The 72,089-nt window shown below is 40.2% G+C and overlaps 2 protein-coding genes across 3 annotated transcripts; both read right to left on the bottom strand.

The window, feature by feature from the left end:
- Positions 1-25,574: 25,574 nt before the first annotated feature.
- VCPKMT (valosin containing protein lysine methyltransferase) lies at positions 25,575-31,167 on the bottom strand. Of its 2 annotated transcripts, XM_063290567.1 has the most exons (6): positions 30,731-31,166; positions 29,533-29,643; positions 28,397-28,469; positions 26,968-27,087; positions 26,659-26,763; positions 25,575-25,819 (listed from the first exon to the last, which is right to left on the bottom strand). In XM_063290567.1, exons 1-6 carry the CDS (start codon positions 31,120-31,122, stop codon positions 25,805-25,807), a joined length of 816 nt encoding a protein of 271 aa, XP_063146637.1. In that variant the 5' UTR covers positions 31,123-31,166; the 3' UTR covers positions 25,575-25,804. The 2 variants fall into 2 exon arrangements, with proteins under 2 accessions (XP_063146637.1, XP_063146636.1); XM_063290566.1 differs by lacking the exon at positions 25,575-25,819 and having other exon boundaries at positions 25,855-26,763; positions 30,731-31,167.
- A 4,067-nt stretch (positions 31,168-35,234) lies between these two features.
- Positions 35,235-71,615, bottom strand: SOS2 (SOS Ras/Rho guanine nucleotide exchange factor 2). The gene is made up of 23 exons (XM_063290565.1): positions 71,167-71,615; positions 65,388-65,513; positions 64,570-64,701; positions 63,623-63,787; positions 63,114-63,317; positions 62,189-62,332; positions 60,332-60,442; positions 58,491-58,589; positions 56,622-56,749; positions 55,716-56,371; positions 55,530-55,611; positions 53,962-54,084; positions 52,647-52,750; positions 50,926-51,142; positions 49,663-49,782; positions 48,477-48,639; positions 47,790-47,907; positions 46,390-46,562; positions 45,204-45,320; positions 43,509-43,770; positions 41,077-41,121; positions 38,160-38,269; positions 35,235-37,644 (listed from the first exon to the last, which is right to left on the bottom strand). The coding sequence occupies exons 1-23, from the start codon at positions 71,254-71,256 to the stop codon at positions 37,144-37,146; spliced, it is 3,990 nt and encodes a 1,329-aa protein (XP_063146635.1). The 5' UTR covers positions 71,257-71,615; the 3' UTR covers positions 35,235-37,143.
- Positions 71,616-72,089: the final 474 nt, after the last annotated feature.

Genomic DNA, 72,089 nt, shown 5'->3' with positions numbered 1-72,089 from the left:
CCATTCCAGAAAAAGTACAGCTAATCTCTCTTGACTTGGGGAAGCCAAGTTGATAAAGTCTTCTCTTGGAACATGAATTGCTTTCTTATTAAATGTGGGTGAGATGAGTGGGGTTGAACTGTTATGCACACGATACTGTGCATTTGTAACACATTCTTTGAGGGTGCTCTTGAGCGATATGTATTGATTATTGCTTTGAATTAGGAAAGGAATACAAGGATTAGAACATTGGTTCAGGCTTCAGTTAAGACATACAGGTTTGCAAGCCATAGTTCTATATACTGTTTACTTGTTTAGGGCAGATTATGATATAGGGGACATTACCCGGATTAGGGTGTTATTTTGAAAGGAAAGTTTTAAGTATTTTACCTTGTTAGTTGCCTTCAATTCAAATTCTCCTGCAAAAATCTCTTATTGTCCCAGATGGCCTGCAAGTAGTCATGAGCGAACACCATCCTCTTCTTGCATGGTGGATTTGTAGTATTATTTTGGTTTTAAACTCTGAATTATATTGTTCTGACTATTTTAAGCTTCCGGAAATCCATGTAGACTATGGTGTTAATATGATATATAAATACTTTATTTTATTTTATTTATTTATTTATCATATTTTTATCACTGCCCATCTCCCCCACACGGGTTTTTTTGTTCAATTAAAAAAATGTGGTTTTTTTGTTCAATTAAGCTGATTAATGTAAAAATAGTCATGACTAAACTCTTTGAAGAAGAGTTTGAAGAATACCGTTTTTGTACTTGTTTAATTTCACTGGTAGGCTATATGTCTTCTCCCAGCTGAAAAGATGAGATCTCTAGCAGAGTTCTCTGCAGAAGGCTTCTTGTGGGCTGGGGAGAACTTTCTTGATACCACCTCCCTGTTTCCTTTGGTTTATTCTTGCTTCTCCAGGGTATGCATGGTGCAGCTGAGTCTGCTTTGTATTTCTGTGAATTCTTCTTATATTTTTTTTTACATCAACACCACCTTCAGCTTGGTTTCTTCTAAGATTAACTTGCCAGATTTTCACTTCAATATTAAGACCACTCCAGATATGCTTTGCAAAGAGAGGAGGTGACAACTACAGGTTTGTTGTATGGCCAAGGAGGAAGGCAATAGGACAGACAAGAGATTATGAGAAAAAATAAAACTGTGCTTCTCTTATCTGGTATTCTGGAAGTGAAAAATTAAATACTTTCTCTGTGACTTAGAAATGAAAGAGAAATGCATATGGATAGCCACTGTAGCTGGATTATCTTGTTGACCCTGTTTATTACGCTAGGAAGAAGCCACGTATCATGATACAGAATGCGCCTTGCATATAGAACATCTCAGTTCAAGTCTTGGCATTTTCCACATAAGCCCGGAAAATTCTTGCCTAAAATCCCAAAAAGTCATTGTCATGACAGGGCTCACAAATCATACCAAAACATTAGTTTTATAAACCACAGTTGACTGAGTTCATATAATTCTGTGGCTGAGTTCATCCAACATGCTAAGTTAAAGCCAAACAAGCCACCCTATGGTTTAACATGTTGTGTGAACTAAGTCAGGACCAGATGGACCAATGGTCTGACTCTAAGACAGTTTTCTATTTTCTTGGCAATATACATGGGCTATTGCCAAACTCTGGAAGGAATTTGAAGAGTGGCAATAATTTCTCCCACAAGTATTGAGGACTTTGATTCTATGTATAACTCATAACAAATGGTTGGCAACTCTGGTGGCCCACAAATTACCCAGTTCCCCAGTAGACTCTGTAGTAACATATATTATTACATTAACCCTGTAGTAACATATGGCTGCGAGAGCTGGACCATAAGGAAGGCTGAGCAAAGGAAAATAGATGCTTTTGAACTGTGGTGTTGGAGGAAAATTCTGAGAGTGCCTTGGACTGCAAGAAGATCCAACCAGTCCATCCTCCAGGAAATAAAGCCAGACTGCTCACTTGAGGGAATGATATTAAAGGCAAAACTGAAGTACTTTGGCCACATAATGAGAAGACAGGACACCCTGGAGAAGATGCTGATGCTAGGGAGAGTGGAAGGCAAAAGGAAGAGCGGCCGACCAAGGGCAAGATGGATGGGTGATATTCTAGAGGTGACGGATACAACCTTGGGGGAGCTGGTGGCGACAACCGACAGGAAGCTCTGGCATGGACTGGTCCATGAAGTCACAAAGAGTCGGAAGCGACTGAACAAATAAACAACAACAACCAGTAGACTCAGCTCTTGGATTTTATATTGGAGACATCTGAGCTTCCAGTTCTTGACACTTAGATACACACACATATATGCATCACACTATTCCCTTTCAGGATGAGCAACGTTATGCAGAGTGCAGAAAAGAAATAAGAGGTAGTAAGCCAAATAAATTAAAAGCAAGAGTTAAGAAAAAGAAAATAGCTATATCTAATTTATACCAGCATCACTCACTCTACTTCTCTATACCTTTCTGTCTTTCAAAACCATCCTTGCATCTACCACATCCATACATTGCTTCATACACTACTTTTTGGCCTTTACAGACTGCCAGTATTCTCTCTCAAAACTGCCTTGATTGATTGATTGATTGATTGCATACCATCAAGTTATTGTCGACTCTTGGCAACCAAAAGATTTTCTTCCATTATGATCTCTTCCTAACTTGGTCCTTCAGCTCTTCCAACAGTGCCCCCATCACTACTGTAACTGAATCTATCTGCCTGGCTGCTGGTCATCCTCTTCTCCTCTTTCCTTCTGTCTTTCCCAGTATTAGAGCCTTCTCTGGAGAGCTACTGTAGCTCTTCACATAATGTGTCCAAAGTAGGATAATTTGAGCCTGGTCATTTGTGCCTCCAGTGAGATCTCTGGGTTGATTTGTTTGATGATCCATTGGTTTGCTTTCTTGGCTGTCCATGGTATTCTCAGGAGTGTTCTCCAACGCCAAAGTTCAAAAGCATCAATACTCTTCCTATCTTGTTTCTTCAAGTATCTTTTCCAAAAACTGCCTTGGATTCCCCACAATTGTCAGCAATTAGCCAGCAAATAGCTAGAGGTACAAGACAGTCACAGAAATATTAGTAGTGCCTAGAAACCATGGCCCTATTTTGAAGACTAGAGAGAGTGGCTTTAGTTTAGCCTTGCCCAACTTAATGCCTTCCAGTTGCACAGGCATCTGGTACAAATTGCAATGACAACATGATATAATTTGCATTATAAAGTCATGATGTAAGCCCTTTCATACTTGAAGCCCAAAGTCAGATGCAAATACTGTATATATATATACAGTCATGGGGTTTGTAACATGATATCACAATCCATATTTTCATCCTTGTTTCTCCTGTGGATAAGATTTATTGGATGACCATTGGGAATTATAAGAGTATAACATATATACATATACTGTATACACCGTATCACATTGGGTAGGAATGCTTTATTTTAAGGTTCAGGCCATGGAATACTCAAGGATATAACTTCAAGGGGTGTTTCCTTTGTGAGTTGTACTTTGTAAAGCAAGACTTCTAATGTACTTAGGAGCAGTCTCAGCATTATCTACTAACAGTGATAAATTGGCAGGCGCCTGTGCTAATAGCATCTCCCAAGTTTTAAATCACAGCTGCTTCAGTGGCAATTCTCCAAAACACTTTTCTGTGCAAACAACAGTTGAAGAAGAGAATGAGTGTATGTTACACAACTGCAAATTCCATACTGTCGCTCACCCTTTCATGTGCTAATCCTCCAAAAGTGCATGTATTCAATGCTGCTTTCCCATTCGCCCTTCTATTGCTTGCTTTTACAGCACAAAGGAGGGAAATTTGCGATAGATGTTGCTGGCCTATAGTTCCAAGCATCTTTTACCACTGGCCAGTTGCCTATGATGGTGTGTAGTTGCAGTGCAGGAACATCTGAAGGAACACAGCTTATCCACCTCACTATAGCTCTTTCATGTAAATTGCATTTTGCGGCACAAGTTCAATTAAAAGAAAGGGCAATGAAATGAAAGGACACTGCCTCAAGGAACTTTGAGACTAGATTTGCACACCAGGGTAACCTTTAGTTAAATGAAGCACAGTTTATTGAATGAACCCAGTTGCCTGAATTATAAACTAACTATAACAGTTTGGATTTGCACAATACATAAGCCACAACATAGCCAATTACATTTTAGCTTTGATGTTTTATGTAAATTCAGCCATAGACTTCAGTTTTAGTAGTACTGGAACCAAGTGATGAAGAAAAGAAGGACAAAGAACAGAAAGGGCTAAAGAAAAGCAAGCCGTAAGCTGAAATTTTTTTGATAGACTTCTGAGGACTGCATCGGGCCTGCTGGTGATGATTTGATGACATATTAAAGGGATAAAGCTGAAATTTTTGGCCTTTTGGAGGAGGTTGGCCAAAGGGAATGTTAAATACTGCAGAGATGTCATGTACTCATTTTCATAATTCCTTCCCCAAAACTAAAAAATCACATTGGAGTATGCCTCCAAATTTCAGTGAAGGGTATCAAGATCTGAAGAAATAGATTGCTTCCCTCTGGCTTAAGGGGTTGATAAAGTTACCAGACACAAATAATGGCAGGCTGGGAATAAAGATGCAGTTATGGTGAACACAATCCATGTTACAAGAGCGGGGAACAGGAGCAAGGACAGTCTACTTTTGTATTTATCTGGTGAATATATTCCATATTCAGTTAACTTTCCTAAAAGAAAAAGCGTAAGATTGTTTTTAGATCTTCCAGTTCAGTTTTTCAGGGCAGATGTAGGTGATCACCTGTTGAAATATTGGCAGGCTTCTACTTTCTCAGAATTAACTTTAGTGCCCTTTGAAGCCCTGATGCTTTGTTCATCACCAACTTCCTATCTAGGCTGAGCTGTTCCAAAGTATGAAGTAATGGATGGCCCACACTTCTTCATTGTGGAGATGAAAGCAATAATTAAACACTCCCCTATATTTTTTAAAAAATCTAAAAAACCAAAAAAGGTTAAAAAAAGTTACAACTTCTAGATGTACATGTTTTAAAAGATACATTTGTGGGGAGTTGCTTGTTTTGGTTGTGTTTAACATCAGGGAGCATTCAAAAATGGAATGCCTACCTTTAACCTGAATTTATGCAATCCACGGCAGGACCTCAGAGCTTTACTCCCTCATTTTACTTTGACCTGTTTGAACAGTTTCCCCTCTCTAAATCTACCTGCACCTTGGTCTGGCCCAGAAAAAGTTACTTTCTAGATCTCCCTTCACCAGAACCCCTTCCAAATAACTGTGTATATTATGTCTTTGCATTCCTTTAGTTTCTTGGAGGAAGGCTTAAAGGAGTTCCTGTGGGGAAGATGGAAATGCTGAGCCAAGGTTCTGTGAGTCACTTAAAGACATAAAATGATTGGAAGAGGAGATGCAGACACTGGCAAATCAAAGAAGTAACTTTCTCCAAGCTCATTGACTCTGCTACTTGGCCTGAAATTGTCATGGGATATATTAATTTTTTTTTCAGATTGTCTAATCTCTTTTGTGAAACCTGACCTGATAAAATGCCCAAACTGCAGGGAGAAATTTGAGACTGGCGACTAAAGCAAGAATAAAACCACCTGCTCCTTTTTCTGGGGGGAAATGTGGTTCCAACTAAGCATTATTAGGTGAGTTAATCGACTAAAGCTTTGCTTGGTGAAGTTGGTTGGAGGCCAGCTTGAACTGGAAGGCGGAAAGTAGAGTTCCAAGATGTGGATGATAGCCCCAAGAACTTTAGCAGATAAGAGGTGGTTATTCATATTTATACATATATTTCTAAAGGCAAAAGTGTACCTCCCCCAGCACTTTTCCATCTCTGTTCCAGTTTTTCTTTTTAAAGCGTTGGTTGATTTCAATTTAATCATCAGTTGTGTTATTAAGTGGGTTATTAGAAGAGAAGGGAAAACATTATTTAAAAGGTAAATAGCTTAATTCCAAAACAAGTCTGAAGTTTAACTGAAGTTTACGAAGTTCAGCTGAAGTTTTTAAAGTTCATCTGTAATAATTTTTAAGCATATATGTGAGATATTTTTCATTTGCCAACTTCTTTTTCCTAAACTTAAAGCCTTTTATGTAACTGAACATATGTAGATATTTGGAATAGACAAATCTGTCAGTTTTGGTTTTGCTGGGTTTCTCTTTTTTGCAAATATTTCAACCTGAATTATTAAGACCTGAAATGGGGGATGTAGATGCAGCCTGTCTCTGAAACAGCAAAGCTAATGCCAATTGGCTGGCATTTCCAAGATGTTTGTTCATTTAGCAGCTTCAGTGAACAGACAATTTGCAAAGTGCCTGGCAATTGCTGTGTTAGATGTCATGCTCAGATTGGCCCAATTGCTTGCTTAATGTCTGAAACCATCTGCAGCCCATATCAGAAAGGCAAAGGGCTTTAGCAGAGCAGGCAGTGAAGAAATAAAGGCAAGGGGGCTAAAATGGATCAACATCCATCAGCAGACAACATACCTTCTTGCCCCAGAACTGTTTTGGAATGGCCTTTTAAAGTCTAATTTATATACTTTCCTCTGCAGTTAGGCAATTAGTGATGCAAACCATTGAATTTCCCATTGATCCTTCAGGCACTGGCTGCATGCTTTAAAATTAACCTTTGGATTCATGAGGGCTGGACCCTTGCTTTAAAAATATTAAATAAACGGTAAGTGTCACAGTTAGCTCAAATTCTTGTATGTGTTCATGAAATGTTTGGGTAAAACAACCAGATGGGTGAGGAAGTTTATTAAATAGGTAGCCTTTAAACCAGGGTGAGCAACTTTTTGGTGGTGAATGATCACACTCAACTTTGGTGGGAAGGGGTAGCAAAGGACACTGTGGGTGGAACAATTATGCAAGGTGTCTGTCACACATTTGGGCAATGCAAGGACTGTTTGTGTTTATGGGGGAACTCTTTTTCTTTCCTCAACGCCCTTTAGCTATTTTAGAGCTTCCATTATAGTTTTTTGTGTTTCCCATCTGTACATGGTAGAAGCCTGGACCACTAATTTTTGGCAGTTGCAGGCAGGGGAGCCTCTGGAGCCAACAAAAAAGGGGACTGAAGCCCTGCATGTATCCTTGGTTGCATATCTCTGCTTTAAAATGCTCTTCTTCTTGCTTTTTCATTAGTTTTATTCTTAAACTGAAAAATGTAGACAAATGGGTGGGGTAAGAACTGACAGGCTCTACCTGGTCAGAGCAACTGTCATTTTGCAAAGTGTAGAGCAACCTTTCCCTGTGTAATACCCTCTACTGAGCTGGGCTTCAGATGCATATTGCCTGTGGATCTTGGCCATGCTATATAGTCCATCTGGAGGATACCAAGTTAGGGAAACTGGTGTAGAGTAAATGGACAGAGAATTTTTTTTCCCCTACAGATAAAAGGAAGCAGAGCTTTGCCCAACAAATAATTAACACAGAGCATTCATTGTGACAGGATATGGTGATGGAACCCCTCTTAGCTTAGCTTTGAAGAGATGGCAAGTTTCAGAAGAAGGTCCAGCAACTCTAATTAGTAATTATGAAGCTATAGGGATCTTCCAAGTACAGAGGCAATCCCTCTCTGAATATGTTTTTATTATTATTTTATTGTAAACTGCCCAAAGTCCCCTGTTGGGGGGAGATGGGTGGTGACATAAATTTAAATAAAAATAAAAATATCACGTGCTGGACACTAACAACAGGAATGCTGTTTTCTTTAAACTTTGCTTGTGAATCTGCACAGAAGCATCTGTAGAATCTCCTCTTTCATGGTAAAGATAAGCACACAAGTCAATTTTGACTCCAAGTGATTCAATAGATCCCTCCCTCCCTCCCTCCCTTCCTTCCTTCCTTCCTTCCTTCCTTCCTTCCTTCCTTCCTTCCTTCCTTCCCTGGCAACAGTCTTTTTCCAGGATGTTTAGAGCTTCCCAGGCTAGCTTACAACCTTGGTATTCCTTGGTGGTCTGCCATTCAAGTACTAACCAATCCTAACCCTGCTTAGCTTTTAAATGCAGACAAGATGCTGCCACCTTCTAAGACCCCTTTACATAAGTCTGACCAATTTCTATTTTCTTCCTTAGAGCACATGATTTCCCAGCAGAAGTTCTTTTCTGTTGGGACACTCCATATGTGGAATTCCCATTCCAGGGAAGGTCTCCAATTGGCACCAAATCCGATTTCTTTCCAGCAACAGGTGATTATCTTTTTCATATCACCAAGGTCAGATTCCAAACTGCTTCCTTTCTGTTGTAATTTAAAATGAAATTAAAAAGCTGTTGTGTTCTTTAATAATTCTGTGAAATTGTTGGTATGTTACCATGGACATATACCCCCTGCTTGGTGGTATGTTGCCTTGCAAAGTAGTCTCTAGATTTGAGGTCCTGGCTTGCATAGAATAACGTGCCCATGCTTGGTGTTAAACTGGGCTTTGGTGTCACTTGTGGCATGGCCAAAATGTGCCAAAACTGGTACCATTCTTAGCATCAGTAGGGAATGCTCCATGGGGCACCATAGAGCATTCCATGGATGTTAGTAAAGCTGTTTTTCTACACTATCTTACTCCAACTATGATGGGCAGTAGTGGTCCATATTATGTATGGACCGATTTGATGATGTCTATGGAATGTGGAAGATTGCAACTTGGAATGTACAAGGAATAAATGGTAAAGATGATGAATTAAATAGGAAAAGGAAAGATACACATGTTGGAGTCTGTGAAAAGAGAGAAAGGGAAAGAGGTAATAGATGAATGAAGAAGGTCTGATCTTGTGGGGTGGAGATGATGATGATGATGATGATTTTTTATCCTGCCATATGTGTGTGTGTGTATACACACATATACATGTGTGTGTGTGCGTGTGTGTGTATACACACATATACATACACACACATACACAAAAGGTGGTGAACATGCCTAATACCCCTGCCTCCTCTTTTCCCCACAACAACCACCCTGAGAGGTAGGTTGGGCTGAGAGAGAGTGACTGGCCCAAAGTCTCCCAGCTGGCTTTCACGCCTAAGGGAGGCCTAGAACTCACAGCCTCCTGGTTTCTAGGCCAGCACCTTAATCACTACACCAAACTGTTTCTCCTGTGGTCCTTGGCCCCATAGGAAACATTAAGTGTGCTCCACAGCAACCAAAATGTGATGAATACATGTAGGGAAGTAAAACTGTATATTCAATTGTGGAACTGTGCAAGGTCTACCGAGGTAGCTGCTAAGAGTTAACACTGACTTGATGGCACATAACCAGTCAAAAGAACTGAAATGTGTGGCAGAAAGTACGAACTATATAACATAAGGGAATGTAGAGCTGACCTTGGGGACAGAGAAGGAATGAGTGAGCTGCTAAGGGAGGACTGAGGAAAGATTACTCAGTTCTGAGAAAAAGGAAAGTTGAGAAAGAAACTCAAAATAATCCTGTCTTGATTTTATTTTATATAAGATGAGAGAAACTTGGGCAGGCATTGTTTGTTATTCTACCATACTACAATAAAAAATGTTCCTAGAATCCTTCATGTGCCTGGTTCTTGACATGATCTACCCTGAAGGGCTGACATACAAGCCTTTTTCACACAAACATCTTTGTGCACTCCCTAGCCTTGAAAGTACTGTCAGATTTGCAAACAATTTTTGAATGGATTCTTATACTGTTCTACTAGCATTATCATTATGAAATGTGTCTTGCTATGTTTTGTCCAGATGGACCAATCTTAAAGAATCTTACCTGATTGACCCGAACTGAACAATCCAAGAAACTTCCTCTCTCCTTGCGTGTCAGAGCAGTGCACTGGTTTTTCTTTGCAGTCCCCCAAGGTCTTTGCGTATGGAGGAAGTTTGTGTGCAGAGCAGCCATTCCCCCTCCACCGAAGGAAATAAAGAAAAATTGCTGGTGCTCCCTGCCTCTTGCCATCCTAATTCATCAGTTTGACTGGTGTTCACAAAGCACAAATCCATCAAAGCTGAGCACACTAAGCTACAGTTTGAGAGTCTTCAGCTCTGGCCCATGAGAAGAAGAAAAGATGAAATGAATTTGTGCAAAGGTGTTAACGAGGCTGGGTGTTTCACATGTGGTTTTTGAAGGGGGTGAAGTAAGGTTAATTGAGTTGTATTAGCTTGGAAAGTGGAAATGAAATGTCAAGAATTTACAGGGCTGGGATAAACACAAAGAGATGGGGGGAGTGGCTATCCTCTGTGCCTAGACTCAGCTCCTCGAACCTGATGTGAAGGAAGCACCACTTTCCAGGCTGTGAAAAGTTCTGGTTTGGATACCACTGCAGATACAGCAGGTGCTTTTTGGATGACTGATATGTTGCAGCATGGAAAGAAATGAGAAAAACAGACAAATACTGAGTTACCCACTGGACAGGACTGCTATTGTCTGGACTGTTAATATTTGTGTGAATGGGGCATTCTGGTAAGATGGTAATCCACCCAGGCTTGTAGTTATGGGCACCAACTGGATGACTTTAAAAGCAGGATGAGCCATTTCATGGAGGATAAGTCCACCAACCTTGATGGCTGTAAGCTATCTTCAAGTTCAGTTATTAAGTGTTGGATACATCATCCTCATCTTCAGAATTGTTTCTTTAATGGTGCAGAATAGAGAAAGGATTACCCGATGTCCTATTTTCCATCTCTATTCTGCTGCCGTAACATACATAAAAGGGTTGAGGCTGGAATAACCAAAGGGGCTGTCCATTCTAGTTACCCACAGCATTGTTTCCAATGGCTCTGGAAAGTTGTATGTGTTTTGGTATAGATATGAAGCATCTCCCTGTTTTGGCCTGCATTTTGCCCTGTTTTGATAGTTAACTGTTTTTGATATTTGCTGATGGTTAATAAATAAACATCAATCTATATTTTTGCTAGCTGATCAGAGTGGTGTGTGTGGTTGCTCTGATTTGGAGATAGGCAGTGTGTTGGTGCAAAGCTAAACTGGAAATTACCCACAGTGATTTTCCAATAATTCCAAAGGATCCACGTATGATGCGGTCCTGTTTTTGCTTTGTAGTGCTGCAGGGTTCCCAGAGCCCCTGGTTTCCCATTGTTTGAACAGAATGGTGCACTAGAGAGTCTTTGGTGTGATCCAGTGGACCACTTCTGCTCTTATCAAATTCTCTGAATTTGCAGGCTGAAGAGATGGCCATTTAAATATTGCGAGAAAACAACTGGGCTTTTCCTCATTAGTTGGCTGTAACACAGTGCAGACATTTGTCATGCTGCAACATGGTTTTAATAAGCCCTTTTATAGATCCACTATAATCACTGAGGAGGTTTTAAAAGTACTACTAATTTCCTCACCCATCATGGCAGGACAACACATTTGCCAGGAAGATCACAGCTGCTGCCCTCATTGAAAGCATTCTGCAATGGTTGATAATGGCTGGCTTTCCAACAAATATGTTGGTCTTCTAATGTCTATAATTAATCTTTAAATTCATAGCCTGCCCAATCCTGAAGGCCCTGGGCAGGTTAACAGTACATTAATGCATCTATCAAGCAGCCAATTTAAACTTACAAAGCAGAACAAAATGTTAAACTGCTGCCAGCAGCAGAAACAGCTCAGCAATCATTGCATGAATTCCAGTTCTGGTAAAGATGAGCCAGTTACTCATTACTCTTTCTATTGTTACCCCAGAATTCAGGGTCTCATAATTAAAATTGAATAGGAGATGCAGGATGTCACGTTGCTTGTTCAGAATTTAAGGATATTCACTCCATTGGCTTTGAGGGCAGATTAGTCCAATTTGTGAAAGGGAAGTCTGTCAGACCAATCCCTATCCTGATAGTTTGTAAAATCTCTCACATTCAGGAACAGTATTATCTCTGCCTCTAGTCATGTGTTCTTAGGCACATACAGTATGTAAAAAGTTTTGGAAACTCACTTCTGCATTCTTTGATACCACTAAAGGTACTGTCCTTTGACACAGAAAGTGTGAGCTTGCATAGCTTTTGTTTCTTAGCTTGGAAAAGACTGTTCCCTCCAGAACGTTTGTTGTCAGAAGTTTATGTTGCAGGAAGATTTCCTTTCCTAACTCGCTGGATCTCCAATTTGCCACCTTTCACACAAGAATAAAGAGTCAAAAGATAGTTGTGTGTTATTTCCTGATTCAAGTGAAATCGGTGTCGTGTTCAAAGGCACTAGTAGAAACTGGGAGACTGTGAGTTCTAGTCCTGCCCTAGGCATGAAGCCAGCTGGGTGACTTTGGCCCTGTCATTCTCTCTCACTGCTAAGAAGGCAGCAATGGCAAACCACTTCTGAAATTATAGCCAAGAAGACTGCATGGACTTGTCCAGGTAGTTGCCAGAAGTTATGTGTATGTGTACACACACACACACACACACACACTCAACTTAAGGCTTTAATTCCCTACTATTACAAAGACATTTCCCTGTACAAACAGCTAAAGGCTCTGCAGAGGCTAATAATCTGTTGTAAATGATTTAAGGACATATGAGAAACATGATAATGGAAAAGGAGAACTAGATTTGGGAAAAACCTTCAGACTAAGTCAGTTTGTCCATATAGTTCATACTACTTATGAACTGATTGCCGGTGACTCCAAATTTTTGGCCAAGAGATGCCAGGGATTGAACCTGGATGTTTTCACATATAAAACATGTTTGTTGTGTTGTGCCATTGCACTATTGTCCCTTCCTATCAGGGCTGCAGCCTCCTTACCTAACAGGGGAAACTTCCAAGCTGTGACAGCAATGCAGCAGTACTACCAATTCCCCAGGGAGGTGATGGACTCAGTGGCTCATGCCATCTCTGTGATTTTAATGGGTGTTCATATGCAACATATACAACAACTGTTAACTATTACATCCAGCTCAGCAGAGGAAGCAAATATCTAGTCAGTTTTATGGGGGCTGGATTCTAAAGAGGAATGGGACTGCAAATTTCACTCAGAAAGTGGCTACTGCTCTATTAAATGATGCAATGGTACAAGATTATTGTTGCATGCAATTAATATTCTACTGATAGCTTTTCCCTGTTTTCCACATCTGTCCATTACCAAACTTCCTGTTGCGTTCTCTAAGCTTTTATTAGAAGGCCATGTCCCACTTAATTCAGGGGCTCCTTTTCATCTGTGAGCAAATTCAGAGAAATTACAGCCTGTTGAGTCATAGCAGGCTGTTTCCAGCTGCTCCACCCACTTGCCCTTGTTTGTCTCCATTTATCAATACTCAGGCGACCTAATGCAGCCGCCTCTGACAGGGAACTGAAACAATATTGCACTGACAGCAAATCCCAGCTCAGACAGAATAGAATACCATAAAAAAAAAAGGCAACAAAATGCAAATGCCATAGGAAAAGAGCACGGGACTCAGCCTTGGCAGGACAGGCCAATGATCCAGCTATCTCAGCATCCTGTCAGCCAGACGCCAGCTAGATGCCTCAGACACAGTGAATACCTGCTGTTGATAGTACTACCATCACTGACAGCTCATACTGAAAAAGAAAGCTGCATTTGGGAGAACACGGACAATAGCAATCAAAAGTCCTGTCTTCCAGAACCCACTTCTCCTCCTCCTCCCCTCTCTATCTGTCTGATCAATAAAGTGTACATGCTTTGGCCAATATACTGTTTCAGGAGTTTCATGGTTCAGTTAGATTCCATATGATCCTTCAAATGTAAGTAGCAGTGTTTTTAGCAGACCTTTGCTAATTTTGGAAGCTAAGCAGGATTGTCCCTGGTTAAAACTTGGAGGAGGAGCACCTGGGAATTGCAGGGCTATTGGCTAGAATGGGCAAAACATCCCAGATGAAGATAATAACAAACCTCTTCAATAACATGCCAAGAAAACTACATAGAGGGTAGATATGACCATAGTTTGTCAGTACTATTTGTCCAATGAATTACCAATGCTGTTTGATCTTCAGCTGGGGGTGGTTTAGATTTTTCATCTCACCTTTATTACTTTCATAAATAACTCAAGGCAGTGAACATACCTAATACTCCTTTCTCCTCCTATTTTCCCCACAGCAACAACCCTGTGAGGTGAGTTTGATATTCACCCAAGAATCCATTCTATGCAGGACATGAAGAGCACAGTTGCTGAGTTGGGAGTATGGCACAGATTTCCATCTTTGACCTTAAGCAGGAACTATAGGAAGATCCACTATTTCAGCAAAGAAGACCTATAGTAACAACTGGCCAGAGGGATCAGGTCATGATCCCATTCTAGGTCTTCCAAATTAACTTTGTTCATTCAGTGCAGAGATGCTGGGTTTTAGGAATGCCTGTTGGAGTTTTGACCTGATTTTCTTTTTCCCACCTTTTCCTTACCCTGACTTAATAATGAGGATGCTCTGATCCTTTATCAAATTAGGTAAAATAGCTGAAGGAGATGCAGTCCTTACATGGGGCTCAGAGTAGCCTTTTCCATCCAAAGTAGATGGGACTCCTTTGCATAGAAGTGCCAGGGGACAGACCAACCCTATTACTGTAGATGGTTAAAACAGCCTTCCCACCTCCAGCCCACCAGATGTACTGGACTGCAAGTCCCAGAAATCCAAGCCAATGCAACCCTTATGCCTTAGACCAAATCTCCCATTAGCTCCCTTCAGGATAGCTATACCACATTGGCTGCAATTTATGGGAAAGGTAATCCAAGTCAGATGGAGGGTGTTAGATTGAGTAGACTGCTTAAATCTTTTTCAGTCTTGATATTCCAGTCTGAAGGGTGTGATGGAGAATATACTCTAGGTTTTGTATCAAAGTATTTTGATTCATACGTGTTGACCATTAAGATCCATTCACTTTGCCCAGTCAGTGGCCAAGCTAACTCAAAGCTTTTAGTGAATGACATCTTGGTAAGATGGTGGGTGCACCTACAGTTAGACCCACCTCCATTTACAGTATGTGTGTTGCAAAAAAGCAGAGCTTTGATCACATGGTCATAGCTGCCATTTTACTTTTTTACCTCCCTGCAGGCACCCCTGCACACACATGTGCCATGGCAATCATCTCCTATCCTTCTCTTTTCCCAAGTGAAGAAAAGGCAGTATTGATAACCTTTGTGTCGTACCTTTACTGCTCTCTGTCTTATGCTCAAACTTGGCCACACATACACGCATACGTTCTCTAGTTTGTAATTTTGTGTGATTATGTGAAAAATAGAGGTAGATTGCTGTCTCAAACAATTCTAAGTCTAATGCCTATGGTTAATATTAGAAAACAAGTGAGTTTTACCTGCAAACTGTATTTTTGGGATCAATCCCATACATCCCCCAAGCTGGCAGTCCCAGAAACAGAACCCAGTTTTGGGGAAGGGGGAAGGGGGGCACTGCATCTAATGAAAATGCTTTAATGAGAAACAAGGCTTTTCACAGGCCTTTACTGAGTTTTGTATTAGATAATGCTTTAAGAATGCATACCAGGCCCCCTTGATTCATGGGATTCCCAGGAGTCCCTCCACATAAAGCTCATGCTGACAGGTGCAGAAGCCAGGACACAGCTAACAAGCAGGCCTGACTCCCCAAGTCACCTTTAATGCCCCCACACCATCAGTGTGATCCTTCGCTTCATAGGAAGCTTTGATTGCACCTACAGTGGTCCCTCAGGCGTTTCTTCTGCTACCAGAAATCAAAAAGCTTCATCAATGGGAGAAAGAAGGCTGGCAACCAGATAGGGCTGCTGTTAACTGTCATCTGCTTTTGGGGAGAAAATCATGTTTGGAAAAATGAGCATGGTAGAGCAGAACAGAAAAAAGGCTGTGAAAGTCACAGTAAGGAAAATGGAAGGAGACTCCAGCCAAGGATGAAAAGTTTACTTTGCAACCTTCAGAGTCACGTTTTGCATATCTGGTTTGAACTCTGACTTTGTGCCAATTCACCTATTACTGTAAAGTGCAGTATTAAGAGTATATCCAAGTGTACTGCTCTGAGGGTCTCAGAGGCTGTTTTGCTGATTTGTAAATCAGAGGTGCAAAAAGTGTAGCCCACCAGCATCTATTCTGTGGCCATCAGGGAGAGTGGGTGGGTGGGTGAGTGGGTGGGTGGGTGCTAAAAAAACTGGGACCTCCTTTGACTTCCATGCAAATAGCGAACCCAGGAGAGAACCACACTGCAGAACAAATTAAGAGAGCCTCACAATGTTAGACTGCATATATTATAATGTACTTATGTTATAATGTGCTACTTGGCTTCAAACAAATTTTCCAAGTTCTCCCAGTTTCCCGGTTATTACTCTTCCACCTGCTGAAGTCCTCTTCCAAATCCAGGGCCACAGAGGGAGGAGATGATTGTGTGAAAACAGATGAAGTGTTTTCAGTTCAGCTGCACATCACATATTTAATCTTAAAAAGTTCAGTTGTGTGAAAAGGTAAATGGGAATGTTCAAATATTTGTGTTGGAGATTTGCCTCATAATGAACTTCACAGCCGAACAGTCCTGAATTCACACTAGATGCATCCCAGCATTAGCATTCCACCACATTAACATTCATGACCATAGGATAGCTATCCATTGGGCTGTTTTACTAATGTGACTAGGTAAATGGGTGTATAAGCTCCTCCTCATCTGCATCTTAACTGCAGCACAAATCTGCCCAGATTTCTACTGTGTCATCAGGTTCTTGCCTTCATCTGATCCACAGCCCTAGGTGGTCCTCAACTGTACCAATATTGAAGGAATGTTTTCCTCCTTATTCCAGCCGTGGGCATCCAAAGGAATGGGGCAAGCGGAACAAACGACGATGTAATTACATAACTGTTGAAATTTATGTTAAGATGCAAGGACATTTGTGTGATGATGTCACCATGCATGGATTGTTTTGGTGTCACTGCAGTTAGCTGCAGACGCTGCTGATTCCAACATAGGTTTTGCTGTAGATACAATGTGACATGCTTCACCAACTTTCTGTTGGTGCCACAGACGGGGGGCCCCTATGAGTGGGATTAGCCTATTAGCTAAACCCATTTTAGGCTGGTACAGGTCACCCTTCTGCTGCAGCCCCTTCCAGAGCCATTCTGCTCTGAGTAGCAAGAGAGTCCAGTTCTTTCAAATCAGGCTGTCTCCCTATACCTGCCAGATCTCTGCCAATTTCTCACCTGGAGACCTGTTTCAGCCTGAGCTGCAGCTGACCAGCTGTGGTGGGGGCTGACTGTGAAGCAGCACAGGAGAGGGACAGTTTTATGCTGCTTTGTGTTGCAATTCTCCCTGCACTTGCCAGCAGTTGTTCAAGCTGCTTTTTAGCCTTCTTTTGGAATCGCACTAACCCCATCAGCTGATACCATGTAATACTTGGACTCCCTTTGACTGCATCCATGCAGAACCCTTGCACAAAATCAGAGGGAATTTTAACATTGATCTAATCATCTGTCAAAACTCATGTCCTCTCACTTTACTGTGATTAGGCCTGGACATTACTTCATCTTGTGTTTGCCTTGTCAACAAAACTGAACAATAGAAAGAACAAATAATTGTGCTATTCTCTTAGCATACAAATTCAGGCAGACAACGTTATTTCACGGGATCAGGAAGAGAAGTGGGGGTGGGCTGGAGACAAGGAAGCTGCTTTCGTTCAAGACTTACCCTAGAACTAATTCTAATAGCAAAGTCACCTTCCTTTCTTTTTTATACCACTGAATCTCAATGACCTTATTGTTGCAAAGCATTTTAAGCAGCCAAATGATGGAAGAGGTTCAGCCAGTTACTTTCTGTTTCCTTATCCAGATGTGGCTACTGTTGCTATTATATTATTATCCTGCCTTTCCTCTAGGAAGTTAGTGGCATATCTGGGAGTCTCTCATTTTATCCCCACAACAATCCTGTGAGGCAGATTGGACTGAAAGATAGCAATTCATCCACAGTCATGTTCCATGATTGAGGGAGGATTCAAATCTAAGTGTCCCTGGTCTCAGTCGAGCACCTTAATCACTCTACCCCACTGGCTCTACCTGCTTGGATAAGAGGATTCCAATCTCCCAGGGGCAGCATGACCCAGACTTCAGGGCCAAATGTCCCAGAAAGGGTCAGGTCAGTTAGTAGCAGGCAGGCAGGCAGGCAGGAAATGTTTTAAGAGAGGTAAGCACTTTTGAGGAAAAATGTAAGGTCTGAAACATGAGCGGGGTGGACTACTTCGCTCAACTACAACCTTCTTTTCTTTCTTTTGCTCTACAATACATACACACACAGAAAGGTTGTCTTCACATGCTGCACTAAAACTGGGTTTCATAACGGCTTGTTGAATAAGCTGTAGTGGCTTGTTCACATAGAACACTGTCATGCACCATCGTTCAGAAACCAGAATAGCTGCATGCAGACATCCTGTTAAGCCAAAACCCAACATTTCATACTATGGCTTAGCGTGATGCATGATTCCATCACTGAAATGTGTGTTGGGGACAAAGCTGGAGTAAACAAGGGGCTCATGCATGATTTCAGAGTGGACTTAACTGGCAGGACTTAATGTAACATGTTGCTCGGTTGTCCTGATTAAATGGAGACCAGCAAGCTTGGGAGAGCACAGCAGGGAAAGACTGATGTGCCATTTCTGTACATTCAGACCTGTGATGTCTAAAATTTTCCATTCTGTAAACATTTGATGTTTTCTTTGCTACTAACTGTTGACTGCCAAGAGCTAGTAAAGAGCCTCTTAGTATTCAACTCAGGCAGCAGATTGCAAGCCTTTTGCCAATGTGGCAGGCTTTGCCCAGCCAATTGCCTGCTGACAGTTGCCCCCTGCCCAAGCCTTATTATGTTCCAGGGTTTGACCAGCATACCTTGCTCCTAGAGCAGTGTTTCTCAACCTTGGCAACTTTAAGGTGTGTGGACTTCAACTCCAAGAATTGGCTGGGGAATTCTGGGAGTTGAATCCATACATCTTAAAGTTGCCAAGGTTGAGAAACACTGTCCAAGAGAGATGGCTTCTGTTGTGGCATGCCACAAGGAGAATCAGGATTTGGGAAGGAAGGGGAAGCCACTGTATTTCTGAAAAGATTCTTATAATTTGCTTCTCTGTGACACAGAATCTGATAAATTTCTTGAATAACTTCAGAAATCCTGCAAGCACTACTTGAAAATCATTGAACTATGATTTACCCACAAAATTGGAAAATTGTCCTCTGTTAAAATTGCTTATTGAAACAAATTTCTCTTGTGCCACACCAAGAATATAAGAATTGGAGAGGCTTTTGGCACCCAAGTGTGGCAGATATTTTAAGAGTCACATTCCTGCCCCAGCAAGCTTAACTTATTTCCAGGTGGTTGTGTTAATTCTGTGCAGGAAAAACAGTAACGATTCTTGCAGCTCCTTGAAACCTAACACACGTATTATGGTAAAAGGTGACATAGACTGCCCAGTTCACAAGAGAATAATTATTTAAGGTGCTGCAACAATCTAATTACAGATAGCACAAGAAAGGGTAGTGGAAAGGAAATGTGAGATATAAATCTGCCAACAGGGCTGTCAGCCCATCATGTATATCCTTTGCTCTTTCAGTTTAGCAGGAACAAAAATCTGCAAGAACATACTCAAACTGGTTTAAAATCCTTGTGTCCAATAGGACAGCAGTCAAGCTTAGAAAAGCTCTCTTGTCTGTTGTGCATCAGTCCTGAATTCCTGGGAATAGGCTTCCTTGGATCAGCTCTGCCACAGAGGCAGATTCAGTGACTATGCAGGATAGCAGTGAAAGCATACCAGGTAAAAGTCAACACATTTTAGACCAGAGTTCCTGATATGGTGTCCTTCAGATTATTGCTTGAGAAAAGTTGAGAAACACATCCTGCTAAGTGAAAATCAAACTGTAATCGTCATCATCATCATCATCTGACTGGCTGTGTGGCAATATCAATATACAAAATAGAAGACAGTAGTAAGACCATACATAACAAAATAGTGTAAAAAGCAACAAAGAAAATGCAATTCATATTTCTGTTTCACCCCCATAATTTACCCCCGTCAGATCCATATTTAATCCACATTATAGTTTAGAATGATTCTAAGCTATAGAATCATTCTAGTCACCTTACTCTATGAACAGTAATAGAACTATCTTCATCAGTCCCTCCCACGCTCTCATAATCATTTCTGCAGAGCTGTGACACGTTTACCCAATGTATTGTTATTTTGTGGCTTTCTTGAACTTGGCAACTATTGTGTTTCATAAACTACAGTATGATTCATGGCTTTTTTTCCCCCCCTTTGAGTCAGTGTTGACTCCTGGCAATTGCCTGAACTAGTCCTTGCAGTTTTCTTGACAAGATTTTGGAAGTGGCTTGCCATGGCCTCCTCCTTCCTAGGGCTGAGAGAGAGGGACTGGCCCAAGGTCACCCTGCTGGCTTTGTGCCTAAAGCAGGACTATAAATCACAGTCTCCCAGTTTCTAGCCTGTTGCCTTAGCCACTATACTAAACTGGCTTTCTTGAACTTGGCAACTCTTGTGTTTTGTAAACTATGCTTCCTACCTTAAGATGTGCCACCTAGGGCACTCTGGTTTGTTTAACAAACCGTAGCTTTTTATTTATCTATTTATTTTAAATTCTAAATTAAATAGTAACAGAAAAAGAACAAAACAAAGGAAATTACAATGCAAATACATACATTCTCAGGAAAAAAAACCACATTAAAATGCTTTTAAAAAAGAAACAAAGTATAATATATTGTTATATCAGTTAACCGTTACAATATATACTTATCAAATGTAAATATTCAAGTGTGTATGTATTTATTTCTAATACACTTATATAATTATCATTCTTTTTTAACCTGGTGTATTTTGTATAAATGAATTCCATATTTCAGTATACTTGTCCATACAAAGTCTATGTCTATAAGCAATCTGCTCATAGGTGGCAAGTGTAATCAGATTTTCAATCCATTTTCAAATAGGGCCATACATTTATCTTTTCAATGCGGCAGTGTTAGTCTTTTGGCCATAGTAAGGGCACGGAGAATCCATTTATGTTGTCCAGTTGTCATATTCCACGTAATAGGTATGTACAGTAATTCAAGAGAATATTATCCTCTGAAAATTTTAGCTTTTGTCACACAGTTGTATTTATATAGTCTACTATTTTCTCCAAAAAGTTAGTAAATACAGGACATTATAAAAATGTATTTTAAAGTAGCATTATCCTTATTACATCTCCAACATAATGCTGTCTTGGTCTTTTTTATATATAAATGAAATGGAGTCCAATAAATTCTAAGTATTATTTTTTGTTGTATTTTTTGTTGTAGTCTGAGGTCCATTGACACTCTTGCTATAGAAGTTAAGATGCTCTCCCATTGTCTATGCAATATGGGATTCACTAATTCTTTATTCCACTGATTTCTTAACATCAGCATATCAAATTGATTTATTGATAACAAATATCTATAAAAACTAATAGGTTTTTTAGTTTTAAAGGATTTAACATATTGTTCTAATATCCCAGGTGTCTCAGAAGCTGAAAATGCTGCTGGTCCAAACAATGCTGTTAACAAATGTTGTAGCTATAAATATTGCCATTGGGTTACACCTGATAGATTATATTTATCTCTTAACACAGCATATGTTAAAAATTAGTCTTCATTATCTATCAGTTGGTCCAAAAACAATACCAGCATGTCCATCCGATTTTTTCATATCACCATCTTTTTCCCAATTTTTAAAATTGTGTTTCCCCATAAAGTCAATTTAGCATGGGAAAAGGGGTCAGATCTTCTTTTATTAGATATTACATTCCATAACTTTCTAATTTACATAATTGTCTCCATAGATACTGGAGTTCTAGTGTATTTTGAACCTAATACTGTCCATCCAACCAAAGGTGCTATATATGTGTATTATACTTTGGGTTCTCTTCAGATTGTGTGTGTGTGTTTGTGTGTATATACTGTGTGTGTATATATATATGTGATTCGAACTGTAAAAGTTTGTAAGGTACTTAATAGACCCATCTCGCTGAAATGTTATGTGCTAGCCTGGGAGAAGGCTAGAGTAAGTATTCTGTCTTATACTGCCTCCTTCTGGCATTAGACAAATTGGCTATCCAACAAGCAGCAGTTAATTCTCATGCCCTGTGTTGCAGGTTCTCAGCAGTGGCAGGTAGCACCTGGCTGACTTTGAGCTCTGGAGCAGGAAAGGGTCAGGTTATTTTCATTTGTTGGTATACTGCCAGAATGCAATAATTCTTGGATGAAGACCTTAAGGGAATACCTGCACTGTAGGATAGATTGAGAAATTGAAGAAGCCAAATCCTCAGAGAACACTGTGGCAAACCAGTTCCATATTGTTGCCAAGAGAACTACATAAATGTATTCTGGAGTTGAGCTTGACTTCAAGACTTTATCTTTTTCATCTTCCAGTGTGTGAATTGGGACTGGAATTAAATCCAACAGACCTAAATCTCAATCCAGGTGGGGAAGAAAATCCAATATATACCTAATCTCTGGTTGAACAGGTATGTTGACTTGTTCACCATGAATATATAATCAGCCTTTCTGTATGTAGATTTGCTGACTATGAGCAGGTTATATTCCAGCACATAACCAGCGTTTGCACAACACGCTGAAACATAAACCATCTTTACAAACTACAGTGGCTGAGCCAAAACCAAAACATTCATATTATGGATGCATAATTCATATTATGCACACATGCCACAGCATTACATTTAAGCAATAATAAGTTTGTTTTGGTGTATAGTGTTATGCAACTACAACCTTTTTAGATTGTTTCTTGTGAATTAGTACTGTGTGGTGTGCAGACAATCCTTGGGTGGTGATTCAAATATTCTGTTATCAGTTTATCCCTTTCTCTACATGTCTCCTGAAATGCTCTTTTTTCTGGTTCTGGACTTGCCCAAAGCAACAGATGTTGCTGAGGGGTGTTTTGTAAGAACGCATTTGCCCTCTTCAGGCATTATTATTGGGGCTCAGCATGTGAGATTGCTAGCTAAGTCTTGCCACTCTACGGCCACTGACTTCACTCAGATGACATCGGCTCCCCACTGGCATTGCACATTGAGTGTGACTGCTTGCAGAGAAAAAGCCTGTCTGGGTTCTCAGGGTCCTGGTTTCCCGGGGAGGCCTAACTGTGTGTGTCTAGATCTTCCTGCAGATCATTATGGTGTCTGCAGGCAGCCATATTCAAGAAACATCAGCAAGGGGTGGTTAAGGTGTTGAACTAGGAGTGGGGACACCCAAGTGCTAGTCCATCATCATCTAAAAAGTAACCCAAAGTAACTTTGGGCTAGTCATTTGCACCTACTTCACAAGTTTCTCTTGGGGAAAAATAAGAGGACTATATACGCTGCCTTGAGTTTCAGAATAAAACGCTTTGCTAGTATGTGGTGGTATTGTGATGGGCCACACCAGCACACCCAACATGCCAATCATCATGTGAGACTGCACTGGGCAGTCTTAGCATCAATTTGAAGAGCCATCGGCTTGGTCTGCTTTCCAGTTTCTCATATTCTGGCATTGCAATTGAATGTTACATCAGATTAAGGACCCCAAGATGGCTTGGTGAGTTGTCAATCTCCTTTTCAAAGCTTTTGAAACAGTTCTGATTTTTGGAATAAGGGAGGTGGGATGAAGCACTCTTTGTTGGCAGGAAGGTAAGCATCAGCTGGCTTGTCTGTTAGGAAGAAAGAGCAAGTTATAACTGATTGTTCTGTGAGAGTACTGCAGGCTCAAAGAAGTACAGTAGATTCACCAGTTGTGCTTGCATGCTGGTACTCATAAATCATCTGAGTTCCTCAGTCTTGCCTCATCTTCATTGAGAGATCAGGCTTGGCCCACAGGAAGCCTGGTTGCCTGAAGTATCCACTGAGCTACTGTTCGCCCTTTGAGACAGTCCAGACAAGAAGCACAACCATGAGTACTAACTCTATCTTTATTGTAAGGTTACATTAATAGAATCTTGCAGGACTGAAAGTATTTCTCCCCTCCTTTCCTTTTACTCTCTGGAAAACTAGAGAGGGTCCCTTCTAAAACACTTCCCACACCTTGTCTCCTTCTCTGGACTGAGATATCTTCTACATGCTGGTTGTCCAGTCTGCGGCTCTTCCTCCTGTCTCCCAAGGTCATTTCCACATGCCATTACAAACTATGCTACAAACTAGCTAGCCACATTTTAGCCTAGCATGTTGTGTGACCATACCTATCAACTTTCTCTCATGAAATCACGTGACAGAATCCCACTATTCCTAGGTAGCTTCTCTTGCATTGTCTCAATTTCTCTCCCCCAATATGAGAATTGTAATATTGATCTACTTTACCAGGATGCTGTAAGTATAATGCAAATCATAGCTGGGTTTACATGATAAGCTAGAGTAAAATACTGATTTTGGCTTGGCCTGTTGGGTGAGCTCAGCCTATTCAGCCTTGTTAACATAGGGTTTTATGCTTCAATGCGTTGTGAATCCAGCCAACTGTGGTTTATTTAATAAAACATGATTAAGCAAACTATGGCTTTTAAATAATGCATGAAGCTGGGCAAAGAACACTAAATAAATATGCATATACCATGTTTACCATGTCAGAAAACATGGTTATTTTTTTCCAGTAATTACCTGTGAATGGGTGGGGGAGGGCATCTTGCACTAATTGAGAAATACTTCCTGAGTAAATGAGCAGAGACTGCTTCCCCTGGTGAATTTAACCCTTTTTTGTAATATATAGAGAGGGAACTTTTATCTCCATCCAGTTTTATTCCCCTTCCCAGTGCAGTTATCTCCTACTTGTAAGCCCATCTCTGTCTTATCTCCTTTTTCTGCCGGAAGGGAATGTTGTGTTAGAGAATGGTTGTTATAGGGAGAGTGATCAATTAATTTCATAATGAGGTACTTATTTTACAGATAGTTCATTTTAATATATACATGCACATCCTGTCTCTGCTTTTTCTGAAGTGTAATTTCTGGCTTATCTATCATCTATCTATCTATCACACCCCCACACATACAAACATGTGCCACATGACACATTTATGGGGAAGGAATCTCCATGATTGGTTTCTGTGGAGTCAGCAGCTAAAGGTTGACACAGTGGGCAAAATGAGCATCACGTAGGGTTTTTGTCTCATAATCTATTTTCCACCTTTGGGGTCCTGTCTTAAATTCAGGGCTACCTTCCCTCTGGATAGAAAGTGTAGTAAATAGAACTGTACATGCTACCTCATAAAATATTTTAAGGAAGACTCTGCACAAAAACAGCAGCTCTGTATTACCCAAGGACTGTTACCCAAGGATCCTGCAGATTTTGCATTTTATTTTATTTATCAAATTTCTTTGCCACCCAAATTTCTTTTAACTTTTCCCTCTATATGTGTCTATCATATTTTCAAAATATTCTTTTGAATGTATTACAAAAGAAATAAATGCAGAAAAGTCTCAAACTATGCAGTAAGTTCAGGGAACATACAAGGATATATTAGGCTAGGAACAACCATTTAATAAATCATTACATCTTTGTAACAAATTTTCTAATAAAATGTTTATTATTTATTTATTAATTATTCAAATTTTGCTTCCACCCATCTCCCCCAAAAGAGGGACTCTTGTTACTATCAAAACAGGTTTTACCCAAGAAGGACTGCATATTATGCATATCATCCATATAAAAACACCCACTTGACATTCTGTGATACACATTTATGCTTGATTTTTTCCTTCCTTCCTTCCTTCCTCCCTCCCTCCCTCCTCTTTCTTTCATCAGCTTCATGTTGATAACCCAAACCCTTCAGTTTGTAGTTCTTTTTCAAGACAACTGATTTGTTGGTGAAATCAGTTTAGTAGAAAACAATATGCTGATCCCCTCTGACTGCAGAGATATTCTACAGAGAATCTGTTAAAAATTCTTTAATTTCCACTTTCCTCCAGAGTTCTCCCTTATGTTAGAAGTCAGAAAACAATGTCATGATGAAATATTCTGAAAAATGTAGAAAACAACTTGGCTGAATCTAACAACCAAACCGATTGCCTTCCACAATTACAATCTATGATTTGTAAACAGGAGTCCAGCCCTTCTTCCCTCAGCCACATGTTAATCTGCATTGATGCTAATCATACCTGTCTGAAATTGACAAATACACCAATTGTAAAAGAACTTGGTTAGCATTAATCACAATTAACTTCAGTATGCAATACTAACCCTGGTTAAAGCAAATATGGAAAGGAAAATTTCATCAGAGAACAGAAAATGGGACTGTGCAAATGCTGGCCCAATGTACAAATTGCAAGCTATGATTTTGAGGGAGCCAGCATCGTATCTGCACCGGGACATTTTATTCGTAACATGTCTTCACTGTAGCAGTGCCTGGAATGAGGTTCCCCCCGAGATTCAAACAGCCCTCACTCTACTTGTGTCTTGAAGAGCCCTGAAGACCAGCTTTTTGCCCAAGCCTCTGGCAAACAATGACTGAAGCGCCCTTTTCTTCTTTTTTTTGTTCCCATCTATGCTTGTTATCTCTGCCATCTTTTTTTTTTTTGCTTTTTGTTGTTTTCTTCTCCTTAACAATTTCTAAACCATCCAGAGTCACTGGGAGCCAGGTGGCATATAAATTTAATAAAGGAAGAAACAAATGGAAGAAACAAAAGAAAAGAGAGATTTCAAATATATGCTGGCCTATAACTGTAATTTCAAGTGGACAACTCTGAAACTAAGTAAGAGTCCAAAGTCATTTTTATTGAATCGGCTTGCAAGGAAGGAAGACTGGCTGGTTATCTGTATCCATGAACATTTCCAGAAGCTGTAAGCCTCACACCTACCATCTTTCTCCTTTGGATGATAAAGATGTGAATGTCTTCACTCCGATATTCTTCATCATGTTCATCCAAGGGAACTTTTTGCAACTCAAAGTCCCTCTGAAGAAGCTGTGATTTAAAATTATACCAGAATCAATTCTCAAAAACCTCAAAATACTGTTTGTGCTTCCCATGACTGTTCTAGGAAATACTGCAAAGGGTGAAATCATTACTCAGTATTTTAGAATCCTGGTTTTGAAAACCTGCCCTTCTACTCTTGAATCCCGCAGAGAAAACTTATTGCAAATCAGGACAAGCTCTAACAACACTCACCTCAAAGTACCTTTTCTCTACTTCTGGGTTTTGCCCCACAGTCCTTTCTTCATAACAGCAAAGGATGAGAGTATCCAAACCAGCCAGGTCCTTCAGGGTCTTAAGCAATGGCTCCAGTGACTATCCATAAAAGTTAAATACTTGACATTTAGTCTCCAACCACTCTTTATATATGGCAGAATCCACTCTCTACTTCAAAAAGCTGAACACAAGCAGCTGGATCACTATACTAGCAAATATCATGGTGTTATTTCTTCTGATGGCCCTTCAAACTTTCAGTTATTTGGAATAATTGCCAGGTGGAGAGCAGAAGTAAGTGCGAATGCAGTCAGTTCTGAGAAAGGTCAGTGTGTAGACCCAGGATGACAGTCATGAGGTACTGAAAGGCTATTATTTCTATGGCTATGTGGAAATAGCTCCTAAAAATTCTCTTCTGAGAAACTTCAGCTCAGTTAATACAGAATGAAACTGTACTGTTAATTTACACTAATGGCTAAAAGAAGTAATGAAGGAATGCAGGAAACAGGACATGATCACCATTTCTCCACTACTAAGGGCTGAATCCACAGTTGTTTCTCTGTCTTATTCACAGAATGAAATGGGGGTGGTGACTGCTGAAATATTTTCTAAGAAATAATGCTTCAGCTCAGGCTATCACAAATGGACATAGCTGACCGAAGGACCTACAACTTGTTTTACCACCACTACCCAACAAAGCAAAAATAAGATGACAAGAGTAACAATCCAAAACATTTGGACAGCATTCTGTGATTCTATCAGACTGAGAAAAGTTGATACGGGAGTTAGAGAAGGAGGGAACCCCCAACTGCCTAGGTTCCAACTTCCGAAATAATCAATAATTTGTCATGCTGAGTGTGGTTTATGGGAGTTATAGCTCAAAACATCATTGGGGCACCTGGCTGCCTACCCTAAAGTTATAGCAACTGACCAGAACTGGAAGATCTGGACTCAAAATCCTATTTAGCTATGAAGCTCACTGGATAACCTTGGGCTAGTCACTATTACTTTGCCTATACCTACCTCACAGAAATGATGTGAGGACAAGACGGGTACAGGGCCTTAGCCCTTTGATGGAAGGGCAGGGTTATTTTTTAAAAAAACATAATATAATTTTAAAGAATTCGGGCAGAGTGGGCTTCTCAAGGTCATACAGAGAGCTTATAGCAAACCTTATGCTCAAGTGTTCAGTTTTCTGGTCAAAGTCTCAAAGGTATTCATGAGGCCACCCTACAAAGAAAAAATAGCCCACAGGTTATCATTTCCCCACAACATTATCTACCCTGATCTCTCAACATCAAGAATCAGTTTACAAGATGTCACAAGTTTAATCCCAATTACAAGGCTAGAGATTCTTGGCCTACCCACCACTCTAATCTTAGCCCACTGGTATTAAGGGAATGCAGTTTACCTCTTCATAGTAGATGCAGTCTGCCATCAATATGAAATCAGGCACAGGAAGGAAGTCTGTTACATCCTCCCCCCTAAACATCATGAGTAAAATGAGTATAAAAAATTATTTATTTAACTAGTTTATGTGGCCGCCCATCTCACATGCATGACTGTTAAAAAACAGTAAAAACAACCAAAATTAAAAACAATATAAATACATAAGATAGCAGCTGAGAACACTCATGACATCCCAAATTAAATCCACCACGACCAATAAACAAGCTCACCCACACTATCAGAGCCCCAGGCTTGATGGCAAAACCCAGTTTGTAATGCCTTGCAAAAAACCAGCAGGGTTGGGGCATGTCTAATCTCTGAGGGGATGATATTCCAGAGGGCGGGCACCACGGCAGAAAAGGCTCCCTTCCTGGATCCTGCCAGGTGGCATCTCTTGCAGACAGGACCTGGAACATGCCTTTCCTACTGGATCTAACAGGTCGGGTGGACGCCACTGAAGAGACAGTCCCGTAAGTAACCCAGCCCCAAGACATGAAGGTTGATTGATATCACACCCACAATATTGGGAGCATTTGTTGCTGACAGGTTTATCCTCAGTGGCCATTTTACTTTTCATTTTTTGATGTATTTTATCTATAGTGTTTTCTTATTCTATCAATGTTATTACTATTATTATTAATAATATTAATAATTATTGTTTAAATTTATTGGCCTCCCAACTCCAGTGTTTGTATTCTGTTAGTTGCCCAGAGTCACTTTATGTGAGATCGGTGGCCATATAAATAATAAATAAATATGGAAATAAAATTTGATTCATTTGTTATTTTATATATAACCTAAATTGTAGTCAAGATTCTCAAAGTGGTATACAATTAAATGTGCACCTGCTCATCTATCCATTTATTTAAATTTCTCCAAAGTCTTATCAAACTTTGTAACTTTTAATATAAATAGTTCAGTCCAATAATTTAGCAAGTCCCTTTGCATTACAGACTTAGCTAGTCCAAAATATTTCATATTTCTTGTTAAAACTAAACCCTGTTAAGGCTGACTCCCACAGTAACTGTCTGATTAACCAATACTGTTTTTCAATTTCTTGAAAAAAACTGAATTGTAAAATAAAAAGTTAATACGAACCATTTCAGTATTTTGGCTTGAATGGAACCTGACACAAGATGTTGATTATTCTCAATGTTCATTTTTAGTAAGTCCTGAACTTCCTCCAGATCAGTAACAGTAACATTTGCTCTACAAAAAAGGGGGAAGGAAAACATTTAGTATTCCTGGTCCCCCACTTTTATACAAGCAGTACAAGACAGAATATAGCATGAAAACATAAAACCCATCACTCGGTTTTTTTGAAGGACTCTGACAGCACTTTTTTTACTAACAGATTTTATTGAAAGGCAAACTTTTGCGAGCTACAGCTCTCTTCATGCACAGGGTGGCTAGACTGATTTGGGATTTAGATTCATATGCATCTGATGACATGAGCTGCCTTTTAATAAAATGTGTTGGTTGGAAAAGGTGCTTCCAGAATTCCTTCTGATGGTTTGCCACCATAGACTAACATTAGCTCCCTTCCACACTGTTTTTTAAGAAGTTCTTGCCAAAGTAAGTAACGTACAGAACTATATGTACTAAGGCAACACGGAGCCAGTTCTGCTGGCAAATGAACTAGATAAATGGAATGAAGGTAAGCTGGAAAATATTATGCATGAAATATGGCCTAGCTTACTTTCAAAGAACTGTGAGAACCCCTTTTAATAGTCCTAGAATGGAAGTAGTATCTATATCTCCCCAATAGGGACAAACATACTGAGGAAGTTTTGCATTGTGTTATTAACTGGTGCACATGGCATATTACTATATTGTGGTTTGTTTGTTGCTTAGCTTTTTGAGTGTATGCAGCCATTACGATTTGTAAGCAATGGCTTATGGCTTAGTATAAGCCTACCCAATTTGGATTTATTCCACCGCCATGGTAAAAAACCAACTCTGGCTTTTTGCACATTGTGTAAGCAGGTCCCCAAAGGCTAAAGAAAAACTGTCTTGATAATAGATCTCTCGGACCGGGAAGGTTTTAGGCGGTGGCAGCGCCTGCGGGGCTCTCGAGGCAGGCATCATCTCCTTTCTGCTTCCGTAAGAAGCCCGGGCTGGCTGGAAGAGCTGCTTTCCAGACAGAAGCCCCACAGGTAAAGCTTGGCGATGCCCTTTTTCCTGCTACGGCACGAGGTAACATCAGCGCAGGGCAGGAGACCAACCAAGGGGCAGCGATGCCCAGCGAAGGCCCGGGTGCCCGGGATCCCCCCCACCCCGGCCCTCGCTCCCGTACCCGAGGCTGGCGGCCACGAGGCCCACGAGGCCGGTGCCGGCGCCCAATTCGAGCACAGCCTTGTGGCGGAGAAGGCCCACTGGGGCCCCGCCGCGCCGCTCCGGGCCTCGCCCCGCTAGCGCCACGCTCTTCTCCAGGAAGCGGGCCAGCACCAGCGCGGCGTCCCACACCACGGAGCCCGTCCCGCCGGCCGAGCGCTGCGCCAGCCGGAGGATCCCGGAGCCGTCCCGCCGGGCCAGCTCCCGCTCGAAGAAGACCGCCGGTCGCGGCAGCGACATGAAGGAAGAGCGGGCAAGGCCGGCCTCTTTTCCTGGCCGCGCCGCCGCCTCGGGGGCAGACAGGAAGGGGGACCGGGCGGAGGCGCCTTTTTGCTCGCAGCTCCCCGGCGGCATTAGCCCCGCCGGCGATTCGAAGGATCGGTGGGGAGACTTTCTCCCAGTCCCCGTTGGGTTTCCTTAGTCCGTGAATTCGCACGCGAAGGGCGTGTCTCCGGATGTTTAAGAATAGACAGACACGTGAGAATAGCAGCGGTAATAATAGTGTGGCAATGAATGACTGCAGTTGGGTAAAAAGCAAAATAGGAAATGTACGGAAAAGCAGTAATAGCTGCTTTATATTATGGGGAAAAAATTTCCAAACCCGTATTACGGAAATATTAAGAAATCACTCTCTCTCAGCCCTAGGAAGGAGGCAATGGCAAACCACTTCCAGTCCCCCGATGGGAGGAGATGGGCCGGGACAAATTGGATGGATAAATAAATAAATAAATCTTGCCAAGAAAACTGCAAGGACACCGTCTTCATCGTTATTCTGAATATGTAATTTAGTATGTTTATATTTGCCGCCTCCTTTTAAGAGAAAAGCGGTCATAGACTTAATGATGTATGTCAGATGAAATTACCTGCGTAGAAAGTATTCCTGTGCTTCATGCTGCATGATAATAGGGTGGTTTTGTGCTTTCGCTCAGCAATCATATCCACGCAGAAGCTGCAGTCAGGCGTTCTGAAGGGTGGGATGTTTTTGTAAGACATTCTGGCTGCATAAATGCAATACTGTGTGCTTCCCCTGGTTATTGCATGAATCCACTTACTGGGTTTGCACAGTGCATTGAATCATGAGCTATCCAAGCAGGTTACAAGAAGTCACAAAAAACTGGCCAAGGTTATCGCTAACCCAGCTTGGCATATTGTGCAGCTGTACCTGTTAGATCTTCACCTGACTTCATTAAGCTTGTTAGGTGAATGCAACTTTACTGTTGTCTTTAGAATCAGCACCACAAATATTCCAAACCATCTTGTACGGGTTTTAGAAAGTCTTCTCTACTCGTCCATTCCAGGCCTCCTCAGAGTGACAAACTTCCATGAAATGGTAAGGCCACATTGTGTAAGATCTGATGCAAGTTCTACTGAGTTTAAAATTTGAATAATATCAAATGATTATCAGAAGCAATCTTCACCTTTCTGATGACAGAAAGTAAAGCTAAGCTTCCATGACTTTAGCATTTGAATCAGTGAACTTACAAAATCCTTTTGTTAATTATTCGTATCAATGGAGCATCAACCACGTATGTGTACGTGGGACCCATTTCACAGGACCTGTCTTCAAATATGTTGAGTGGATTCAGATGTTACAACAAACCATGTATTAACAATAGTTTCTTGAATAAGCCACTGTTGGATTCACATGTAATGTAAGTCGTAACTGTTAATTGCATAACAAAATGGTTAGGTCAATGTCACCTTAACTCAAAGAAACAAAACAAGAACAAAAACCACCCAAGCCATATTATGGTGTAACCTAATACATGGGAGCACTTTAGCATAGACTTTGATTGGGATAACCATGCTCCAGTACCGTAATTATTCAGGGCCCCTTCCTGAGGCATATGAGGAGCCAGTGGCTTTAGAAGCCTTCAACATTCAGATGTTTCAAGGTAATCTCACTCATGTATCATTGCTGTGAAACACTAATAGCTAGACTGTAGGGCTGAGCAGAGACTGTATGATTCGCCTAATTCTATTCTAATGCCTAATTCTGTGATCCTGTCAATAATTGGATAATAGCTGAGCACATATTTAACAATGTCCTTGAATATCACTGCATGTGTCCAAACTGATTTTTGTGGTAACAATACAAAAATGGTTTGCGATGGCCATCTTCTGAGTTTGATGTTGGGAGTTCCTTCTTGTAGATAGATTGGTTTTCCTTATCCCTGCAGAACTTCACATGTCCCCCCCTGGTGGATTATTACTAGTTTCTCCAATCTCATGCACTAGCAAAGGTGACCCTACCAAGAATTCATGGTCTTGCTAGCAGGAGTATGGTGCTACTGAGCACTCCAAGTGTGCTAAGGTTTTAATTAGCAAAGAGGGAGGATAACTAATGAAAACTGGCACAATATACTGTAACTAAAAATTATTGTCTTCAACAAATGTATAATATATATGCTGTTAAGGTTTGTAAAGGGAAAGATGAAATGGTGGTGTGGCGCCTGCAAAATGGCTGTACTGTTAATGAGATTGTGCTCTCCCAGAGATTATTTTTTTAATAAATAGTTAAATACAATAGTTCAATAATTAAAAACAATAAATAGTTTTTATTGTTTTAACGTTTCACTGGTCTTTTGTTATGATCTTGCGGTGTGTGTGTTTTGTGTGTAACTCTGTAAGCCACCTAGAGTCTCACATGCGAGATGTCCAGCTAGATAAATCAAACAAATAAAACAATACTGAAGAGGATCAAGCAAGAATAGAAATTTAAAAAAATCGGTTGGTTGCATTTCATGTATTGTTTTCACTCAAGACTAATGAAGTGTGATTGCAACTGAAAGTGACCACCTCTGTCTCTTGTATGCTTCATAATACACACTGCATAATCTTGCCTCCCATCCAAAAGGCTGCAATGGTGTTGATAGCTGGTGGCTTGATTGCAGGAAAATTGATTTGAAAGCAGACCCATCGACCACTGATCCCAATATTTCCCATCTCCTGACCCCACCAGGGAACTTTATGCAAGGAGATGTAATTGCTATGTTGACATCTTGCCCTTTGCAGCACAGAAGAACATCCAAGTTACATTTCAAAAACATTGTCAGAGGTTTTTAAACTGGGGATAGGACAGGTCAGGAATATCCATCCTGTTTCTATTCCATATTGTCCCATCCCACACCAGGTTGCATTTTGTCCTAGGCTGAAGCACAAGATTGGTATATTGTGAGATGGGAATGTAATATTGATTGTAAACCTAACTGTACGTAGTGATCGAACAACTATGAACACACTACAACCAGGGCAATCCCACCCATTCTTATTGCCTATTACACATACCACTGCACCTGTTCTGAATGAGTGCTAACTCTCCCTCTCAGTTCCTTCTCAACAGGTGGCATTTAGCTCATTCTTCCTTAATCAAGCCAATTTTTAATTAACTTTCCCAGAATGCAAATATACCTGATGAGCCATAAGATCTAGATCGGGATAGTTTACTGTTTTTTAACAACTAAGGATTTATCAGTTCTTTACTAGCACGTACATTCTTCCTCCCTTCCATGTTTTGCCTCAATGTTAGTTTTAATTTGTAAGCTATACATATTTGATGTTTATTGAGTTTTCTGGCTCTAAGGCCGTAATAAAGATTAAGACTTGCAAGCTTCTAATGGCCATATGCACCAAAAATAGAGTATAAATAACAACTGGTAAGCAGCAGCACGTTGGAGCTCTTTTACAAATACCTTATTAGTAGTTTTCTTTGTTCTCATGGAATCTGGTGTATGACACAATACCTAGTCATAATTATTCGTAGGAAGGGTGCAGATAAGCTTTTAGTGAAATCTTTGTTTTCCAGAACTCACACAATTTCCATGGTTGTCTTGGTCAATGCGTTATTCTAAAATACATCATTTGGTCTTACTTTATGAATGTCTTTTCCTCTTTATATTTACACATTTGTAATTAATCACGTGCAAACTATTTTGAACTAAAAACACTTCTGAGCTTGAAACTTCCCATTTTGAGGTAGAAATAGATACTGCAACCTATTAGGAATGCTCTGGACGTGTTCTGACTTCAAAATTGCCTTGTTTTTAATCTGGAACATTTTTGGTTTACTTGGAGCACTTCCAATAACCACCTTATTTTACACACCCCTACTCAGAACTACTTCCCCATAAACATAATGTAGGGTTTTCTGTAACACCCAGCCCCCCCAGACTTTTATAAATGACTGTTTCCTGAACCACCACCACCCTCCCTTGGAATTTTTGGCCTTCAGTATTACATAGGGTGAAACAGTTTACCACAAGCAGGTGACATGGAACTTCCTGGGCCACAAATAATCACTTACGCGTTAATCTCTGTGTCAGTAGAAAGGAGGAGTGCATCATGTTGGATTTTCTGCCTCCAGTACCAACTTGCCTAGAGCCACCTCTGATTCAAACATGCTAAGGAATTTCATCTATTTCCCTTAATCTGATGATCTTTGCAAGAATAATGTAACTTGATCAGTCTTTCTTAAAAATTAAAACCAGGTGGATTTATTAGTCTGGTTAAGAACTCTGATACAAAGAACAGTAAAAGGCCACAGACCAGTCAAGAGAAGGCGTTTGGATTCTACAGTACTTGAACATTGTAAAAGGAGAGCTGTTAGTCTATAATAGCAAAAAATCTAAGGGAGTCTGGTAGCACCTTTTCCAACTAACCCATTTTAATGCCAGCACTGAGCAAGAGATTGCTGAATGCACATATATCAAAAGGTTTCAGGCAACCTCAAGGTCTCAACAAACAAAGGGTTTTTGACAGGATAGTTGGTAATTGGTAAGCTACTGCTAATCTATCTCACATGTAACCTGTACCTACATAACCAACCTGTCTTCCCCTCCTTTCTCCTGCCATCCCAATTTAAATCCCACATCAGTCTAGCCACTCTACGCATCTGATTAAGTGAGCTGTGGCTCATGAAAGCTTATGCTTTTTAATAAAATTTGTTAATTGACAAAGGTGCTACCAGACCCCTCCTGATGTTTTTCAGTACTTGAACCAGACTCATTTAATATTCCATCCAGCTTGAATGGAAAAGAACAGCGTTCCACTGGCCAGAGGAAGGCCTCACTTATGTTTCAGAGAGTCCAAATAGCGTCCTTCAATATTTGCTGGTTTAAAGACCACATTTCCAGAAGGGACCCCATAATGACAGTGAAGATCTAATGGGGGGGAAGGGTGCTTAGGAGATGGTTTTCACCACTAATATGTAGGGAAATGCTTACAATAGTACAATGCACAGAAAGAACAGATTGCAGAAGAGGCCTCAAGTCACAGAAATGTATATAGGTTATTACTTCATAAATATACACTATAAACAACTGTACATCATATGGCGCAATAGCTTTGTTTGCCGAAACAGCAGGCAACTTTTTAGCTTAAGACACCTCCGCTTGTCTAAACAATGAAGGCACAACTGAGTATGACACACGTGCTAAATTCTCTTTGAACAGGTGGGTGAAGCAGACCCTCTTCTGACTTAATCAGAACGCTCGCGGCGCACCCTCTTGCTTTAGTGACCTATCTGTTCTCAACCTCAGCAGCAAAACTACAAAAAATTAAGACATGATGTCACTTAACATTTGAAAACAGCAGTAATATAATGGTCTATCACAAGCCTCTTGACTTTAATTTTTACTGAAAAGCAAGTATCCAAAGAGGTTTACAGAAACAAAATCAGAAACATAATGTAAGTCTCCGTGTTTTGGTGGGAAGGCCATCCGTTGTGGCATCCATTGGGCATAATCCACTGGAAAGTTCTCCCAGGTAAAGCACACTGAAATGAATCTATTCACTTCAACTGGGCTTGGGTGAGCGAGCTTCTCAATGCATCTTTCCTCTTCCCTGGTGCTTTCTAAAAGGCCACATTGCAGTCCCAATGCAGCTTGAAGACACATTTGGAGAAGGCTCTCCGATAAATTGCACCTTTAAAATATAGATATATAGATATATATCGGGAGAGAAAGAGAAGGCTGCTCATGCTCCAGTTTGGAAATAAAAAATCCACCGGCAACCACTTTTGTTTTGGCTCAGTGCAATGAACTGATGTCAGTTTAAAATTAGTGTAGTGTGTCATTTACAGTGCAAAATACGGTATTCTTTGTGCTGGCAAAACTGTCACAGCACTGAGGAGGAAGAGGAGAAGGCAGTGCTACTGATCCCCTGAGAAGGCTGTTGCCATGAGTAAACAGGCTAGAGTGAGTCTGGAGGCTATTCTTGTTGTTCCAATGCTTGAGGATGAGTCTTGATCAGCAGCACTCTGTTGCAAGTGTTTGCTGGACGGAGGGCTCAAATACACTGCATCATTGGAATAAATTAAGAAGAAAATGTAAGGTTTGGAGCTGCTATTTCCAGTGTCAATGACTACCACGATGAAGGTCACTGGGGGGCTTCCGCATTTTCTAGCAAAGAGTGTCTGTGCAAAGGAGGGTGAGAGAGTTCCCTCTTGTAAGTCTTTGGTGGCAGTTTCGGCAGCTGAGGACTGGAATTCTGACGAGGTGGGACTGGAGGTGCTGCAAGGCTGTTGGGATTTGGGCTGAGCATGCACCAACGACGCAAGATTCGGGGTGATGGGGTGCCAGGAGGAGTGTTAGGGGAGTTCGGGCACGTGCTAACTTCCCGGAGCCAGTCAGGCTCTCTGTGAAAGTGTCCCACGGGTGGTGGCTGAAGGCTGAACGAGCAGTTCACAAAATGCTCCGGAGGGCGAAGGGGCACCGGAGGAGGAGTGTCAGGCAGAGGATCTCTTGGTGGGGGAGGTGGGGGACTTTGCAGTGGCTGATCAAACAGGCCAGTGTAAGCTGGGACTCGCGGCTGTATCTTTGGAGGAGGTGGCTGTCTCGGGGGGACAGCAGGAGGATCATCATCAGACCTGGAACCACCCTGAAATGCACATGAGCAGAATCATCCAAACTGTCCCCAGTATAAATTATTTTGAGCAAGAACTTGCATTAACCCTCATATATCTCCATCTTCACATTTCCTTTTTCAGTCAGAAAACTGATATTCTCAGAATACAACATTCCATACCTCCTTTTTACCATTCCTGAACTTGAATGACAACTCCTCAAACAATTTAATTGAAAGTTAATTGTTCAAACTTCCCCCCAAATGAATGGAATTTAGCTCTAAAGACATGTATTTCAAAACCCCCGGGTACACCAACAAGCCAAGTTTGAGATGGTTAATATAGCAGAAATGAGGTTGGCACATGAGCTGATTAACATGAGGTATGCATGTGTGGGTTTGAGAGTATGCACGTGAAGATGCACAAACGTGTAACAAATTAAGCAGAGAGACTGAGCAGTGAGAAATCAATCACATCCAGCTATAAGATCTCTGCTTTGCTCATAATCTACAAATACACTTAAAGAAGATTCTTTCAAATAGAAGATTACCTTTGAGTTACAAAAATCCTGATCAAACTTCTTGCGAGGAGGCAGAGGAGGAGGAACCAGGGGCTCTTCACTTAATTTATGCAAACTCCCACACGAACTGAAGAATGATTCTGAAGAACGAAACAGAGTGCAAATTGCTTAATTATTTAATCTTTTGAAACCTTGTTTCTTAAGTGTGTAAGCCCTAGCAATTATTTTTGTATTTTCGATATATCCTTGTTTACTTTTTGCTTTCTCTACTCATAGTTTCTGTCTTTAAGACAGGATGGGAAAATCTGTGGGCAGCTTTCTACGCTGAATGGGGCTGACATTTTTGGACTTTAATATTTCTGGAGGTTTAGTGAGGTTAAGGGAAGCAGTTGCAAAGGCTTTGGGTAACCAACTGGCTTTGGGCCCCAAGCCTGCAAGCCTTTAGAAAGGCAATGAAAAGCTGGCTCTTCTCCCAGGTACCTGGGCCAGGATGAGCAAAGTTCTGATTTGGTAGGATGCAAAACATTTTAGTTCTGATAGCCATTTAATTGTTTTATTTTGTTTCGGCGCCATGTGCTGTTTTGTATTTATGTTTAATGATTTTGTACACCGTCTAGAGTCATATAGTTTGAATTGGGCTGCCATATTATTTTTAATATTAATAATAATATTTCCCACCCACCCCCACATCTATTTACAGTCATGACCAGAAATATTGGAACAAGGATAACTGTTTTGGCATTTGGCCTCTATACACCACCACATTGAAGTTGAAAGGAAACACACCCAGATGGGAGCAAAGTCAGGACTTTCAGCTGTAATTCAAGGGGTTTGACAAAAGTGGGGCACTAACCATTCAGGAAGTGCAGCCAGTGGCATACACACACACCCATCGTTGGTGGCTCATAAGTAATGGAACAAACCAACATCATTGCAAACGTAAGGATTGCCTTTAATACCTGGATGAAAATCCTTTGCAGTCAATGACTGCCAGAAGTCTGGGACCCATGGACATGACCAAATGCTGAGTTTCCTCCCTCGAGATGCTTTGCCAGGCCTTTACTGCAGCTGCCTTCAGCTGCTGCTTGTTTGTGGGTCTTTCTGCCTTCAGTCTTGTCTTCAGTAAGTGAAAAGCATGCTCTGTTGGGCTGAGATCAGGTGACTGACTTGGCCATTGAAGAACATTCCACTTCTTTGCCTTGAGAAACTCTTAGGTAGCTTTTGCTGTATGTTTTGGGTCATTATCCATCTGCAATATGAAGCAGCGTCCTATCAGTTTGGCAGCATGTGGCTGAATCTGAGCAGAAAGTATAGCCCTATACACTTCAGAATTCATCCTGATGCTTTTATCAGCAGTCAGGTCATCAATAAACACCAGCGATCCGGTTCCATTGGCAGCCATACATGCCCATGCCGTAACACTGCCTCCACCATGTTTGACAGATGATGTGGTGTGCTTTGGATCATGAGCTGTTCCTTTGCTTCTCCATACTTTTCTCTTCCCATCATTCTGGTGCAAGTTAATCTTGGTTTCATCAGTCCAAAGAATCTTATTCCAGAACTGGGCAGGATTTTTTAGGTGTTTGCTGGCAAAGTCTAATCTGGCCATTCTGTTCTTGAGAGTTACCGGTGGTTTGCACCTTGTTGTGAAGCCTCTGTATTTACATTCATAAAGCCGTCTCTTGACTGTAGATGTTGACAATGACATGCCTACCTCCTCAAGAGTGTTCTTGACCTGGCTAGATGTTGTGAAAGGGTTCCTCTTCACCATGAGCAGAATTCTGCAGTCATCCACTTTAGCTGTCTTCCGTGGTCTTCCAGGCCTTTTGCTGAGCTTGCCAGTTAATTCCTTTTTTTTCAGCATGTTCTGAACTGTTGTATTGGCCACTCCCAATGTTTTTGCTCTCTCTCTGATGGGTTTATTTTGTTTTCTCAGCCTAATGATGGCCTCCTTCACTCTCATGGACACATCTTTGGACCTCATGTGAGAGTTCCAGTGAACAGCTACCAAATGCAAATGTAACACTCAGAACCACCTCCAGGCCTTTTATCTGCTTGATTGGTCATGGGGAACCCAGGAAACAGGCCACACCTGGCCATGCAGCTGCTTGTCAGCCATTTGTTCCATTACTTATGAGCCACCAAGGATGGGTGTGTGCGTGAGCCACTGGCTGCACTTCCTGAATGGTTAGTGCCCCACTTTTGTCAAACCCCTTGAATTACAGCTGAAAGTCCTGACTTCACTCCCATCTGGGTGTGTTTCCTTTGAACTTCAATGTGGGTTCAGAGGCCAAATGTCAAAACAGTTATCCTTGTTCCAATATTTCTGGTCCTGACTGTATTATGCATGCATGCATGCATGCATGCATCCATCCTCTACCTACCTACCTACCTACCTACCAATCAATCTATGTCAACTCAATGAGGTGAACACACCTAATACTCCTTTCTCCTCCTATTTCCCCCACAACAACTCTGTGAGGTGAGTTGGGCTGAGAGAGGGACTGGCCCAAGGTCACCCAGCTGGCTTTCATGCCTCAGGCGGGACTAGAACCCATAGTCTCCTGGTTTCTAGGTCAGTACTTTAACCACTACACCAAACTGGCCAAATATAAATGTTATCAATAAATAATTGTGCACTTTAAAACCTCAAACAACAGGAAGAAACTGTTCTAATTTTGGGGGGAGGTTTGGCATTCTCTGAAGCCTCCCCAGGCCTCAAGGCACCCATATCATCCCTCAAGCTGCCCCGAAAGCCCCAACCTCCCCAGAAGAGTCTGACACTCACCCATTCTGGAAATGTTATGAGATCATTGGTCATGTCCCCTGCCACCTTTAGACAGGGCCAAATATTGTACAGCTTTAGGGTTACAGTGACTCTTGATGCTCTTCTGTATACATATGCAAAGAGACAATGGAATTCTACAGGAGCAACCAAAGTACTTACTTGACTGAGGCAAAAGGACAGGAGCAAATATGCTGTTGTTGCTACCTGTGAAGAGAAGGCAGAAAGGAGATAATTAGGAACGTTTTACATGTCAAAATACCATTTAGAATTGAAAATACAGCTCAGAGAAAAATGGTGTCATTAACTGTAAGTGACACAACTTTCTGTCACCTGAACTTGACAAAAAGAGCATGATGACTGCTCTGGCCTCTTACAGCCTTTCCCCATTTGCATCACCAAACAGGCCCCAGCAATCGCTTTTTTCTACTTGGTTCTCAAGACATTGCCTTCTTCTGATCCCCAGGCCTTACCTGAGGCAGCCTTAAGTTATCCTCAGGTAAAATAATGTCTTCTTTCTGCTATTGACACAGTTTTTGCCATGCGTACTATCCGGCACACCTGACCAACTACCGATTAGTGGCACAGTCAGATGACCTCTGTGAGGTGGGATCTGTCCAGTCTTATTGGTGCATGCATGCCTCCTCCCCTCAGGAGGGTCCAGCTCTTTCAAACCAGATTCCTCCTATACCAGCCAGGATGCTAAGCTGATCTTTGACTCAGGCACCAGGATTTTCAAGAGGGATTTTGAGGCTTGTAGGGAAAAGCAGAATGAATTTAGGAAGTCAGCAATGAAATGCTGTGGGGAATAAACTATTTCATTATTAAAAAGCAGGAACAGCTGCCTATAGTCAATTAACCCACAAATATTCTGCTATGAGCTCTTTGAAGAAGGTATTATAATACGAAGCATAGAGTTATGGAAAGCATTTCTCTACAGGTAGTCCTTGGTTAATGACCACTCATTCAGTGACCATTCAAAGTTCCAGCAGTGCTGAACAAGTGGTACTTACGACTGGCCCTTGAAGTTCCAGCTGCCCCAGCACCCCCTCGGTCATGTGATCGCAATCTGGGTGCTTGGCAACTGGCTTGTACTTATGACAGTTGCAGCGTCCCACTGTCATGTGATCTCCATTTGTGACCTTCACTGCCAGCTTCCCACAAGCAAAGTTAATGGGGAAGCCGGCAGGGAACATTGCAAGATCCCCATGGTTTTCTCCCCTGAGTAGCCCAGCTATGGTGCCCGCAGCACCCCCCTGCCCATGACAGACACCTGCACACCCTCCCGCACCTGGCAGCAGCCACCCCCGGCCCCACTGTGCTCACGCCACTATGGCCACCTACACACCCTCACACACCCTTGCACATCCGGCAGCAGCCACCCCCAGCCCTGCTTGTGTGTCAATGGTCACCAGTGCACCCTCGCAAACCTGGAAGCAGCCACCCCTGGCCCCGCAGCGCTCACACTGTGCCACTCCAGCCACTCTGCACCCTCGCGCACCCTCTCCAACCCAGCAGCAGCCACCCCTGGCCCTCTGCTCTTGCGCCGTGCCGGCCACCCACACACGCTCCCCCACCCAGCAGCAGCCACTTCCCTGCTCACTGGCCTACTTGGGAACTGCCTGGGACTGCAACTTCCTGCTGGCTTCCCCAATGACTTTGCTTGTTGGGAGCCAGCAGGAAGTTTGTTTATTTATTTCCTATCCTGCCTTTTTTATTTTTATAAATAACTCAAGGCGGTGAACATACCTAATACTCCCTCCTCCTATTTTCCCCACAACAACAACGCTGTGAGGAGATTTGGGCTGAGAGAGAGTACCTGGCCCAAGGTCACCCAACTGGCTTTCATGCCTCAGGCAGGACTAGAACTCATAGCCTCCTGGTTTCTAGCCTGGAGCCTTCACCACTAGACCAAACTGGCTCTCTTAGCCAGTTCTATTAAGTTGTGAGGAGCTTAATGACTTGCAATCCTCACTGAATGATGGCAGTAGGGAGTGCCATCACAAAGCAATGTGGTCACGTGACACTGCACTTTAAGACCGGTCCCAATTGTCATTGTAACCTGAGTGTTTTGCAAGACTCAAAAGGCTACAGCAGAAATCCCTAGGTCTGCATGCACATGAAGAAGGTGAAGCAAATGGCTCTGCAGGCTCATTCGTGACAGCTGGGAACTGCTGAAGCAGCCATAGGAGCTTTGCAAAACATGGAGTGGCTTTAATGATTCAAAGACCACTCTTTGTTCAAAGGCTTTGCATGGGCCTAATAAAAAGTTAAGGAAAAGAGATGGTGAGCATAAACATTTGGGAGTTAAAACACAGATGTCCACTGTGCCATTAACTCTGAGTTCAGTTATAAATGGCATGAAAAGAAATACGTTTTGTTCCAGGTCTCAAAAGTTAAAAGACAAAAAAAGCTGCATTCAAAATACATTAAGTTGGTGAATAGATCTTTCAGAAGTATTCCCATCTACCTCTCATCCTCTAAACCAGACTTACCATACTATGGTAGAATGGTAAAGCTGCAAATATCAGAAATAATTTCGGTTTCATTTTATTACTGTAGTTAAAGAACGTAAGGTTGCTCGAAATACTTACCGTAGGAGCTGTTGAGATCAATGTCTATGAACACACTGACTTCTGATGATGCGGACACCGGAGGAGTAGATGGTATGTTTGGTGAAGTTGGTGCTGATGCTGCAGACTCCTGCTCAGCTTCAGTAATTCTACTAAAACTAATCTTATAAGGCTCCTTTTCAAGAGGAGTTGGATGCCCTCTCAATGTGCCAGTTGTGGAGCTGTGCCTGCCAGCATTTGGCCTTATTCCAGGAGATTTTAGAGAGTAGCTTGTTTTTCTAGGCTAAAAGAGAGAGAGAAAAAAAATCCCACAATTTTATCTCCTTCTCTCTGTTTCTTCGGGCTATTTTGCTTTATGTCTAGAAATACAAGAAAATACATCAGTGCAAAAAAGACTAATCATGCTAAACTAGGAAAATTGCTTTTTTACTTCTTAAGCCATCTTTTGTTTAAGAATGAAATGCTAATTTATACATAAATCAACAGTATCTGCCTTCAAACAACATTTGATTGCATGCTTTTATCTCCTCTGATACACAAGGAAGTAAAATTTCCATTTTGCTTCGAAATAGAATTCTCCATTGGAAAAAACCAAAATGTCTTTTGAAGGCTTAGATTAATGTAAGCATTAATTATGTAGAATAATTCAGGACTCTCCATATTAAAGTGCCATTTAACACTACAAAGTAATTTTGTGTTGCTATTTTTCAGCAATTGAGAATATAATACTTTTCCTGGAGGCCTTGCCAGGTTTAAGAAAAGAACAGTAACTCTGCAAAGGTCCCCTGTGCAAGCACCGAGTCATGTCTGACCCTTTGGGGGGATACCACTTTCACGATGTTTTCTTGGCAGACTATATCAGGGTGGTTTGCAATTGCCTTCCCCAGCAGTCACCTTCCCCAGCAAGCTGGGTATTCATTTTACCAACCTCGGAAGGATGGAAGGTTGAGTCGACCTGAGCCGGCTACCTGAGAATCCAGCTTCCACTGGGATCGAACTCGGGTCGTGGGGAGAGTGTCAGTTGCAATACTGCCACCAGCCACACAAGGCTCATCTCTCAACATACACCATTATTTTTTCCACATCAGATGCATACACTATCAAATGGAATCATATACAGCTAGTCCTCACTTACTAACCATTTGTTCAGCAACAGTTCAAAGTTACAATGGTGCTGAAAAAGGAGACTTAGGATGGGTCCTTGAAGTTCTGGCTGTCACAGCACCCCTGCAGTCACGTGATTGCAATTTGGGAGCTTAGCAACTGACTCACAATTACAACAGTTGAAGCGTCTTGTGGTCAGGTGATCACCATTTGTGACCTTCCCTGACGACTTCCCACAAGCAAAGTCAATAGGAAAGCCAGCAGGGGAGGTCGCAAGTCGCTCCTGTAAGTCACTTGCACCCTTCCCCACCTGGCAGCAGCCACCCCCAGCCCTGCTGTACTCATGGGTCACTTGTGCACCCACTCTGGCCTGGTAGCAGCCACCCTGACCCTGATGCACTTGCTCGGTGCCTTATCTGCCTGCCAGGCTGCTTGCAAGCTGCCTAGGACTCAGTTAACAACCCACAATCCTCGCTTAACGAAGGCAATGGGGAGTTCCAGGATGTAGTCATATGACATTGTGCTTTATGACTGCATCATTTAGCAACAGGAATTCCGGTCCCAATTACAGTTGTTAACTAAGGACTACCTGTACACCATTTCAAGACTTACATATCTAGAGGGCTGCTTGCAGTTTCGTGGCTCAATCTCCTGAGATTTGTTGAATAAATAGTCTGTGAATTCTTTTTCTGGGGAACTTCCCATGGGGTTCAAATTTTCAAAGAATCTCTGAAAAGACAAAAAAATAACTTTTCAACTAACTGTATTATAACAAGAAGTTCCAGTCAATATCAACATGTGCACCCCCACCGCCCGCAAGATTCTAGGAATCCCATTTGTTTCCAGGCTCTCACTCAGTCTACACTGTATCATATTTTACTTCCACGGATATTCTTAGCAATGTCGGAATGGCACTGTATGTATACACGGTGTATGTGAAACAGGCAAATGGCTCTACTTCCATACATTTTAAAATGAAAGCAAACATCCTTTCCAGGATATGAATGGCTGCTTCAGTTTAATGGTGGCTGCAGTGCAACACTCCCATCTAATGTCACAAGTTGATACTTTCATCAGGGAAATCTAAGAAGCCGGACACTTTGAGTGATTTACTGCTAAATCTGATCCTCACCAACACAGAAAATATTGATATACAATCACATAATTAGAAGAGACCTCTACTACAACTCTCTGCTTAGACCCTCTGAAAGATTATGCTTCAGCCTCCATTTGAAGACCGCTAGCAAAGAGAACCCAATACTTTATGTAGCAGCCTATTCCACTGGCTGGTAGCTCACAGCATCAGGAAGTTCCTTTTGACTTCTAGCCTGAACCCGCTTCCTCATACTTCTAACCCACTGGTTTTGGCACTGCCTTTCAGACGTTAGAAATATTTCTGCTTCTGCTTCTGTGTGACAACCCTTCAGATATTTTGAAGGGGCTAGCATATCTCTGCACAATTTATTTTCTGTAGGCTAAACATATCCAGATAATTTAACAGTTCCTCACAAAACTTGTTTTCCAGACCCCTCTGGTAGCCCTCCTCTGGGTTTACTCCAATTTGTTGCTGTCCTTTATGAAATGTGGTGCTCAGAACTAGGGTGTGACCTGGGTGGAACAGAGTGGAACCATTTCCTGTGATCTGGCCACTGTGTCCCCATTCGTGTGCTCCATGACAGCATTTGTCTTTTTAGCAGCTGCGTTACACTGATGGCCTAGTCTCAGCAAAGCACCAAAACGCTATTTGTCATCTTATCGAATGCAGAGGGAACTCTCTCCGCAATTGCTGTCCAATTACCCGGATGTCTGGCTCAACGCGCAAACAGTACGGCTGGTTCTGATACTGTTGGATTTCTCCTGTGATTTCAGCCACCTTCCTCCTTTTACTGAAGTTGATCAGTCCTTTCCCTTGTCTTTTTAGGAAGTCAGGATTCCCTTCTTCTGTCTTTAGAATATTTGTTAAGTATATTCCTAATTAGAGAGAAAGGGCAAAAGGATTTTAGCTTGTTCACAACCATGCCTTCTTTTTTGTTTATGACCATGACAGAGACTCTAAAATTAGCCTTAAATGGGCAATTGTGCGTGACATATTGCATTACCTTTTTGAGTTTCAGAATGTCTGAGGAGAAGGAGCTGACACTTCACATTATGAACTGACTAGGAAGCTTTGGGGAAGTATTCTTCTTTATTCTCTGCATCCAGGTATTAACTCAAGCCTACTTTTGTGGGCTGTTGTGCTATGTAATAAATTATCAAAACCGATCAATTATAAAGAAGGGGCGAGATTCCTCTTAAGTCATCCGCAACCGTTATCAAGTAAGAATGTAAAATCATATGTTATGAACACATTTTATAGCACATTTTACAATGAGACATAGAGGTTGTACCCATGCCTGTTCATTAGTAAAACAGACACCAATGGTTGAATGGATTCCCCTTCTCCCCTGCAGACCCTACACACTTCCCCAAAGCCTGAGAGAACTTTTGATGCACATCTGAATGGTGAGAGGGAAGATAAATAAGTGCAAGTCTTGCTGTCCAAGTTTGAGTAACAGCAAATGAGAAAACTACTACCTTCTGTTGGATCAACCATAACTTAAGAATGACTCAATTTCCTGACAAAAGGAACTCAGCAGAACCTGAAAGATGACACATTTCTAAACCATTTTGGACCAATAAGTGACAAGCTTACCATCTTCCTCCTCTGTCAAATGACAAAGAACAATCAAAGCTTTTTTCTTAACAGTTTCAAGCAAGCAAGCAGGGGCCAAAATCATTAAAAAAAATTAAGGTGAGATTTAATAGATTCAAATGCACAAAGAAAATTTCACTTCACTGATGTATCTATTTCTTTAAAACCAATATACCTTCCAGTAAATATGTTATGTCCTTAGATTCTACCCCATCCCACAACTGGACTGAAATATGCAGGAATGATGGTAGTCTAAATAAATTTAGATAGCACAGTGCTTATTTGGAGCCACATTCTGAGAGCATTTCAGCAATCATCTCAAATCAAAATACATTTTGTTTTTTACACTAAATTAATATGAGAAAGAAAAATATTCAGCAGAAAAGCACTCTCTCAAAAGATAGTGCAAAATACCCTAGAAAGGATATCACAATTTCATTAACTATTTATGGATTAACAGGAATATAAGAAACAGCCACTGTTTCTGCCTCTGTGGCATAACTTACCAAAGAAAGGCACACATGGCGGATTGATTGATTTGAGTTTAGCAAGGTATTTTTTAAAGTGATCTTGACTTAGTTCTACTGCTTCATCTAAAATTTTCTTTTTTCTTTCTTGCAGTGCCTGATATCAGATAGAAAAAAAAATCCACATTTTGATATTGCAGGATATGTCTGTGCAATATTCAGTGCTGGCCAGAAATAGTGAAATCTTCACAACACCTCTTTGTTCTATATCATTCTTTGATCCCTATTTCTCAAATATTACTGTTCTTTGGGCCAGAAATTGTGAAATCTTCACAACATCTCTTTGTTCTATATCATTCTTTGATCCCTATTTCTCAGATATTACTGGTCTTTGCTGTCAAAATGCCTTACACAGAATCATCTTGGCTGCTATATACTCTGTTTTTTGTTATTAAGTATACATGGTTCTAAAACTAGTTCTAAGGTCATAGATAAATGGTAATAGTAAAATGTACATTTTCCATGGGATAGGATATATGCCTTGAGTTCCTGTACAAAAGGCAGGATACAAATTTAACAAACAAAGCATTAGTTTACTTAGTTTTAGAAATAATTCCTACCATGTTATTCACATTTGTACTGAATTGCTGCTGCCATAAGTATAAAACAACTGTATTTTAAAATCATTGGTTACACTTTGATTACTGGCCAGCCACCAAGACTTACTTCAAACGTGTGGTCTAGTCTGTAGACGGAGACAGAATTCATTGCGCTGACTATCTCAAGAACTCCATTAAAATTATTTAAGTCCTGGAAAACCTGCAAAATTTCTATAATCCTGCTTAACACAGCTACTCGCTCTTCAAAGTTTTCCATTTCTACTATACACCTAATTTGGAAAAAGGAGAAAAAACAGCACAGAGGTTTGTTGGATGCTATTGTACTGTAAAACAATTGTCATATTTTCATTTTGACCCTCCCTCAAGTAGAATAAGATGGTACTTTTTAAACCTTTTGTAATGCTCACAATAAACAGACTAATACTGAGTAAGGAAGTTGCTCAAGACCACCCAGTTTCTCAAGGCTGAGGAGTGCTTTGAACTCAAGCCCCTAAAAAACCCGTGTAATATTTTAAACATCATGTTACTCTGACACAGTATGATGATATAAGCCCCCTCATCTTCAGTGTGGTGCCCACAAGGAATGTGGACTACGGTTACTGAGGAGCAACTCTTCACTGGGGGGGATTTTCACTGACAAGAATCTATCTATACCTTTTAATGAAGGGGGAACAGAGTTTAATCTGGTAATTTTTGAAATTTTTAAAAAAGTCATTGTATGTTATCTCATAATCCACCCATCCCTTTCTGCCTTGCTTATAAAACTAATTTCCAATACTGGGTACAAGAACTATAGAACGAATGAGCCCCACAATGTTTTCTTTTTCTTAAAGTGATATGATGACTCTGCCACTGTCACAAAAGTTTGAGATTAGCAAATAAGAGTGTTAAGCATTCAGCATTAATCCATAGGTTAAAGCTGTACAGGAATAATGCCATTATATCATTCATTTACTAAGTACTTAATTCTGAAAGAATTTAGGACTATTTTGTTTTTGTTTAGCTTCCTCCAAACTTTCCACTAAAAATCTGCCCCATCCCTAGCAGCTACATCAGAGGTGCAAAAAATAGAGTTGGCCAATATCTATTGTGGGCCCTAAGACTCCAATGGAGTGGGTGGTAAAAAAAAAAATTGCCCCCCTCTTTTTTTGCATGTTTTACAGTTGGTGAGTTGGGCATCCTTTTCAACCCCTGCAAAGATGACCCCTCCACGATGCCATACCATTCCGTGCAAATTCTAGCTCTTGAGATGAAAAAAATTGCATACTCTTGATATAAGTGATTTTACTCACTTTTCAAACCAAAGTGTAAGATTTGTTGTATGCCGAATCATTTTCAGTAGATTTGGGGAATTAATTTCTTTATCTTCTTTTGTCCACACACTCCCAACAAGTTCTGAAGGCTGGACAGCCCTGATACAGAAAAAACAAGATGATTTTGTGTGTGTGCGCGTGCGCGTGCGCATGCATGTGTGTACTCATGCATGCAAATGCATCCATGTGCACAGTGGGAAGAGTATGATATAAAGAAAATTCAGAAGCATCTCCAGACATTTCAATTTAGGGAAATTACAATGTAATAATCTGTGCAGCTGTTATGGACTCTTCCCTTTTAATTTGCTAAGCAATTCTCCCAAAGGAGGGAAGTCCAGCTAGAAGGACAATCATCTATGATGGGATACAACTGTCATTCCAAGTGGTCATCTTTTTTTTTAATGACAGTAAAAGTAGCCTCCCCATCTATTTGTTTGAGTTGGATCCACAGCTTGAACATAAATTATTTTTTACTTTTCTTCTAGAAGTAACTAATTGTTCAAGTGCTCAATTATAAATATATTTAGCACTGTAATGTACTTTAGGTGAATAAAGCATGTTAAGTATATTGTCTCAGTACTCATAAAGTCACCCGAGTACCTTTCTTCACATTACTTTGAAGGGAATGGGCAGCAGATACAACTTCTGAAGTAGTGACCTACTGGATCAGTTTCACGTATAAAACTGCCTTACAACAAATCATATCATTGCTCCATTTAGTCCAGGATTACCTAGCTTAGCCTTCCCTAATCTTGTCCTCCAGATGTGATGGACTGAAACTCCCATCAGCCCAATCATACAGGCCAACAAAAGGGATAATGGGACCTCTAGTCCGGACACCTTTTACAAGGTGCTCTAATTGATAGAACTAAGATTTCAGACAGACTTCTTTTTCAAAGCTGCTACCTGAAATCATTTTAACAGAAATTATCCGTGTTCAAACTTGCACACAGAAAATTCATGCTCTACCATCAAAAACTCTACATTATCCAGTTTACTTCAGGGCTTACTGCTCATCTCTTAACCACTATGTTACATTAGCTTATTACTGAAGGAGTATATACTGTAAATATCAAACCTGTCACTATCAGTATTGCATTCATTATATTGCTCTATACTATACTACAGTATACTGTACTATTCAAACTGAGTTTGCACAATGAACCTGATTAAGAAAGGAGCATTTTGCCATTTGAATTATGTGATGGAAGGAATCGTCAGCCCAACAAAACAGTGGTCTACCTGTAGAGATCAGATTCCAGAAGGGTTAGCTGCCGTGCAATCTCTATGGGATGCAATGTCATGAGGTCAAATGTCTCAAACTGACGGCTGATATGCCACTCAATTGGAGGTGGTGGGCTCTCAAATGTTATGTTATGGCTAATGCCATTTGCATGAGCTTGTTTTTTCCTCCTGATTATCTTTGCAATGGATTCCACCCACTTTTTCATGGATTTGCCTGGAAGACACATCAGACATTGCTAGTAGTTTGTATAAAGGCTTTCAATATCAGAGGTGCACAGCATGAATTCATTGGTACTTCATGTAGCAAGTATGAAATAGAACAAACTTTCCTTATTAACAATTAACATCAGCTCTGGGGATAATGTTTTACAAGACAAATCTGAGATAGCAAACTGTTTAGCAAGTACATTGTATGCATTTGCTAAAATATATTCTGCGCACTGAAAAATGCCGTGTAGGAGGATACATTTGAAATAAAAGAACTTGGTTCTTCCCATTTTAAAATAATGACCATCTGTTTTAATATGTTGTAGCAGAATACACATGATGTTTTACAACCAGGCCAACAGCATTTAAACTGGGAAAATAAGGAAGGCCTTCAGGGCTAGACTTCTAATTTAGCATTGTAGTGGGCAATGAGATATCTAGGGTAATACTCAAACAGAGCAGAAGAAATCAGAACCACTACCATTAAACTTAAATTGTGAGCTAAGAAAAAACAGCATTCTGCCAGTTGTAGGCTATTAAGTAAGAAATCCCCTGTATCTTACTTCGTATAACTACTTCTACATTTTGCACATTTCATTCTGCTTTTTGTCTGTCTTCTCCATCATCAACTGTTGGTTTACTTAACAAGGGACTGTAATTTGGAATGGCAGGCAATTAATCTCCAAGCTCTTAAGCAGGTGAGTTTCTGAGCTAAGGAAAGATGCCAGGGATTTTCTAGAATCAAGGTACGTAATTTCTTATTTTATAAAACAACCCCTCCCGTGAAAATCTTGTTCAGCAACACTATTGGCTTTTTTTTTTCAGGAACATTATGACAGAAAATTAAAGCAAAGAAGAATTCTATATCCCAAACTGCATCTAATGGCCCTGGGCACGCCAGAAATTACAGCCAATATTGGAACTGGATGACTGCAGTTGTTCTCTAAACTAGACATGCTGATACCTTTTTGGTTATGCTGATGGAAACAACTTCAAATGTAAGACTACAAACAAAGCTCACTCAACCAGCGACATCTTCAGGCAAGCATTCACCTGTCAGAGTTGCTTTACTACAATATTAGATCTTCCACATTAAAAATGGCATGTGTGATTTTACATTTATCTGTCTAAATGGAAACATGAATGACAGGCCTGACTCTTCTCATTTCATGTGATAATGGTCACAGGTTTCCTAGAAAAGCATGAAATTAGGATAAGAAACATTATCCGTACTCTAATTTTTAATGGAAGAAACAAGGCACAAATGCAGAAGCATTATGTAATGTAATGCTTTTTCTTTTGTAAACAGAAAATAGATCAGAAAGGAAACTGATATAATAACACTGTCTCATAATAACTGAAAATACCATTGTCTTCTGATCTGTGAACAAGCGCAGAGCAAAGGAACACTCAGGATTTGTAAAAAGCTAAAGATGAGAATCTATGAAATAACTGAGAAATAATGCTGAATGTTCACAGTTAAAAGAAAATTACCAACTAAAATTATATACCTCTTACAGTGGAAATAAATGTCTCCAGTCTATCAAGTAACTCTTGATCTCTCTCAAAGTCATAAAAATGATGTTCTACCCAGTGCCGAAACACATTCAATACCCTTAAGGGAAAAAAGAGAGAAGAGAAAAAATGTCACTATTTTTAATTTTCACAAACCGAGGCTGAGGTAAACTGATTCACCAACTGATGATAAAACAGGTATACTGGAGTGAGATGGCATCTGAAATGAACTTCTGAATTAAAAAAAAGTTTCCTCAGTTGGAAAAAAAAAGACTGTGCTTACTATGACTAACAAATCATACATGCAGTTGGAACTATAAAGATGCAACATCTGCAACGTTCCAAGAAAAAAAAACACCTTTCAGAGACACATTTAAGCATTGGGGTAATTCAAGACCACAACCAAATCTTACCCAAAATAAATGAAAATAATACCATTGTGGCATACTGTTTGTGGTAAAGTTCTTTTCTCCCCCACTATGTCTTCAAAAATGTTCTAATATCATGAGATGATAGATACTTTCTAGATAATTTATCCTTAGAGATTTTACAGCTTCCTTTGAAGCTGTGCTAATGTTGTACAAATAATATATATTTTCAACTTGGATGATTTCTATTTTATTGGAAATAATGCTTTCCTTTGAGTATCCTGTTATTGTGACCATCATTATAATGTCAATCTATTGAATACAGGATAACATGGCTTGCATTTTTACTTGCAAAAAAATTTAACTATTACTCTTGCATTGCAGAAAAATAGACTAATATTATTTAATTTCATTTTTTTCACATTTATGTTCTTATATTTTATTATTTAATGTAAGATAGACATATGCACATATTTTGTGCCTTCGTGACTGCCTGGACCAGTCCCTGCAATTTTCAGAGCAACATATTTGGAAGTGGTTTACAACTGCCTTCTTCCTAGGGCTGAGAGAAAGTGACTGGCCCAAAGTCACCCAACTGGCTTTGTGCCCAAGGCAGGACTAGAACTCACAGGCTCATAGTTTCTAGCCTGGTGCCTGAACCACTGCACCAAATTGGGTCTCATAATTAATCCGAATTGTTTAAATTGCATTGACAAGTTTTATTTTAATCTGAAGTCTACCAATAAAAATTATGTTTTAAAAAAGCCAGAATACACAAGCTGACTGATCTTCTACATAAGCTTTCAGGGCCTCTCATTCTCATATAAAGTAAGAACTTCTTCTCAAGCAAAGTGAGCTTTGTGTTTCTCATGTGAAGTGGTCACCTCGGTGTCCTCCCACCTGATAATACAGTTGGAAACACAAAAGAGATATAAGCTCAAACCTCAGTTGTACTGGCTGGACATATTCCTTGCGAAACCTTTTAAGGTCTGCACTGATTGGCTGTTCTCCTTTCTCTATTGCCAGCCTATCAGCTTCGGTTGGTTCAGGTTCAGGGATTTCAAATCTAATAAATACAGAGAAGTTGGAACATGAATTACAGCAGATCCATAATGCAAAGAAAGGAGAAAGACCTGGAAACACACATTCTTATTCATAATTGGAACAAGGGATAAGAGGAGTTATTTATTCATTTATTTTTGTTGTATTTATTCAATAAGACTCCCTGTGGTTTATAGTGTTCTAATCAATATAACTAAACAGATATATAAAATACAACTGGTAGAACTATAACTCCTGGCATCCATCATCTGACATCAAGACCTTAGTCACGAACATCAAGTCTTTAAAATTAAGAACTCTAAGAAAAGCTAGGTCTTAATTTTCTTTCTGAATATGAAATAACACGCAGGGAATTTAAATCACTATTACTGCACTAAATTCTTTAAACAGCAGAAGATCTTGGTATTCATTAATCCAATTCATTTTAATATTTCTGTATCAGCAGCAAGTGTCAAATAAGGCATTTCTATCCCTTTTCAAAGAGCTGTAAAATTGTCTTCAACGATTATTTTGTCTTGGCTCCCACTTTGTACATCAGCTGCAGGATCATTATTCAACTATAAGAGTCGTACTGGACATGCCATCTTTGGCCACACTGGTTTCTGTATTTTAATGTAAGCATAATCAGCACTGTAATGTACAAATGGGATGCAGCTGCCACTTATAGAAAAGTAATCTCGTCACTGGACTGAGCTTGAATATTGGCAATTCAATCATCTCTCTCACAGAACAGTTATGTCATAAACCATAACAATTACTAATTTAGATTGTTCCAGTTTCTCTTGACTGATTTTCTAGTCTTTTCTTCATAGTCAGGATGTTCACAAACCAGACAAACACTCTGATGGATTCTGAGAAAGCCAAAACAGACAACAGGCCAACATTTGTACCTCCTTCTTTCTAATGGATTATATGCAATGGTCTAATTCTGAAGTTTTACTGTCTCTGGAAGCCCATTTTCATCCTTGCACTAATATCAAAGTCCAAACTTGTATTCTGCTTGGGCAAGCCACCATGCAAACTGTTGTTCACATTTTTACAACTTATGTGCTGCTTGTAATATTTGTGCCAGTTGTTCCATCAGGACTTAAATAAATACTAGCAGTATACCATCAATTACCCAAACATTGAATGCAATACTTAATTTTTTTACAGGGGAAAAAATATCTCTCCAGCGACCTTTCTTCACAATATATTCTATTTTTAACTGAGTCCAAATTGTTTCAGCTTTATATTGCCAAACCACATAAACCTTTCTAAAAGCTTTATATAATTAAGTATGTAATGGACTCTGGAAAACAGGAGATAGGAAATGCCATTAAAATAAATTGCTCAAAATTGAATGTGCCAACATTTAAATTATCACAATCTCACCAATATGGCAATTTTATTATTGGTAATATGAGAACAAAATTCATCACAAAGGGATTGAATAAGTTTTTTATTTACCTTTCTATCAACAAACCTAGGAGTTCTTGCGGCTTACAAAAGGAGCGGTATGTGGTAAGGAAAGTACGTACAAAATTAGGATCTAGAAAGGCAAGCACAATTCCAAATTAAGTATTTCATTTCAGGTAATAATGATCCCCTTCCCGTAAGTCAATAATGCAGTGAAAGCATTACATATCCAGATACCTGCATACATGTGATAAGTTAGCCTTTCAATGAGTTTCACCACGGTTCCACCTTTGATGATTGGAATTCCGTTCCTGCTCTGCAGACTGTCCTCAAAAACCATGTTCTCCTCAGAGTCTTCCACTGCAAAACGATAGATACTTGGACTGGGGAGTCGCAGGGGCTGCTCATTCTCTTCTTGCAACAGTACTGCATCCAACATTCGGTCCAGGGTGCTGCGATACTGGAGGGAAATAAGTGCTGCCATCCAGTTGTTCTTCTCTTCAGCAGACTTGGCAGCAAAGATTAAGCTGTTCTCATCCTTAGGGACCAGCTCAAAAGCATTTTTGTATTCACCCGTGTCATCTTTATCAACTATGTGGACCTTCCTCATAATGATCTTTTCTTTGAGCCGGTACTCTGCGTTGCTACAGCCCGGAAGTCGTGACTGCCCATGGTTGGCTTTGCAGCCGATCATTAAACCATCAAAGAGAAATACGTGTCGCTCGTGCTTGGCTCCTACTCTTGCCAGTGTGCCTTCCATTATAAATTCATTGCAGCACTGACCAATATCTTTGCCTTCCCAACCATCAATGTTTTTCTGGATCTCATTCATTTTTTTTATGGCCAGATGCTTGCTTCTTACTTGGCGGTTGTAGAACCAAGACACCGGCTCCCTAAAAGCATATTTTATCAGATTAAGTTTGGCAATTACCAGCTCAAGTCTGTGTAAAGCAGGTTGGCTTACTTTTGGAAACAAAATGTGTAAAAAGGCCTTAACAGAAGGAAAAGCAAGTGTCAGTGTGCTGACTCACAGCCACAATTCCTTTAACATTATCTGCTTTTCTTTCAAATTTCAGCATATTTGCTAATGTTCCCAAAGAGCTCAAACTGCAGCTAGAACAATGCTATGACTAATTTTCTTACCCAGGCCGACGTCTAGGTGAATGTTTATTATAAATACGTTCCATGCTACACTGGAGATTCAGGAGAGCTGTGATGGCTTGTTTTAAACATTCACAGTCTTCTTCATCTTCACTACATTCTTGAAGTTGCTGAAAAGAACAAATACTTTAATTTCATAGGGAGTTTACTTCTCCATGTACAATGAATAAAACAAGCATTTTTAGCAATCAAAGTGAACAAAAATGATTAGTTCAAAGATGAAAGTCAAGGCTGTATAATGCATCTTGTTGATACTTACAACTTTGTTTTTTTAGTTTCTTAAAAGCTTTCTTAAAGCAGATAAAAAAAACTAAACATAACTGAAAGAGCAGACCGAATAAACTACCAAACAGGGTTGCAAGTCACTTTGTGCTGAGTTTTCAAGGATGAGCATAAATCAAGAAGCACCATGATTGGATATCACAGCAAGACATCTGACAAAAGTCATATAATGGGCCTTTCCAATTCTATGTTTAAATTTTGAGCAGCAATGATGAAGAGCATTCTTTGAAGTTAAATCATCAAATGTTGGACACTTCCTCCTACGCACTTTACAAGTTCATTTTCAATTACAATACTGAAAGGGAAACAAGCTTTTAAGGTAGCTACAAGAGTGAAAAATAAGGATGTACAAAATGTTTTCACTTCAAAATGTTCTGAGCACAAAAGAAGGTAGTATGAACATTCTGGGAACATTTCAACCTTGAAAACATTTCCAAAATCTTGAAACATGGAAATTTCATGAAATTTCATGCTCCAAACGTTTCAGAACAAAACACTTTTGCACACCTTTAGTGAAAACAAAAGCTTCTGAGTAATGCTAGACTTAAAATTGTAATTATTAAGACCTTGTTCATATTTCTTATGCTTGACTGACTTCAATTCTTATTATGTACTTTAATAATCTATTCTTCTTATATAGCTGTATACTGTATAACTATAATATACTGATTTATTTTCTTTAAATCAGGAAGGAACAAGAATGCAAATTACACAGTAGTAACCCTTCACTCCATTGCAGGGGTTTTAAAATTCAATCTTACAGGTGCACTGATACGTTCTGAAACAGGAAGAGCAAAATTTCTTACAGTTGTTATAAATATTTTGCATTTACCATGTTTATGAATTTGCCAACTTGCATCATGTATGAAACATCACGCTGGATCACTCAGACAACATCCTTTGCAAAAATTCAAGCAACGAGGAAGCACTAGGTACTTCCTTCAGTATTGTCAATGGACCATCAAACTTACCCACTCATGGTTGATTGTATTAAATGTATTTACCCATAACAATATACAAGTAGTATATATGTATATTCTGATTTCTGGAAGAGTATATACAAAATGGATGATTGTTCAAAGTCTTTGAAGTATGCACCTGAGTATCATACTTACTGTTTTTGTGTAAGTTGTATTTTTTGCCAATGGGGCCTGTGTACAGGACTGTCTAACGTGCCTTCAACATACCTGAATCTGGTGCTTCCCAGATGTGTCAGTCTTTAACTGATACAAATTACAGGACAATAGATTTGGAAGGCACTAGGTTGGGGAAGGTTCATCTATCAACTGTGCATATTAGGCTAATAAAACATAATTGTCTTTTGAAGTATCCATAACTTCTTGTCAGATATAGTAGATCCACACTTTGTTTTAAACTTCAGTACAAGCAGTAGTCAAGTTAAGGTGGAAAATTATACAAACAATAACAGTAAATAGTTTACATGTTTAAGTGTCCAAATTCGGTGCATGAAACAGATGCAACATTTTTATTCCACCCGTAGATTTATATTTACATATTCAACTTAAATATGGAATTTCCTTGTAATTTATTTTATGGAGGGTATCTCACCTGTAGTAGTTCAAAATAATGCAGACAGTGATAAACAGGAACTAACATGAGACGTGGTAGGACATACCGTACTGCTTCTTTAAAGCCATCAGCAATTGACTGAAGGAAAAAAAGCAATTCTTGTTTCAATGGTTGTTGTATGAAGAACAGAAGATGAGAGAGACAGACATTCAAAACTGTAATGTTAGCTGCCCAGAGACCGTGAGAGGATGACAATCTAGAGATAGATAGATAACATCCTCCCTATAGGCCAACCTAACAATAGCAGCCTTTAGGATAATTTTATTGCATCTAGTAGGATGGGAAATCAAGGCAGGAGGGTTTTATGAACATTTAAACAAAGCAATCTTTTCAAATCACAGATTACCCATTTTTTTCATATCATCAAGTCCTTCCAGAGTTTCTATGAAATCTTGTATGTGGTATCATACGAAATTACCAGATTGCCAACCTCTGATCTAATCTGCTAGAAAGCACTACTCATTGTCTGAGGAAAGAACTTAGTGCAGTGGCAGATATATCATTTCACTGTAGAAGACTCCAATTCAATCACCATGATCTTAATTAAAGAATCAGAAGGTAGATGGGCAGCAAATTTTTGCCCGTCAGGCAATTCCATAGAACAATACAGCCCATTCAAGACCATGATCTTGGCTTTATAAATCATAGATATTATCTATATCCACAGCCAAAGCAGCTAAATGGCAACGTAGGCAATCTTCAACTGAAGGAAGTGAGAAACAGGCATAGTATCTTTATTAGGCCAATGAAAGTTAATAATTGCAAGCTTTCAAAACTTCTTAGAACTCTTCATCAGTCAGAGGAGTTGAAAGCCAGAAAACAAATGAGGTTGAAGGTTATATGGCTGATCTTTTGTATCAGGTCTGTGCGAATTAACAGTGGTGCTTAAAAGTTTGTGAACCCTTTTGAATTTTCGATATTTCTGCATAAATATGACCTAAAACTGGTATTTTCTCTACACAAGTCCTAAAACTAGATAAAGAGAACCCGATTAAACAAATGAGTCAAAAACATAATACTTGTTCATTTATTTATTGAAGAAAATGATCCAAAGCTACGCATTTGTGTGTGGCAAACGTATGTGAACCTCTAGGATTATCAGTTCACTTGAAGGGGAAATTAGAGTCAGAAGTTTCAGTCAATGGGATTATAATCAGGTGTGAGTGTGGGAGGTCCTGCCTTATTTAAAGAACAGAATTCTGGGTATTCACTATCAAATCATAGCACAGGTATGTGGAAGTGTGTCATGGTTTGAACAAAGGAGATTTCTGATGACACCTGAAAAAAGTTGATGATGATCACCAGGCTGGAAAAGGTCACAAAACTATTTCCAAAGTCCACTGTCAGGCAGACTGTGTACAAATGGAGGCAATTCAGTGCTATTGTTATCCTCCCCAGGAATGGTAACCAACTAAGATCACACCAAGAGAAAGGCATGTAATACTCCAGGAGGTCTCAAAGAATGCCAGGGCAACGTCTAAGGAACTAAAGGTCTCTCTTGCATTGGCAAGTATCAGTGTTCATGAGGCCACCAGGAGAACACTGAACAACATTGATGTGCATGGCAGGGTTGCCAGGAGAAAGCCACTATTCTCCAAAAAGAACACTGCTGCCCATCTACAGTTTGGAACCCCCCCATGTTGCAAATTTACAATTAGTAGCAATACAAGTGAGAAATGCTATGGGTTGGAATTCAACAATATCTGGATTCTACAATCTAAATCATTTTATGAGGACTAAGGGCTGCTACATTATGAGACAGATAGAGATCTTCTCTGTTTTATTTTAATATTACAACTTACAAAACTGTATACTTATACCTGGAAGTGTAAAGCCACAGCAGGTTTAGCCATTACATTATTAAAATGTTCATGATATTGTGGCGAAAGGATTTCCTGTGACAAGGTTTCATACGGGTCAAAGGCTTGTTCCTAGAAAAATAGAATAAGTATTCTAAAACAGCATATCTGTTTTTAGAGGAACTACCAATTATATATGAGAACTTGTTTTAATAGTTCTACTTTTCTATCGTTAATGGAATATCATCTATCCACACATGGATAAGGAAGTGTGATTCAATGGAATTAGTGGATAATGTCACTAATTTCTAAACAAAGATATATGTCACCAAAACATCATCCAATTCAGGCAGACCAACATACAGGAACAATACAGAAATGTAAACACATTACACAAATAACTATTTATTTATTTATTTATTTTCTATCCCATCTTTATTATTTTTATAAATAACTCAAGGCGGTGAACATACCTAATAGTCCTTCCTCCTCCTATTTTCCCCACAACAACCCTGTGAGGTGGATTGGGCTGAGAGAGAGTGACTGGCCCAAGGTCACTCACCTGGCTTTCATGCCTGAGGCAGGACTAGAACTCACAGCCTCCTGGTTTCTAGCCCATTGCCTTAACCACTAGACCAAACAAGGACTCTTTTGTCTGAATTAATCTAATGGTGATTCCAAATGCCCAGCATACATACCAGCAGTTCATCATAACAACATGCTATAGTTTGGAAATCAAAATGCCCATGCAAGTGATATACTTGCTACATAACAATTGTATAGTTTAACAGTTCTATTTAGTTCCTGTTTATCAAATATGTCTAAATTGGCAAATCATGGTTGGAAAAATCATCAAATTGCAGTTAGAAACAAGCCACCAAATCACCAAAAATTCCAGATACTAAAAACTAGGAAATGGAGAAATAAATTCATCTGTTAGAGGGAAGAAAGAAGGGCAATGCAAGGGCATTTCTAATAAAGCAACCATGATTTAATATTACTCCAAAATTGAATTACAGCCAATTTTATCAAGATCTGGTATTCTTAAAGATAATTATAAGGGTATTCTTACAGATAATTCCTTGGGGGAGATGGGCAGTGACAGAAATTTGAAAAATAAATAAATAAAATAAATTTCTATGTTTAAGTGATCTTGGGTTTAATTAAACCTGGAAATACCTCTTACATGATATTAACAAGCTTTTGAAAGATCTGTTCTACATTACATGTTTTTAAGAAAATGTTAGATTAAATCTGCAAAGCCTTTGGAAGCAGAAAAGCAAACTCTTATATCTTTTAATCAATTACAGAAAAGAAGGAAGCTATGACCACAGACTGCATGTCTCTTCTTCAACAAACCAGTACTTCAGAAAAAAAGAGTGCATGCCATTTCATAAATATGTTTCTGCAAGCATATTTTTGTCATCATGTGTAACAAAAGAGACTATTACAGTAACCCACCAATTTTTAAAATATAACTTTGACATTCTTTAATCGATAATTAGCTGAGAGAATCCATGACACCTGAATTGCCACCTTTCCAATTTAAGCTATTATAGCTTTAACTTTGGCTTCTTAAATTCAGACAAACACTGGAAGAGCTGATAATGAATAAGTACGCTTTCAAAGAAAGAGGCTTTTTAGGTTTACATACCAAGTACATTCTTCAAGCATGTATCCCCAGTTATATATAAAAAAGTTTTACTTAGAAATAATGCATTATATGCCTGCACTTTAAAGGACTAATTGTATATTTGTAGGTAGAGGGGGAAACAGAGGAATCCTCCATAGCAGAAGGAATTCATTCTAAAACCCAGCAAGACATCTGAATTAGTCATGTCCCACTGCATAATAAATGGAACAGCATTGCTAACTCACTTCTGCAAGATCTTCAAAACAACTGCCAACCAGAGGATGAGGACTACTTTCATCAGTCATTTCCACTGTGTCCTCAATTAATCCCAAGAGCTTCACTGTCAATTCATGGATATCTGTGATGTTGCTGAATATCATGTCAATATCCTGAGGAAAAGAAAATCCATTCTGAATGTATCTGTATCTTTTTACACTTTTAAACATTCTATTTGATTCAAAATTGGTACAATAGGTTAAATTAAACCAAAAGATTAAGGAAGACTTTTGTATCATTTTAGACCAGTGTTTCTCAACCTTAGCAACATTAAAATGTCTGAATTTCAACTCCCAGAATTCCCCAGCTAGCATACTGGGAATGCTGGGAGTTGAAGTCCAGGCATCTTGAAGCTGCCATAGTTGAGAAACACTGTTTTAGACTGACGAATTATCTTATACAGCCACTTTATTTCACACAAACTTCTGATCTATGATAAAATGCTTGCCTCATATACTGTTCTTTAAAAAAAAAGTTTATGGAAAAAGTTGACATTTTACATAAGAAGGCCTGCCGCATTCACAGAGCTGAACTTCTCCATGTATTGTGCTCCCAAGTCTTTAAATATCTTTAAAAGACTTGCAATCATAACAGTATAGGGCAAGGCTTCAACTGCAATTTTTATGCATTATTTATTATTTTAACTGTTGCATCAAAATGAGGTAAATCACTTTGATTCCTTGAAGAAAGAATTTGTTTGCATTTTTAAAAAATGACACTTTTTTAGAAGAGAAACTAGAAAACTAACATGTAATGGAAGCACACTTCCAGCTTACCTGTCTGTTTCTTATTAAAATAAGATTTCAAGAATGGGGGAGTTTTCACCATTATTACTTTTAATTCAAAGCACACATTATCACAAGAAAGGGTCAGTGTGGCAAAAGATTGACTTACATTGGGCATGAACAGCTTTTTGTTAGATAGAAAAGCTTCTCGAAATACTTTTATGATCAAATTCAGCTCCCGCAGATACTGTCTTTCATCTGCAATTTCAGTCCTGACAAGATCATAGTAATTAAGTTCACCAGAAGAAGAAGGTTCTTCTTCACATAAGGAAACCAAACCAATGTCATCCTGATCAAACATATCCATTAACACCTAAATAGAGAAGACATATTTTACACACGATCAAATATTTTATAATCCAATATGAAGTTATGGTCTTTTTGAAAAACTACTGAATTGAACATTTTATTGGCTAATAGTAATAAATTAATAGTAAATGTTTGTGAGAAAAGTGTCATAATTTCTTTTATTGATACAGAATGAATTTTAAAAGGCTCCCTATAACAGGGAAACTATTTATGGCAAGATGAAATAGTTATTAAGCAAGAACAAAAGCCAACAGCTATATGATGGAGCTGAAGCGCTTGTATAAATTTGGGATTTCCATAGAACCTCACCTTATCAGCACACATGGATACTTTAATGTCCTGTTGGGAGATCTCAAAATGTCGTATGTTGAAAACATAATTGCCAGCCAATTTTAAGATATCAGCAGAGATGTATTCCAGGACAGCCACAATGTAAAGAGACATGTGATAATCTATCTTATAACCAAGAACCTCCTGAAAGTTAACACAAAAGAACATGTATAAAATTCCATTTATTATGCTTTCAACTCAGCAAAGTCAGGCAGCTGGCCATGGCAAGGATACTAACTCTACATGTAAAGCAACAAAATACAATAGACCTCAAACAGATTTCTCTGATTTCCACCCTCAAAACTAACCAAATCCTCTGTAATTTTGGCTATTTCAAGAGAGATTCTTGTGATCTCATGTGAAAATGATCTTTTTTGAGAAGGTGAGGTATTCAAAAATCACAAGATCATTTGATGACACCTAGGCCCAAAAAGAATGCTACTCCATGATATAAAGCGTGCAAGGGATAAGCACCCTAACTTGCAGCATTAGTAGCCAATGATGCACCAGCCTACCAAAAGGGGAAGTATAACTCTAACCTTCATCTATAGGATTTTATTTACTTCAATGAAGCTGATGCCATTTCTCTCCATTCTGAATGTCTTTTTACCTGCTGTATTTCCTACTGATGGGCGAGTGAGTTTATTAAGTCACCAAGCAAGAATGGAGTCCATTTACAAATGCTACAACTAGAAATGATATTTCTTTCTCTGATTTAACCCCCCCTTTTCTAACCACAGGACACTCACTTTTTGTCCAAGAAAAAGGCATATTTTTCTGCACATGTCTAAGAATATTCTGCTATTATACAATTACTTCACATTTTTCAGGGAAGAGTGTCTTGGTGAAGGACAGGAGAGGAAATTATTAAATTTAGCAGTTTAAAAATGTCATACTAAATCACCAATACTTTTGCCCCAATATACCTTTAATAAAGGATGTATTTTGTCCACAGGCAGCAGGAGAGGATTTCTTCGCTTTCGCTTCTCAATAGCAGACTGTGCATCTGCAATGGCCCATTTGTCAATTGGATGAGGAAAAGTCTTTTGCACACGCTCCTGCCCAAGTGCAAAAAAACAGTTGCCAGGTTCTCAACAAAGAAAGAGAGGCAGGCTTCTTTCTTTCAATATTGACTAGAGTATGTCATTTATTTCCCTGAGTATTCTTTTCCCTTCCAAACAGCAGCCATGCAGCACTGCGTTGGCTCAAAGTCCTTTTCAAAATATTCTTCCAATTCCTCTGCTAGAGGGGGAAGCAGTATAATGCAATGGAACTGAACACACCATTAGGAATTAAGGAAAATGATTGTCTGTCACAAACTTTCTATAAATTTATTTGTTGCAGAAACCACACAATTTCTCTTGTATGCATCAATGCAGAAGAGCATTATTATTAAATAAAAGTCTACTGTCAATTTTCACAGTAAACTAGCCTTCCAAGAATAGCACTTTGCTGTTTTTATATTCATTATGTACAACAGCTTATACCAGGTAATACTGATCAGTACATCCATGTCCCAGAATGCTACTGCTTATGCTACCAGTTTTAAAATTCTCCACATTCCATGATCTGGAACCTCAGAACATGTATTCTCATATCTATGTTGTTAGTTTAGAGAAGTAATACTCTCTCCATTGCCCTAATTTAATTTGGATCACTTTTTTCAGTTCCTCTTTTCATACTAGCATTGTTTTGTGAGGAAACACCTGCTTTTCCCCCCCCTCACATGCACTGTATTTCATACCTCTACATCTTGAAATGTCCGTGGCTGTGCAATGCATAACTTATTCAACAGCTGAAGAATTAGTTCCTCGATGTAAAAGAGGGAATCTTCCTTGGCTGAAAGATTGGGATGGACTTGCTGCTGAACCTGCAGAAAGATGTATTTGTTATATTCAATCAGAAGACAGATTAATGATGGCACAGAGATACTGACAACCATACTGTATCTCTTATCTTTTATAAGCTTCATTCTTCTGAGTGTCCCACAATAAAATGTCCAATAATGAATATTTACATAGCAGGATACAGGTAAGCTTTTATTTCATTAACTAATAATCTAGTATTACCATCTTCTGTAACCATTCAAAGCATTGGTATGTGAAAGGCAATGGAAAAAATGCTGCCAAATTCAGAACTGTGAATCATGCAGAAATATTTCTACCCAGAACTTTCTTGCAATTCCCTCATTCTAGAGAACACCCTCTTTTAGATGACTAAACTTCTGGAGACACAGGGAATTTAGAGGTCTATCAACTAAGATGTTTTAAAGAAGCAAATGTCTGCGCATGCATACACACCCCAGCTGATGTACAGTTATTTTGAAACTTCTTATATTAAAACTAATTTAGCAGTTATTTATAACATTCCTCACAAACTCTTAAAATCTTGTATTTTCATTTAGACACATAATCAGAAAAGAGAAATACAAAGCAACCCTCACTGGGGATGGCATGTCATACTGACAGAGTAGTACTAAAAAGCCACTCCTGAATCACCCATGATATTAGCCGTATCAGCACATGAGGGCACTTAGAGTAGGGCCTCTGATGACAATTGCAAGGCTCCAGTAGGAATGTAAGAGGAAGAGGCATTCCTGTGACTCAAAGCCATGAAGGGCTTAACAGGTTACAATCCTGGCATAATATGATCATCTCCCACTACTAGTCTATACCTTTGGTACTTTTTTTTTACTAAAATGTATTTCTCAACCTTCTTCAAGGACAGCCCCACATAAATGCATTGCAGTAATAATTAACTTCTTTCTTTCCCCAGAATTTTCTACTGATAACTTATTTCACTGTGTGCTGTACTGTGCCTCTCCCATTCTCCCATATTTGCATGGGATTTCTTTGATGACTTTCTCCACCCATTTGCACTCTACCTCTTATCAAGCTATGCTATATGAAGCTATGAGGCCTCAAGGACACAAAAGGGCCCTGCAAGGAGTAGAATGTTTGCAGATTTTTCTTGGTTGCATTATTTGTTTACTGTGTTTACATATCACCAGGCTCAAAAGTCATATGGTTTACACCATAAAATATGAACAAACAGTACATACATAAAAACCAGTAAGTACGAAAAAATGAGTAGTTTCTAATGAATTATTTAAGTGCTTGAAAGGTTAAAAATAAATACATAGTATTAAAAAAGATGCCCTTGAGTTAATTTCAACTCCTGTTGACAGCCTCCACATACTTTTCTTGGCTGTTAGGAAAGTGGTTTGCCGCTGTCACCTTCTGTGATGTTGTTTCCACTCAACAGCTGAAAAAAAAGTACCAAGAGAAGGCTATTTCCATTTTATTGCCAAGAAAACTGCTGGATATTCTGTCACTTGAAGTTGAGACTAACTCAAAGGCACCTTTACCTTTTTAATTTGGCCTTAGTGATATGTGTGTAATTCAATTACTTTCTAATCCCCCCTGGTTAATTTTTTAAAGTTACAGTAAAAAAGCAATAGTCTTCCTGCATACAAATATGGACAAACATGTGATTTAGCTCTATAACGAAAGCAGCTGAAAGCTACAAGACAATTCAGGAAAAGCAGTTTTTGGCTGTGTTACATCAAATTGATTTTTCTGTGAAAAATAATCCCCATAAAATTTATGTAAGAAATCATTTTCTGTATTTTTTTTTCACACAGAGGTATTACATTTGTATAATAGAGATTGGAATAAACTTAAAATGATCTGAATAGCAAGTATCTTCTCACTGAAATGATTGCTTTGGCATCTTTCACATGCTAAGCCTGAGTCCAAAGCATGGCTCCTGGAGCAATACCATGTTCTCTGATATCTGCCAAGCTTGCCAATTTTATTTTTTTAAATTCTTTTAATTAAACAATGAATGGAAAGCATATTAAAAAGCAAAACATCAGCCTCAAGCATAAGTTGCATTTCCACAATGCCTCTGAGCTTTGTGGAGGCATCCTTGGGAGAAAAAGTGTGTGTGCGTGTGTATATACACACACTGGTAGTAGGAAAGTGCTCAGTTTGTCTTCTACTATATAGATATAGAGCCAAAATATCAAGCAACTATTTTGTGATAGTGCCCATGTCATATTCTCAACATTCCAAATATTCCCACTTGCCAGGAGGGGGAACTGTACCCAAACTATAAATCATGGTTTACCAATCACAATAACTTTGTTGATGATCTAAATTAGGTCAAAATATATGACTGGGTCTGCATACAATGTTAAGCTACTTAACATGGTTTACTGAGTAATCTGCAAATGACTGAGTTCACAAAGTACATTAAGCCATAAAGTATGTGTTACAGACTCCTGGGTTCATGCAACATAATAAATCAAATGAATCCCATTATGTCTTAGTTCAGCACATGAACTAGGTCAGAGAAAAATGCTTATATAGTTCTCCTGCTCGTCTTTTTCTGAGTTTTGAAAACTACCTAAAAAAGAAATATATTGTCAGTGGTATAATTTGGAATTACATCATGGCTTCTTTATACAGGAAAGCCTCCGCCTCAGTTCAATCTCAAAACTCTTGTGGTTTTCCTGAAATGTAATACTACTCCTATAAAAATCAAACTATACTAAATCATGCAAGACAATCAAGGCAGTCCTCAGTTTCTTAGAAGGTAGATTCTGTGACTTGACACTGACTGATGACAGACACCCTAGATTATGGAAGGATACAAAAAAAAATTGGTGCGTGTGCAGAGAGAGAAGTCAATGACTCAGATTACTTATTCATTCACTATACTAGGCCTACTATGAATCCATCACAGCCGAAGGACTCATTCTTGTTAAGTCAAAAAGAAACAAACAAATCACATTATGTAGTCTGGACCAGCGTCTTACCTAGAATGATTTTATTATTCCCAGCAGTCAACATCATGTAATACAAACAGCTCAAATACTGCAGTTTCTGTCTTCTCCCCTTCCACATCTTTATAATGTGTTTGGTATGCATGGTATATTTGCAGTTTCCCATACGTATACAGATCTACTCAACTGCCTTCCTTATGGAGGAATTTAGAGCAGCGTAATGATCAGGATATTTATTTGTATACGGAAGAGGCAAATACAAGGCAGGAAGTATGTCCATGTATGGGGCAAACTAAAGAATAATATAGAATGACCTAACTGTATAACTGTACAGAAGAATCTGAATCACACGGTGACTGAAGATGCCTTTTGACAGTTCCATGTAAAAAGGCAGGAACATACAAAATACAGTTACAGCAATCTTCCTCAATAAGGTATCGAGGCTCTGAGTTAAGAAATGCTGAGTTACAGCAACAAGATTAGTATACACAAAAAGGAGCGACAGGGGAAATAGAGACAATACAAAGTAATTGTGTGTGTTTCCAAAAGTGAGTATTGGAAGTAGTAGAAACAGCTGACAGCAGAAACTGCGACATAGCACAGTGCATTTTGATTATAGCATGCTGGAAACAGACAACTTGCACTTTTGGGATGGCGTGTACAATATATGAATGTATGCATGCATTCACATATAGAGTTTGTAATGGGACTAAGGCAGATGTATGAAGCAAACATTTATCTGCCACTCTTACATTGTTTATTCCTATTGTTTAGAAGCCACAACATGCCAGTATTACCTATACCATGACAAATTTTCAGAATAAAGAGTGTTGCACGTAAGGATGCACAGGAAGACAATTATCCGATGAAAAACTACATGTTTGGCAGGTGAACCACCTTGAGTATGGAAAGATGTATCATACCACGCACAGTGAAACTACCAGAAGCTTGAAGGAGGACAGCAAGCCCCTAAGTAGAACTGAAGAAATGCAACTATTCATGTAGAGTTTTACTGGATGGGAAAATGGGAAAAATTAAGTTACAGTACTAAGAACAAATAGAGAGCCGGTGTGGTGTAGTGGTTCAGGCCCCAGGCTAGAAACTGGGAGACTGTGAGTCCTAGTCTTGCCTTAGGCACAAAGCCAGCTGGGTGACCTTGGCCCAGTCACTCTCTCTCAGCCCTAGGAAGACAAAGGCAATGGCAAGCCACTTCTGAAATCTTACCAAGAAAACTGCAGGGACTTGTCCAGGCAGTCGCCAGGAGTCGAAGGTACACACACATACTAAGCTGAAATTACTGAAGAAAAATTGTACCCTAATGCAAGATTATTTATGACAGAAGAAAGCAAAAAATCTCTGGCTCTGAAGATGGTCAAAGGAAGCCAGGTACCTAAATTTATGCCAGCTTTCTTCAGCCCTTTTAACATTGAACAACTTTAATTACACCCAGCCAGCATGGGAATCACAGTCCAAACCATTACATGTAGTCCTCGCTTAGCAACCACCATTAGGACTGGCGACTCAGTTGCTAAGCACCATGGTCCCTAAGCAGAAAATCACATGACCGCGATGGGCTTACGACTTTACTTCTCCTTAGGTCGTTAAGCAAACTGCCACAGTTGCTAAGCAAAAAAATGACATGACTTAACGATTTTATTTCCGCCTTCTCTATTAACTCTGCTTGTTGCAAGCTGGTTGTGAAGCAAGCGAATGTGATCACGTGACAGTGGGATGCTGCGACGGTCATAAATGTGAGATTGGTTGCAAAGCAACTTTTTAGTACCATCATAACTTCAGTCACTGCACGAGGCAGTTGGTAAGCAAGGACATGTATTATATTATTTGTTCATTGTTAGGAGAAAAAAAACCCACATCTTCTCCAAGAGTTTTAAGTCAATGTACAGAACAGTCCCTCCTCCAATTTTTCCCTACAGCAATAATGCACAGAAGTGGGAAGCTCCAAGCAACTGAATGCAGTCTTCCGAAGTTGCAAATATGATAGAGACAGCTATATAAAACGATATAATACGGTAAATAAATAAGACAGGAAAGATGAATAAGTACAACCCCGAGGGTCCACGCCAACACAAGCCCAAAGTCCTTGGAAGCAAGGCAGCACACAAGTTTAATTATCAATATGTAAACAAGGGTCTCTGGGGAAAGCATAGGAAACTTCCACAATGCCATGGCTTCCACCTTCCAGCCCTGCCAATAAGCCCTTGTGTATTACCCAGATTGAACTCCAGGAGTTCACAACAAATATTCTCACAACAATCTTGCAAGGCAGGTTGAGCTGAGGCAGGGACTGACCGCAAGTCCCCCAGTCTATTTGCATGGTGCAGGGTAGACTTGAATCACTACACCACACCTGCGACGCAATACGTTAACGGGAAATCGATGGCAGAAAAGAAAGCTCCTCAGCAGGGTCTTCTGGCACCTGAGGGGGAATGGGAAGCACTTGGCCTCGGCAGGGGAGCTTTATTGAGAGGCAAAAGAGGGCGAGCTCTGACGGGGGCGGTTCCCTAAGGCTCAGAAGGGGCCCTCCGCGTGAGGTAAACCGTGAAGCACGCGGGGGGAGGGAACGGGAGCACTTCGCGGACTGATAGGAGGAAGTATCCCGCTGCCCGGGAGACGCCTGGCAACGGGGGGGAGTGCTCTGCCGCTCCCCACTGGAAGGACCGCGTGCGAGGGAGCGCGCCCACATGACAGGACGCCGCTGCCGGGAGGGACTGACCTTGCGCAGGGCCGGCACGAGAAGCCCCCGCCATTTCTGCCCGTTCTCCTCGCTGAGGAACTCGTAGGGGGGCGGCTGAGGCGGCTGCATAGCCCCTCTTCTTCCTCCCGCGCCTTGGGATGGATGACGGGGGAGGGGAAGGGGCGCGGCGCTGCTCACCCCCTCCCCGGCCCTGCCCGCAGGCCCGGCCAACCGCGGTCACATCCGCGTCCCCCAGGCCGCCGGCCCCGCCGCAAGCCGCAGCAGGCGCTGCCGCTCCACTTTCCCAAGGCTGGGCCGCGGCCGCCTCAGTCTCAGGCTCACTGCGCAAACGCAGAGGCCGGCCTAAACCGCCGGACAGGGCTCAGCTACGCTCTCTAGCGGCCCGGGAGAAGGACGGGAGGAAGAGGGAGTCGGCCTGCCGGGGAAGTGCCATTGGGAAAGGAAGGCGGCCCTTTCGGAGACCAGGCAGAGGCGGAGCCGCTGGCGTGCCTCGCTGTTCGCTGAGGCTGGCTTCGAGCGCGGTAATCGCGAAAGTGAGGTGCGGGCGGAGAGCGATTAAAGCGCCAGAAACGCCATCGCCGGTAGGAAACGGGAGGCTTCGTTGTTTTGTGGCCCCGTCACGCTTCAATCCCAGAGGCTGCCTAAGCCTTCGCCGCCCGATCGTTTGCTCGAGCTTCTCGTAAAATCGTCCTCAGTTTGATACCTTCCGGAGATACTCCCACAATCTTCTTCCGTTAGTTATGTTGTAAAGGTATTGTGGAGGGTTAAAGTTCAACATATTTGCTATCTGCATTGCCATATCTTGTCTCTGTTTCATGTCACTTTGGGTCACTTGGGCAAGTGACTTGGGACTTCACCCCAAGGTAACGGGGATTGATAAGGAAGCCCAACAGCTTTTGGACATATTGACGCTGCCCTGGGGTTGGTTTGTTAGATATCTG

The sequence above is a fragment of the Candoia aspera genome, chromosome 1 (genome assembly GCF_035149785.1).
Source record: "Candoia aspera isolate rCanAsp1 chromosome 1, rCanAsp1.hap2, whole genome shotgun sequence".
Taxonomy (NCBI): Eukaryota; Metazoa; Chordata; class Lepidosauria; order Squamata; family Boidae; genus Candoia; species Candoia aspera.
The sequence above is the reverse complement of the archived record's forward strand: the minus strand, read 5'-3'. Positions and strand labels throughout refer to the sequence as shown.

What these genes read in the sequence shown, in the direction of transcription:
- SOS2 (XM_063290565.1), bottom strand. Translation starts at nt 71,256, where the DNA reads ATGCAGCCGCCTCAGCCGCCCCCCTACGAGTTCCTCAGCGAGGAGAAC. An exon ending in GTTTTGAAGATCTTGCAGAA is followed by an intron (nt 60,443 to 62,188) that starts GTGAGTTAGCAA and finishes CTATTTTTCTAG; the next exon opens with GAACAAGCCTTTGACCCGTA. An exon ending in GCAAGCAGCCCTCTAGATAT is followed by an intron (nt 43,771 to 45,203) that starts GTAAGTCTTGAA and finishes TCTCTCTTTTAG; the next exon opens with CCTAGAAAAACAAGCTACTC.
- VCPKMT (XM_063290566.1), bottom strand. Translation starts at nt 31,122, where the DNA reads ATGCCGCCGGGGAGCTGCGAGCAAAAAGGCGCCTCCGCCCGGTCCCCC. An exon ending in CTCGTGGCCGCCAGCCTCGG is followed by an intron (nt 29,644 to 30,730) that starts GTACGGGAGCGA and finishes CCTTTTTTGTAG; the next exon opens with AGCAAATGTTACTGTTACTG. An exon ending in TAGAGAAAAGGTACTTTGAG is followed by an intron (nt 26,764 to 26,967) that starts GTGAGTGTTGTT and finishes TTTAAATCACAG; the next exon opens with CTTCTTCAGAGGGACTTTGA.